The 60,179-nt window shown below is 44.3% G+C and overlaps 1 pseudogene; it reads left to right on the forward strand.

The window, feature by feature from the left end:
* The first annotated feature begins 31,533 nt into the window (after positions 1–31,533).
* Positions 31,534–36,900, forward strand: LOC115137358 (uncharacterized; annotated as a pseudogene).
* The last annotated feature ends 23,279 nt before the right edge of the window (positions 36,901–60,179 follow it).

The following is a 60,179-nucleotide window of genomic DNA, read 5'->3' on the forward strand; positions in this document are numbered from 1 at the left end:
CACTTCACCATAAAGGCCTGACTGATGGATTACTGCAGAAATGGTTGTCCTTCTTTCTGGAAGGTTCTCCCGTCTCCACAGAGGAACTCCAGAGCTCTGTCAGAGTGACCATCGGGTTATTGGTCATCTCCCTGACCAAGGCCCTTCTCCCCCGATTGCTCAGTTTGGAAGAGTCATGGTGGAGTCAGCTCTTGGAAGAGTCATGGTGGTTCAAAACTTGTTCCATTTAAGAATGATAGAGCTTGGTTTTTGCTCTGACACACAGTGTCAACTGTGGGTCCTTATATAGACAGGTTTTTGCCTTTCCAAATCATGTCCAATCTATTGAATTTACCACAGGTGGACTCCAATCAAGTTGTAGAAACATCTCAAGGATGATCAATGGGAAAAGGATGCATCTGAGCTCAATTCCCAGTCTTACTGCAAAGGGTCTAAATACTTATGTAAATAAGTAATTAATGTTTTTCGGTTTTATACATTTACAAACATTTCTTAAACCTGTTTTCGCTTCGTCATGTTTGGGATATTGTGTGTAGATTGCTGACGATTTGTATTTATTTAATACATTTTAGAATAAGGCTGCAACATAACAAAATGTGGGGAAAGTAAAGGGGTCTGAATACTTTCCAAAGGCACTGTATGTACAGAGTACAGACAGAATAAAACATTTTACATACCGCTGAGCTGAGAGCCAAACTCCCAATGTATAACAGAAGCACCTTGCTGTGTCTGCCTTTACATTCATTGTAATCATGTCATGAGCCAATAAAGCAGCCTTGAATTGTGAAGTTGCAGACAGCCAGGCGCTCTCCTCATGCACAATGCAATCGTTATATTTTATGACTCACTGAATGATTCATTGTTGGAAAGGCAGAACCTGTCCCCCTTGTCCTCCCGCTGGCCCACCTGGATGTCTGCATTCTCTGCTCCCCTGGCTGAATAATGATATCTTATAATCAGGGTCGACCCTGGCCTTTTGGGGGCCCCCCACTCACTCCCCACACACCACGCAGGCAAACATTTTAGTGGCCCCCTTGACGACGAAGAGAAACGTTTTAAGTTTTAAAGTTCATCTCCAGCAATTCAACACATTTTGCCATGGGGTGTAGAGAACATTTTGCAATTGTATAATTAATTGAACGCAATGCTACTCATTTTGCCTTGGGGCAGAGAGAAACATTTGCAGTTTTGCAGCTAATTTCCTACAATTCAACCCATTTTCCCATGGGGTGGAGAAAACGGCAAAAATGTCATTTCCTGATATTCTACACATTTTGCCACAACTTATGCCATGCTAAAACCCCCATGCCGTCTTTGTAATATCATTTTTATATAAATCATTGTATGTCTAATAACTCACTGTGTTTATTCAATAAAAATAACTCCAGAATACAGAGTGGCATAGACTGACCAGGTGAATCCAGGTGAAAGCTATGATCCCTTGTTGATGTCACCTGTTAAATCCACTTCAATCAGTGTAGATGAAGGGGAGGAGACAGGTTAAAGAAGGATTTTTAAGCCTTGAGACGTAGATGGTGTATCTGTGCCATTCAGAGCGTGAATGGGCAAGACTAAATATTTAACTTCATTTGAATGGGGTATGCTAGTAGATATCAGGCACACCAGTTTGAGTTAAGAACTGCAACGCTGCTGGGGTTTTCACTCTCAACAGTTTCCCTTGTGTAACAAGAATGTTCCACCACCCAAAGGACATTCAGCCAACTTGACACAATTGAGTCAACATGGGCCAGCATCCCTGTGGAATGCTTTCGACACCCTATAGAGTCCATGCCCTGACGAATTAAGGCTGTTCTGGGGGGAAAAGAGGGTGCAACTCAATATTAGGATGGTGTTCCTAATGTTTTGTGCACTCAGTGTATATTTTCTATCATTTATTTCCCTGAGCCTCCTTTGGCCCTTGAAATGCTCAGTCTGATCGTGTGGGTGTTAGGAAACACATTTGAAGATATTTACATACACAGCCCTGATAGGATGTCCAAAGCTCACCCCCTTAGCCAGATTAACAGTCACTGGTCTATTACAATCAGATCACATTGTGATGTCATGATGTAGGCAAAAAGTTCCATGCTACCTGAACAGCCTGAAATTCGATAAAAACATTTCAAACAGCTTTTACACAAAAAGGGCATTATCATACATTTCTGAGTTTATTTCGACCTCATAGTGTGAAAATACATCGTTTTTTATTTTTATTAAATTATATCTAAGTGAGCGACTGCAAGTCAGGGCCCCTTGGCACATGCCCTTTGTGCCCGGTTGGTAATTCGGGGCTCCCGAATGGCGCAGGGTCTAAGGCACTGCATCTCTGTGTTAGAGGCATCAGACCCCGGTTCAATTCCAGGCAGTTTCACATCCAGCTGTGATTGGGAGTTGCATAGGGCAATGCACAATTGGACCAGTGTCATCTGGGTTAGTGTTTGGCTGGGGCAGGTTGTCATTGTAAATAACAATTTCTTAACTGACTTGCCTAGCAAAATAATACAAATACATTTGGGCCATAAATACTGAATGTTAGATAGTTAGGTAGACTAACCTATCAATCTAAAGAATGTTAGCTGTCATGGACTTGAGTGACTGTCAGTGACTGACAAAAGTAAAACTGCTGATGCACAACCAAAGCAACCGCCTGCCGTGCTCGTCATGCTCTCCAGGACACACATGGCCCAGGTTAAAGAAGTCATTATGTGCCATACCATGGCTTTCTGGTTAGCACAAAGTTGCTCCATCCTATAGTCAGAGCACTATTACTGCTTCCACTCCTCCTTTACGTCTTAACACTCAGTGCTGCATGTCCAACTTTACTTTTCCTGTGTCAGTAGTTTACTAGTGCCACGTCTTCAACAGGTAGCCTTAGGACAACATTCTATCCCGAATCAAGGTTCAAGACCCATTGACTCCTTTGAGATTGTGTACTCGAAGAGGAGATGGGTTGGAATGCTTCTTAGACTTGGCTGCAGAGTAGACTACCAGTACCAGTGAGACCGCTCTCACAAGAAGACTATGGGCATTTTCAATGCTGCTGGAAGAGGCAGAGTGTCCCTCCTGGCAACGTTCAGAAATCCTGACATTTAGGAATACAAATTGGGTAGGGAGGCAGGGGAGGATGACAATATCCATTTTGTAGTCTAGTTTGCACATAAAATGAAACTCCAGCTCAGTGCCAGTCCCATGCCAACATGTAGCACACTGTGTGACATGTGCGCTTAGTTTAATTAAGATGTGTTGAAGTGTCTATGTTCTAGGTCTGTATATACAGTAGATGGACAGTATGCTTGCTTGAAAATGTGGATCATAAGAGCTGTCTATTGGTGACAACCAATATAAGCAATCTGAGCTTTGAACATACCAATGTTCAAACCAAATGTTGTGTCAAAAGATAGACATTTTAAAAACATGTAGTTAAAAAAAAGAACGTATTGAGCATTATCTGGAAGAGACCTATGTTGGTTCCCATAATCCATTAAGGCTTGTCAAGTAAAGATCCACAATTACTTTACATCTGTGAGGATAATTTGGCTGTTGAGAGTAGCCACTGGTCTCCTCAATTCAACAGTCATACATACGGGGGTAGTTGAGTTGACTGTTGACAACGGGCGACATTGAGTGTGGTAAATTAAAGCAATCAGTTATTGGAGCAAATGTGTTCACCCCGTGCTATACATAAGGTCCTCGCATTTACTCTAATGATGAAATATACACGGCATCATTTCGCCTGAGTGTGAAACACCCACGGCTAATCAAAATGGCTATGTAGACGCACGGTGGCTAGGAAAAACTCCCTAGAAAGGCAGGAGCCTAGGAAGAAACCTAGAGAGGAACCAGGCTCTGAGGGGTGGCCAGTCATCTTCTGACTATGCCGGGTGGAGATTATAACAGTACGTGGCCAACATGTTCAAACATTCATCGATGACCAGCAGGGTCAAATAATAATAATGGTTGTAGTGGTTGTAGAGGGTGCAACAGGTCAGCACCTCAGGAGTAAATGTCAGTTGGCTTTACATAGCCGATCATTCAGTGTTAGAGACAGTAGGTGCGGTAGAGAGAGAAAGTCAAAAACCAGAAGGTCCTGGACAAGGTAGCACGTCCGGTGAACAGGTCAGGGTTCCATGACAGCAACCCAAACACTCACACACTTACTCTGACACCCCAACATACACACATACTGACGGGACCGCAGTGGAGAAGGTTGGAAAGCTTCAAGTTCCTTGGCGTACACATCACTGACAAACTGAAATGGTCCCCCCACACAGACAGTGTGGTGAAGTAGGCGCAACAGTGTATTTATACCTGTGTTATCTGTCTGTCTGTTGCCAGTTCGTTTTGTTTCATCAAGCCTCCCAGTGTTTTCCCCGTGCTCCTGTTTTCTCTAGTTCTTGTTTTCCCGGCCTGCCCTGCCCCTTCCTGCCGTTCTGTACCTTGTCACACCACACTGGATTACTGACCTCTGCCTGCCCTTGACCCTTCCTGCCGTTCTGTACCTTGTCACACCACACTGGATTACTGACCTCTGCCTGCCCTTGACCTGTCGTTTGTCTGCCCCCCCTGTTTTTGTAATAAACTTTTGTTACTTCGAAACTGTCTGCATCTGGTCTTCTCCTGAGCCTTGACAGACTGTGTGTTTGGATATATTTAGCTTTCGCCTCATCAGAGATTCATTGACGTTGGAATATTTTGGTATTTGTGTTTGTTGGGTGCATTCCCTGCTATAGTCTTTGTGGTCATGCTGCGCCTGAGTGTCATATTTTACTGCCTGTGGATGCGAGGTGCAGCTTCAGGAGCGTGGCATGGAAAGTTCCCCTAACACAACCCATCGGCCGAAGTCTTGACCAACAGAAGCATTTTATTTGGCTATTTGCATTTGTTAAAGCCAATGAAGGATGTAACTGATCAACTACTGAGTAACACTGTTAATATCTGAGTTTAAACATTCTGAAACTGGCGTGGTAAATCATTCTGTTAATAATTGGGAGCCCTCTTGTGGAGGAGGGTAAGTTAAGTGACCGATTTTTAACTGAGGGTTTGAGCCTATTTGGGGAAGCCTGCGGTCCGCCTTAGAGACGACCATAGGACAGTGTTATTTTGTACGGTGTTTTTTGTTGTTGTTCTTTTTGAGGGTTTTATGTTAGGGAGTTGGGGGAAAGTCGTTTGCCTTCATTAACCGTTTGATTGTTACATATTCTAAATCAACAGTATTTTGCCTAACTTTTCGGTACTTGCTTTTTCTTTTGTCACAAGTGGTCTTATATAGGGTTTTCATGTCTGTTCCAGTTTTAATTTAGTACTCTCAACTTTTAATGACATTTCAAATATTGGAGTGGGAGTTGGGGTGTCAGCAATTAGGTTTACAAGCTGGAACGTCAAGGCAATGAACGGCCCGGTTAAACGGGCTAGAGTATTTGCTCATCTTAAGAATTTCAAAACTGATTTAGCATTCTTACAAGAAACACATCTGTGTGCAGCACATCATGGTAGACTTCGTTAAGCTTGGGTAGGACAAATATTCTGTTCAAAATTCAATGCTAAGGCAAGGGGAACAGCAGTACTTATTCATAAGAAAGTACAATTTACCGCTGCTGACATCATCTCGGATCCACAGGGGCGTTTTGTTATGGTATCTGGTTCTCTCTTTCACGCCTCTGTTTAGCTTGTAAATGCTCCAAATTGGGATGATGTTGATTTTATTAACAAATGTATTTTTTTGCTGCCCAATCTCACCTCACACTATTTAATTTTTGGAAGGGACTTGAATTGTGTGATCCACCCAGTCTTGGACCGCTCAAACACTAGATCATTATCTCCTTCAAAAGTGTCCAGTGCTTTGTCTGCATTTATGAGCCAGGCAGAATGTGTAGAGCCATGGAGATTCCTTTTCCCAGTAACAAAGAATCCTCTACCTTTCACATGTACACAACTCCTATTCTAGAATAGACAACCTTTTCATAGATAAAGCTTCTCCCCTCTGTTAAGAAAGTAGAATACTGCCATACTGTTATTAATGACCATGCTCCTCTGTCGCTCGAAATCTCATTCTCATTGGACTATACAGATCACCCCCCATGGAGACTTAATCCATCTTTACTTTCAAACAATTAATTCTGCACCATTTTATGAAATGCAATTGATGTCTTTATTGAGACAAATAAGATAGAACCGACCTCTTTATCTACACTTTGGGAAACACTTCAAGTTGTTCTTTGAGGCAAAATAATTTCCGATTCCTCTCTTCTCAATAAACAAAGGAAAATTAACAAGAACAACTGATCGAAGCAATTCTGGAATTAGACCAAAAATACTCTGCCTCATCACCAGAACTTTATAAAGGAAGGCTGAGTCTTCAAACTCAGTACAATTTACTATCCACAGATAAGGGTGAGCAGCAGCTACTCCGCACACCCGGTTTTATTTACGAACATGGAGAAAAGGCTGGTCGACTTCCAGCTGATCAACTCAAGTGCAAATCTGTCGCACAGCTGATCCCTCAAATTCACAACACCTCGGGTGTCTTAACAGTTAGTCCTACTGAAATCAATAATACCTTAAAAAGTTGCACGTCAGAATCTTTACACGTCAGAATCAATTAGACTATGAATGATTTTCTTGACAATTTGGAAACTCCTAACATTAGTACAGAGAAGAGAAAGGAAATTGATTAACTTTTGCAGCAAAGTGGGAAATCCCCTGGCCCAGATGGCTACCCAATCGAATTCTACAATAAGTTTTCGGCCAAACTGGCCCCCCTCCTGCTTAAAATGTTTGAAAATGCCCAGGACCAGGATGTTTTACCCTGACAGAGGCGTCGATCACACTTTTGTTCAAACCCAGATAAGATGCATCTAAGTGAGACTCATACAGACCGATCTCACTTAAATGCAGATGTAAAAACATTTGCGAAATTGCTTGCCTCTCGAATAGAATCCATTATGACATATATTATATCGACGGATCAGACAGGGTTTATTAAGGGTCGCCACTCTTTTTCTAACATTTGACGTCTGCTTAACCTCTCTGGGATATGTGCGTCTGTCACGTTCTGACATTTATTTCCTTTGTTTTGTCTTTATTTAGTATGGTCAGGGCGTGAGTTGGGGTGGGCAGTCTATGTTTGTGTTTCTATGGTTCGTTTCTGTTTCGGCCTAGTATGGTTCTCAATCAGAGGTAGGTGTCGTTAGTTGTCTCTGACTGAGAATCATACTTAGGTAGCCTGGGTTTCACTGTTGGGTTGTGGGTGTTTGTTTCCGTGTGAGTGTTTGTCGGTTCGGTTTTGTAAATTCACGTCATCGTTTATTGTTTTTGTTCTAGTGTTCGTTTGTCTTTATTAAAATACATTATGGACATACTGCGCTTTGGTCCCCCGATCCTTCTCTCTTCTCAGAAGAGGAGGAGGAATGCCGTTACAGCCTCCCATCTCACCGACAGCCAGTGAAATTGCATGGTGCCAAATTCAAAAACAACAGAAATCCCAAAATTAAAATTCCTTAAACATACAAATATTTTACACCATTTTAAAGATAAAGTTCTTGTAAATCCAGCCACAGTGTGCAATTTCAAATAGGCTTTACGGCAAAAGCACACCAAACGATTATGTTAGGTCAGCACATAGTCACAGAAAACCATAAAGCCATTTTCCAGCCAAGGAGGGCCCTCACAAAAGTCAGAGATAGCGATTAAATTAATCCCTAACCTTTGATGATCTTCATCAGATGGCACTCCCAGGACCCCATGTTACACAATAAATGTTTGAAATAGGTGTTATGTTCAGAAATGCATTGTCTCAAACAAACATCCAGTGAAAGTGCAGAGAGCCACATCAAATAACAGAAATATACATAATAAACATTGATAAAAGATACAAGTGTTATGCATGGAAATATAGATAAACTTCTCCTTATTGCAACCGCTGTGCCAGATTTTAAAAAAGTTTTATGGTGAAAGCACACCTTGCGATTATGTTAGGTCACTGCCTAGCCACAGAAAAACATTTTCCAAAGAAGGAGAGGTGTCACAAAAGTCAGAAATAGCATTATAAATATTCACTTTCCTTTGATGATCTTCATCAGAATGCACTCCCAGGAATCCCAGTTCCACAATAAATGTTTGTTTTGTTCGATAAAGTCCATCATTTATGTCCAAATATATCCTTTTTGTTCACACGTTTAGTTCACAAATCCTAACTCACGAGGCGCGGGCAAGTCCAGGCGAAAGTTCAGATGAAAAGTTATATTACAGTTCGTAGAAACATGTCAAACGATGTATATAATCAATCTTTAAGATGTTTTTATCATAAATCTTCAATGATGTTTCAACTGGAGAATTCCTTTGTCTTTAGAAATGGAATGGAACGCAGCTAACTCTCACGGGCGCGCGCGAGACTGAGCTCATGGCACTCTGCCAGACCTCTGGTTGAAACAGCTCTCATTCTCTCCCCCTTCACAGTAGAAGCCTGAAACAAGGTTCTAAAGACTGTTGACATCTAGTGGAAGACTTAGGAAGTGCAACATGACCCCATAGACACTGTATATTCAATGGGCAATGAGTTGAAAAACTACAAACCGCAGATTTCCCACTTCCTGGTTGGATTTTTTCTCAGGTTTTTGCCTGCCATATGAGTTATGTTATACTCACAGACATCATTCAAACAGTTTTCGAAACTTAAGAGTGTTTTCTATCCAAATCTACTAATTATATGCATATATTAGCAACTGGGCCTGAGTAGCAGGCAGTTTACTCTGGGCACCTTGTTATCCAAGCTACTCAATACTGTCCCCCAGTCCCCAGTCCCAAAGAAGTTAATGTTATACACTCTCCTGTGATTTCGGACTTTCCTGAAATGGTTCTCTTTAGATGCGGAGAAGGCATTTGACAGGGTGGAATGGGAAATGTATTCTCTGTAGTGGGAAAATTTGGCTTTGGTGCAAACTTAATTGCCTGGGTCCGACTGTTGTACTCATCACCCAAGGCATCAGTACTTACAAACAAACTTCATTCACAGTATTTCCCATACCATATTTCCCATATTTCCCACACTCATGGGATGTCCAATGTCCCCTCTGTTTTTTGCACTGGCGATAGAACCCCTTTCTATTTTGCTAAAGGCCACACTCTCAATATATGGTATCTACAGATGGGAACGGGAACACAACGCTTCCTTGTATGCAGATGACTTGCTTTTATATATCTCAGACCCTGAAGCGTGTGTCCCTGAGACAGTGGATGTGCTACATACAGTTGAAGTCGGATGTTTACATACACCTTAGCCAAATACATTTAAACTCAGTCTTTCACAATTCCTGACATTTAATCCTAGTAACAATTCCCTGTTTTAGGTCAGTTAGGATTACCACTTTATTTTAAGACTGTGAAATGTCAGAATAATAGTAGAGAGAATGATTTATTTCAGCATTTGTCTTTCATCACATTCCCAGTGGGTCAGAAGTTTACATACACTTAATTAGTATTTAGTAGCATTGCCTTAAAATTGTTTAACTTGGGTCAAACATTTCGGGTAGCCTTCTACAAGCTTCAAGTTGGGGGAATTTTGACAGAGATGGTGTAACTGAGTCAGATTTGTAGGCCTCCTTGCTCATACATGCTTTTTCAGTTCTGCCCACAGATTTTCTACAGGGTTGAGGTCAGGGCTTTGTGATGGCCACTCCAATACCTTGACTTTGTTGTGCTTAAGCCATTTTGCCACAACTTTGGAAGTATGCATGGGATCATTGTCCATTTGGAAAACCCCTTTGCGACCAAGATCAAGATACCAAACTTCCTGACTGATGTCTTGAGATGTTGCTCAATATAGCCACATAATTTTCCATTGTCATGATGCCATCTATTTTGTGAAGTGCATCACTCCTTCCTGCAGCAAAGCATCCCCACAACATTGACGCTGCCACCTCCGTGCTTCACGGTTGGAATAGTGTTCTTCAGCTTGCAAGCATCCTCCTTTTCCCTCCAAACATAATGATGGTCATTATGGCTAAACAGTTCTATTTTTGTTTCATCAGACCAGAGGACATTTCTCCAAAAAGTACGATCTTTGTCCCCATGTGCAGTTGCAAACCACAGTCTGGATTTTTATGGCGATTTTGGAGCAGTGGCTTCTTCCTTGCTGAGCGATCTTTCAGGTTATGTCGCTATAGGACTTGTTTTACTGTGGATATAGATAATTCTGTACCTGGTTCCTTCAGCATCTTCACAAAGTTGTTTCCTGTTGTTCTGGGATTGATTTGCACTTTTCGCACCAAAGTACGTTCATTTCTAGGAGACAGAACGCGTCTGCTTCCTGAGCGGTTTGACAGCTGCGTGGTCCCATGGTGTTTATATTTGCGTACTATTGTTTGTGGAGATGAACATGGTACCTTCACGTTAGGAAACTTCTCCCTGTCACGTCCTGCCCTTAGTTATCTTTGTTTTCTTTATTATTTTGGTTAGGTCAGGGTGTGACAAGGGTGGTTTGTTTAGTTTTTCTATTGTCTAGGGTTTTTTGTATGTCTAGGGGTATCTCTAGTCTAGGTGTATCTCTAGTCTAGGTGCTTATATGTCTATGGTTGCCAAGATTGGTTCTCAATCAGAGGCAGGTTTTTATCGTTGTCTCTGATTGGGGACCATATTTAGGTAGCCATATTCCTTGGTATTTTGTAGGTTGTTATTCTATGTTTAGTTACCTGTTCTGCACTAGCCATTTAGCGTCACCGGTCGTTTTGTTCAGTGGTCTCGCTTTCATTAAAGAGATATGTACGCTTACCACGCTGCGCCTTGGTCTCCTCCATATGACGACCATGACACTCCCAGGGATGAACCAGACTTGTGGAGGTCTACAATTTGTTTTGAGGTCTTAGCTGATTTCTTTAGATTTTTTCCATGATGTCAAGCAAAGAGGCACCGAGTTTGAAGGTAGGCCTTGAAATGCATCCACAGGTACTCCTCCAATTGACTCAAATGATGTCAAATGAAGCTTCTGAAGCCATGACACAATCTTCTGGAATTTTACAAGCTGTTTAGAGCCCCAGTCAATTTAGTGTATGTAAACTTCTGACCCACTGGAATTGTGAGATTATTTCACTGTATATGTAAACAATTGCTGGAAAAATTAATTGTGTCATGCACAAAGTAATGTCCTAACTGACTTGCCAAAACTATAGTTTGTTAACAATACATTTGTGATTACTCCAACCTAAGTGTATGTAAACTTCCGACTTCAACTGTATGTTTGGTGGGTTATAAATGTAATTTCTCAAGGTGACTGGTTTCCTATTAATAACTTGGCAATACAAATTCCACAGCATACTACAGCATTGCAGTTTGTATGTCCAAGTCCGGCTTTAAATATTTAGGGATCAATATCGCCCTTACCTTGTCTTCCCTCCACGATGAGAACTTTACTCCTCTGATTAACAAACTTAAACATGATTTTCAGAGATGCAGTATTCTCATTTTACTTTAGCTGGTAAAGTGAATTGTTTCAAGATGAATATATTGCCCAGATTTCTGTTCTTGTTCCAATGTCTCCCACTTCTTTTATCCAAGTCTTATTTCACTTCAGTGGATAAGCTCATATATATTTTTCTATGCGGCGGGTGGGAGTCCAAGAATGATGGTCGGTACTGATAGTGGCTAATATTTAACATGATAGATATAGGAAACAGGGAAAGTCGGGGTAGCCTATAATTAAGATATTCGAGTGTCCATCCCTACAAAGTAAAATACATTTTAAATTCTGCATAATGGCACAGCAGTTGATACACTTTTCTGGGGGAAAGTTGATATGCTTCAGAAGCACAGAATCGTCTAGATTGTCATTGTATGCTGTCGCACTTAGATTTATTTTCACTGGAACTAAGGGGCCTAGCCCGAACCATGAAAAACCAAGATTCATCAGTTGGACAGGCAGATGGTGAAGCGTGATTCATTACTCTAGAGAATGCGTTTCCACTGCTCCAGAGTCCAATGGAGGTGAGTTTTACATCACTCCAGACGATGCTTGGCATTGCTCATGGTGATCTTAGGCTTGTGTGTGGCTGTTCGGCCATGGAAACTCATTTCATGAAGCTCCCGACAAACCGTTATTGTGCTGAAGTTGCTTCCAGAGGTAGTTTGGAGCTCGGTAGCGAGTGTTGCAACCGAGATGATTTTTACGCTCTATGCACTTCAGCACTCTGTGATCCCATCCTGTGTGCTTGTTGTTGCTCCTAGATGTTTCCACTTCACAACAGTTCTTACAGTTGACTGGGGCAGCTCTCGTAGGGCAGATATTTGACGAACTGACTTTTTAGGAAGGTGGCATCCTATGATGGTACCACGTTGAGTCACTGTTCAGTAAGGCCATTCTACTGCCAATCCATCACATTGCTCTGTTTATACAGTATCTCTCATTTCATCTGTTATCAACAGTATGATTGATTTCCAACCACTATGGTGTTTTTCAGTACTCTGAGATAACCCTGATGTATTACATTGAGATAACATTAGACTGTTAAAGAGTAGGTCACATGTTTCATTTACCACGAAACAAACACGATCCAATTCGCTTTTGTTTTTAGATATTTTTTCATTAGTGTTTGATCTGTATTGGGATAGAAAGTCACAAATGAGGGGGAGACAGAAAAATATAGATATGAAGGCACATACTGTACAATGTGAAAGGATGGACCACAGACTGTTCTATGCCATAATGGTTTGTTTGCTTGGTCTCTCAAACTCAAGACCAGATGGTAAGTGCTGGGACACCCTGTAGCCAATTTGTTGAGCCTAAGAATAGGCTGCCTAGAGAAGAGAAGACCTCAACATTGCATGCAACAAGCAAATGATTGCATGCATTAGTTAACTGGTCTATGCATGTTAGTGGTACAGTATACAGTGCATTCGGGAAAGTATTCAGACCCCTTGACTTTAACACATTTTGTTATGTTACATGGATTAAATAGTTTTCTTCCCTCATCAATCTACACACAATACGCCCTAATGACAGAGCAAAAACAGTTTTTATACATTTTTGCAAATATATAAAAAATAAACAACTGAAATATCACATTTACATAAGTATTCAGACCCTTTACTCAGTACTTTATTGAAACAAATTTGGCAGCGATTACAACCAAGTTTTTTGGGGTATGATGGAACAATCACCTGTATTTGGGGAGATTCTCCCATTATCTGCAGATCCTCTCAAGGTCTGTCAGGTTGGATGGGGAGTGTTGCTTCACAACTATTTTCAAGTCTCTCCAGAGATGTTATATCAGGTGCAGGTCCAGGCTCTGGCTGGGCCACTCATGGACATTCAGAGACTTGTCCCGAAGCCACTCCTGCATTGTTTTGGCTGTGTGATTAGGGTCATTGTCCTGTTGGACGGTAAAACCTTCATCCCAGTCTGAGGTCTGGAGTGCTCTGGAGCAGGTTTTAATCAAGGAAATATCTGTACTTTGCTTTGTTCATCTTTCACTCAATCCTGACTAGTCTCCCAGTCCCTGCCATTGAAAAACATCTCCACAGCATGATGCTGCCACCACCATGCTTCATGGTAGGGATGGTGCCAGGTTTCCTCGAGATGTGACGCTTGGCATTCAGGCCAAAGAGTTCAATCTTGGTTTCATCAGACCAGAGAATTGTAAGTCCTTTAGGTGCCTTTTGACAAACTCCAAGCAGGCTGTCATGTGCCTTTTACTGAGGAGTGGATTCTGCCTGACCACTCTACTATAAAGGCCTGATTGGTGGGGTGCTGCTTAGATGGTTGTCCTTCTGGAAGATTCTCCCATCTCCACAGAGAAACTCTGGAGCTCTGTCAGAGTGACAATCAGGTTCTTAGTCACCTTCCTGACCAAGGTCCTTTCCCCCCGATTGCTCAGTTTGGCTGGGCGGCCAGCTCTAAGAAGAGTCTTGGTGGTTCCAAACTTCTTCCATTTAAGAATGATGGAGGCCACCGTGTTCTTGGGGACATTCAATGCTGCAGAAATGTTTTGGTACCCTTCCCCAGATCTGTACCTCGACACAATGCTGTCTCAGAGCTCTACAGACAATTCCTTCGACCTCATGGCTTGGTTTTTGCTCTGACATAGTGTCAACCTTGGGACTTTGTATAGACAGGTGTGAGCCTTTCTAAATCATGTCCAATCAATTGAATTTACCACAGGTGGACTCCAATCAAGGTGTAGAAACATCTCAAGGATGATCAATGGGAATATGATGAATCTGAGCTCAATTTGGAATTTTGATTTTTAATACATTTGCCGACGTTTCTAAAAACATGTTTTCACTTTGTCATTATGAGGTAGTGTGTAGATTGAGGATGTTTTTTTTATTTAATCAATTTTTTTAATGGATGAGCTGAAATAAAACATCTGAGAAATGTTCCATACAAGCTTATTTCTCTCACAATTTGTGCACAAATTTGTTTAGATCTCTGAAAGTAAGCATTTCTCCGTTCTCCACCTGACCGGTGTAGCATATCAAGAAGCTGATTAAACAGCATGTCCATTACATAGGTGCAGCTTGTGCTTGGGACAATTAAAGGCCATTCTAAAATGTGCAATTTTGTCACAACACAATAGCACAGATGTCTCAAGTTTTGAGGGACTGCAGGAATTTCTAAAAGAGCACATGCAGAGAATTGAATGTTCATTTCTCTACCATAAGCTGCTTCCAACATCATTTTAGAGAATTTGGCAGTACGTCCAACCGGCCTCACAACCACAGACCATGAGTAACCATGCCAACTCAGGACTTCCACATCCTGCTTATTCACCTGGAGAATTGTCTGAGACCAGCCACCCGGACAGCTGATGAAACTTTGTCAACCAAATAATTTCTGCACAAACTGTCAGAAACCGTCTCGGGGGAAGCTCATCTGCGTGCTCGTCATCCTCACCAGTGTCTTGACCTGACTGCACTTCGGGGTCGTTACCAACTTAAATGGGCAAATGTTCACTTTGATGGCAACTGGCACGTGGAGAGGTGTACTATTTACAGATCTCAGTTTCAACGGTAATGGCAGATGGCAGACTGCGTGTATGGCATTGTGTGGACGAGCGATTTGCTGTCTTCATCGCTGTGAGCATAGTGCTCCATGGTGGCGGTGGGGTTATGGTATGGGCAGGCATAAGCTATGGACAACGAACAAAATTGCATTTTATCAATGGCAATTTGAATGCACAGAGATACCGTGACCAGATCCTGAGGCCCATTGTCGTGCCATTAATTCGCCGCCATCACCTCATGTTACAGCATGATAATGCACAGCCCCATGTGTATTATCAATTCCTGGAACTGAAAATGACCCAGTTCTGGCCTTCATACTCACCAGATATGTCACCCGTTGACCATGTTAGGGATGCTCGAAGTGAACGACAACATTCCACAGGCCGCAATCAACAGCTTGATCAACTCTATGCAAAGGAGATGTGTCGCGCTGCATGAGACAAATGGTGGTCACACCAGATACTGACCTTACTGATCTACATCCCTACTTTTTTTTAAAGGGATCTGTCACCAACAGATCCATATCTTTATTCCCAGTCATGTGAAATCCATAGATAGGGGCCTAATGAATTTATTTAAATTGACTGATTTCCTTAAATAAACTGTAACTCAGTAAAATCTTTGACATTTTTGCATGTTGCGTTTATTTCTGTTTAGTGTATATACCTCAGCCCAATTACCCACACACCTAAATGTACTTACCTGATACAGCCCTCTTACCCCAATGTGCTCTATAACCCTAACACCCACATGTCAATACCCTACACTTAGAAAAAAAGTTTAGATTTGTTCCTAAAGAGGTACAAACTCTTATCACTGGGGTGGTACCCTGTAAGGTACATCGTTTGTAGGTTTAGTTACAGGTACATCATTTTACCCCAGTTCATAGCTCAGTACTTTTTTTACACATACCCCACAGGTATAAAACCGTGCTCTTAGAAAAGGTATGTTTTGTTTTTAATAGGGAACCACCATAGTGACAAGGCCATATGTTGCTTGAAAGTGGCAAACATGTACCTCTACCATAGACCACTTAAACCGGTACAACACTTCCACTCACATGTGGCCAGAAATAACTAACTGAAAACCTCCAAAATTATTTCCTCTATGACAATACTTTACATAACTCATAATGCATTATTTTGATGCCTAATTTTACCCTAATACACAGGCCACATCAGGACTGCAAATATGATTTCCCCAAATTCACAGATTTTCCAGATTTTCTATAAACCTTGATTGAAGGATTATGGATTTCCTGCTTACTCCTTACTGTTTCCAGGAATCTTACAACTGGCATATCCAGAAAACCTCAGAAAGTTACCAGCATTTTACAACCCTAACTGCAAGTCACATTATGCTGGCTTGCAGAGTGATGGGTATTTCCTATCAGAATTTTTTTTTCAACCGCAATCTGAACATTGTGAGGACCTACCAAAGCCATTTAAACTGGAACAAGCATTTAAATAACAGGTACAAAAGGTTTACTAACTGATTGGATTAGTCATGAGTGAGCAGGGGGTACAGGAGGGGACTGAGCACGCACCCCTGAGGGGCCACTGTGTTTATGGGACAAACACTACATTAAATCTTTCATTGACAATGAGTAGTACATCATGTTCACCATGTTGCATAGTAAAAGTTCCTCAGATGCAGCATACAACTTCAAGAAAAAGTAAACTAATTGCCTGGATATGCCTTGTCATTACAGCTCCCTAGTTTATTATAACGGGTAGCACTAAAAGCAGTCTTTATATTGTTTTTTTACAGGACATCCATTCTCAAGCAGAATACTTGATACTCTTGTTGACATCAAATAAGTATTTCATTGACACATTTATGATGTTTTATGCAGTTATAAACCTCAATGTCTTGTCTTGAGTCCACAATGCCAATAGTATATGTTATATTTCCCATTATTCAGAATCTCATATTCAACCCAGTATGGGAAGGAAACAATCACTACAATTCCAGACAGTTCTGTTCAAATTGGACAGTCAGATATTGAGTACAAAACTCAGAAATGTTTAATTTCTTTTAATATTGAATTTTTGCATTTGCATTTACAAGATGTTCATCTATTTTAGAATGTATGAATAACTTCCCAGCTAACAGCTAAGGACATTAAGTAACGTTCCTGTTATGTCTCGTTAAGGAAGGGGTGGGCAACATACGGCCCCTAAAGAGCGACCGCCAATTGACTACAAAGTGTAAATAGGATAATGTAAGTAAAATCAAAAATCAGAACCTGAGTGTGTCACAATGAATAAATTAAGGTTGGGTATGGATTACAATTATGTCAACTATTAATTCCCCCTTTTGGTATAATTTAGCAAGCAGACTAGCAAACATTAGCTATCGAGGCAGGCTAGCTAACATTTTAGCTGACATTAGCTTAACACAGTCCACTAGCTAGCTATAGCTACCTCATTACAACTTAATTAGATTGTAGCGCATGCAAGTTTTTAAATTTTTATATATTTTTTATCTTTATTTAACTAGGCAAGTCAGTTAAGAACAATTTCTTATTTACAATGATGGCCAAACCCTAACCTGGACGACGCTGGGCCAATTGTGCATCGCCCTATGGGACTCCAGCCTGGAATCGAACCAGGGTCCGTACTGACGCCTTTAGCACTGAGATGAAGTGCCTTAGACCGCTGCAACACTCGGGAGCCCATATTATATATTATCTAGCTGCTGCTGGTTATGTAACATTATCATTTGATGGCTAGCTTGCTAGCTAACATTAGCCAACAAGTTCTGTTATTAAGTTAGTTTTTTAGCTCATAGCTTGTTTTGCACTAGACTAACTCATGTCTGAGTCTGACTAATACAGTGAACTAGGAGCAACAAACCTTCATGGTGTCACCGGCCTGAATCTAATCCAATCTGGAGATACAGTCAGTCTACATCTGTAAAGCATAGCATTATTGAGTTAGTGCCCTGATGACAAAGTGTCATAGCCGCGCACTATAAACAACCCATAAACAACCCAAAGTTTTCAGCTGAGCCACTTACTGTGAGTGGTCTTATTCACTCCCCTTTCACAATAGAAGCCTGAAACAACTTTCTAAAGACTGTTGACATCTACTGGAAGCTTTGGGAAGTGCAATCTGACCCCACTTACACTGGATATTGGATAGGCAATCACTTGAAAAACTACAAACCTCAGATTTCCCACTTCCTGGTTGTATTTATCAGGTTTTTGCCTGCCATATGAGTTCTGCTATACTCACAGACATTATACTAACAGTTTTGGAAACTTCAGCGTGTTTTCTATCCAATCTACTAATTATATGCATATTCTAGCTTCTGGGCCTGAGTAACAGGCATTTTACTTTGGGCATGCTTTTCATCCGGATGTGAAAATCCTGCCCCATAGCATAAGAGGTTATATTAGCATAACACTGCTTCTATGGTATTATGTAAAGGGTTGTTTATTCTACATTGACCTGTTACTACATTTGAAAGTTATCAAAACACTTAGTTAAGAATATCTACATAAATTCAGCAATTCTCATTTTACTCTGTAGGCTACAGCTAAAGCTTCTTCCGGCATTTCACCATACAGTACGTCTGTATGCCTGTAGTTATTGAACTCTAACTGCATTCGTTTTTTATTGTTGTGATTGAGTGGGGGGGGGGGACAGCTGTGGGCAAGGTTCTGACAGATGAGTGTGTCTTGTTGGTGTCAAGGACACACCCAATAAATATTAAACACACGCCCAAGCCAACTCCCTTTTGGCTTCTGCCATGGCAGCCAAAATGTCTTGGGTAGCAGGCCAAAAGACAAAGCCGAATCAGCAGGTGCAGTTCCCCTTAAAGAAAAAAAATACTCCAGGCCACTCTAGAAATTCTAAAACTAAATAGAAAGAATGTAGACATTTTAATGGTCCTATACTTTTTCTAATAAGTTCAGGAAAAAAATCTATACGGCCCTCCATCGAATGTTTTAATCACAATGTGGCCCTCGAGCAAATATTATTAGCCACTCCTGCTTTAAGGATTTCATCGAGACATTATCCCACTGACATTCTGAGAACGTTCAAGGAAAATTTAAACATGACATTAACATCAGGACCATAAGAGGACACCCACATGAAAAAATACCACAGTTTACATTAAAATACTACAGTACTTACTGTAGAATTATGTACTAAACTGTAGTATACTGTAGAATACTATACTACACACTAATATCCCTTGATCATGTATAGTACTTACCATAGAATGTTGTAGAATACTACAGTATTTAACTTCCATATACTCTGCCCAGTCCCCTCCCCATATCCCAATTGGTGGCACCCATAAGTGAGAAACCTACATGCCAAGTATAGACCATATATTGTGTTCCCTACAGGTTATAGAAAAGAGCGGAAGCTCTGAAGGAGAAAGCCTGCACTTATATGTCAAATATAATTAAACAAAAACACTACAATAAATACTGCAATATAATAGAATCTGTAAAAAATACTACATTATAGTATATACCGCGGTTTTCTTTGACTACAGTTTTAATAATATAACTGTAAATACTACAGTATACTACAATAAACACGACAGTGAATATTTCAGTAAAGTCCGCAAAAATATTATACTGACTACTATAGTATTTATACTAGTATTGTATTTATACTATAGTATACTGTAGTATTTTGTGGCCGTTGATTACAGGTCCCAGTTTGGTAGCAGTATAACATTATTATAAGGTATTTTGATGTCCATTAGGCAACAGTACGAGAATGTTCCCATTTGGTTTTGATAGAAAGCTATCCATGGGACATTGAATCACCAGAAGGGGACGCTTCATGATGGTGCCAAGGGAACGTTCTTTGGGGGACCTTGATTTGTATTTCCATGTAAGTTACCAGGACGTCACTGAGGACCATGTTAGGACCAGAGGCGAAGCCACGGCAGGGCCGGACTGGGCAGAGGCCCTGTCAGATTGAACACTGGCCCACCCAATCAGGCTGTCTTAATATATATATATAGTATATATAAAAATACAAATTAATTTAATTTGAAATGTTGAAAAAAGCAACAGTAGGATGTTGAGGCTAGCCTGTCAGTGGCAGCCCATGAGAATATTAGCTACTACTACTACTTCCACAGCCCAGCTAACTCACTATCACCATTCCTCTGCCCCTTCTCGTCATCATGAGTCCACATGCAGATTTGTCTGCAGCTGACGATCCACCAACACAACCAAAAATATGAGTGTTCTCCACTATAGTGTATGGACAATTTTATTGGCTGGAATACAGTTCGACAAGGGACGCTGTTCTATGTAAAAAAAAAAATCCTCAAGCCCACTATGGAAGGCTAATTTGTTAGAGAAAGATAAGGATTGGAAGCACCTTTGTGAGGAATGCTTCAAGCAACAGGCTAGCAAACCTCACTCTTGTGCACGGATCAATTTGAAGGCTACCGTGCAAGCCACCGCAATCAAAGCCCGGGTAATGTTTTAAATCAACGTAACCGTGAGGACATGGACTATTCATTGTAGAAAGGAATCGTGATCAGGTCAAAATGGTTCTGGAAATTGTTTTGCTATGAGCTAAACAGGACAAGAAGTCCCACTACGACCTCCGCACAGCCATCAAATGGAAAAAAAGGACAAAAGAATAAAAGCGTCTGCTAAATGGCATATATTATTATTATTATTACAGTATATATTATTGCATACTGCCCCAACAGATCCAGAGATGACTCAATTTCCATTGCACTCCACACTGCCCTCGCCATCCTATAAAAGAGGAATACCTATGTGAGGATGCTTGCTGTTCGTCAACTACAGCTCAGCATTCAACGCTATAGTGCCCTCCAAGTTCGTCACCAAGCTCGGGACCCTGGGACTAAACACCTCCCTCTGCAACTGGATCCTGGACTTCCTGTCGGTCTGACCCCAGGTGGTAAGAGTAAGCAACAATACATCCGCCAAGCTGATCTAAGGGAAGCCAGGCTGCTCCAAAAAATAAATAAATTAGAACAATTATTTTGTTTCTCTGTGTTTAATATATTTTTTTCAATTCGGAAGAGGCTGAATGTATCTCATAGGAGAAAGCATCCAAGCGAGCCAAACGATGCCCCTCTCTATCTACATGTAGACCATCTATCTGACGCTGTCTGGTCCAAATGAGTATGACATTGTTACCAGATTTTCAACCAAGCTCTCATTGAAATTACAGCGAGATATGGATGAGTTTTCACTTCCTACGCCTTCCACTAATGTCAACAGTCAATAGAACTTTGTCTGATGACTAATGTGAAGGGGGGTCGAATGACACAGGAAATAGTCACCACTGCCACGAGTTGACCATGCATTCACTATGCGCGTTCACAGGGGAAGCACCTGCGTTCCACCGGTCATCTGAAGTCATTCTAATTCTCCGGTTGGAACGTTATTCAAGATATATGTAAACGACATTCTAAAGATTGATTCAGTACATCATTTGAAATGTTTCTACTGACTGTTATGGCTTTGTGACTTTGGAATTGTTTACCAAACGCGAACAAATCAAGCATTTATTGTGGACCTGGGATTCCTAGGACTGCATTCTGATGAAGTTCATCAAAGGCAAGGAAACATTTATCATGTATTTTCTGGTTTCTGTTGACTCCAACATGGCGGCTAATTTGGCTTCTGTTCTGAGCGCCGTCTCAGATTATTGCATGTGTTGCTTTTTCCGTAAACTTTTTAAAAAAATCTGACACAGCGGTTGCATTAAGGAGAGGTATATCTATAATTCTATAACTTGTATGATCATCTACATTTATGATGAGTATTTCTGTTGAAAAGATGTGGCTATGCAAAATCACTTGATGTTTTTGGAACTAGTGAATCTAATAAACCAATGTAAACTCAGATTGTTTTATATAAATATGAACTTTATCAAACAAAACATGCATGTATTGTGTAACATGATGTCCTATGAGTCATCTGATGAAGATAATTCAAGGCTAGTGATTAATTTTATCTTTATTTCTGCTTTTTGTGAATGCTATATTTCGCATGAAAATGGCTGTGCTTATTGTGGTTTGGTGGAGACCTAACAATCGCTTGTAGAGTGCTTTCTCTGAAAAGCCTATTTGAAATCAGACACTTTGGTGGGATTAACAACAAGATTACCTTTAAAATTATATAAAACACATATCTGTGGTTTGAATTTGGCACCCTCTATTTTCACTGCTAGTTTACATATCGATCCCAGTATTGGGATTGCAGCCATAACAAGTTTTTAACAGAAACAACTTAAATTGTTGCATCTCCTTTTGTTGTCCTCCGTGAATAGCTAGCTAGCTAAAATTGTCCCTTTCCTAAACTAGCCATGGATGGAGATGGGATTTGGACTTGTGGTTTTACTTAATTCTCCGTACTGACCAATGATTATAACGGCGATTCTGATCCAACCATTAATTCATACATTATTGTGCCCCTGGCCTGAGAGGATGGAAGATCAGTATGGATCTAGAAGTTGAAGGTTTATGTTAATTAGCTAATGTTGCCCATCAATGGAAGTTAGGCTAGCGAGCAAGCATTTTAGCCAGGTAGCCTAGGACAACAAAAAATAAAAGTGTGTACTGTATGACAGAGTGATAGACATGAAAGAGAGGAGGACGGCATTAGTGTTTCTCTACAAGTAGGGTGAGTCAACATTTTCTCCTACTTGCGCACACACACACACACACACACACACACACACACACACACACACACACACACACACAAACCAAAATTATAACCATGTAACTGCGTAGGAAAGTGGGGGAGGTCAGGAATTTCCATCCCTTATTGAAGTTCTGGACAGCTGCAGCCCTGACATTTTTCCTAACATCAATAGACTTCTAAGGACCATCATCACCCCTCCTACATGACTTCATGTACTGTTGAGAGACTCTTCTCAACTACAGGCAGGATCAAATCATCCATCTTGCTCGCTGACTGCACGTCTCGACAATCTAGTCCTGTTGTCCTTTGTGACTTTTTGGACTATGATGAAATAATCTCCATCTTCAACACCGAACTTAGGCATCTTGTACTGCAAAACATGAAACAGAAAGGAATACTATTTATTTATGATTTAGCCTAACGTTTTCATGCCTACCTTGGTAGGCCAGGCCTATATATGTTTCAATCCAAGTGAGCTGTTGTATTTGTAGCCGCCGTGATATTAGGCTGTGTATGATAAATTCATGTTTTCATGCCTGCTGTGGTATTATGTATAGTGATTTCATGTTTTCATTCCTGAATGCCTATACAGTAGTGTTTGCTCAATCAAAGTGAGCTATTCATTTCATACCCTCCTTACAGTTCAACATATAGGCCTAAAGTGTTTGTATTGTATTTTGTGTGGCTGTTTACATATTGCAAAAAGTGTGCACATTTGGGCTTAATAAAAACACTTTCAGGGGCTTTCTATCCTTACTTGATTATTTTTGCAATAAGCTGTTTGTGCATATTCCAATCCAGTGCCGAGCTGGTGTCTGGCCGATGCGCTGCCCATGGTCCTGAATCCACCTATTGTGCCTGTACTGTAGATCACGTCTTTGAGTGGGAGTGGTCGATCTGATCTGATGATTATTTCATGAGGTTGGACTGAACATTGCATCCATTATCCGTATTTTGTGAGAGTATACTTTTTCAAATTATTATCACTGCGCTCTCTCTCTCTGTGATAGACATGTTGTGGATTACATTATGTTTGTTTACTCTCGGACTCAGTCAGCCTGTTTTGTCAGCGGTGTTGTTGTAAGCGGCTATGTAGTTGCACACTTGCGCTGCCTACTTGGCAATAATAACAGGCTTGTTTGTCAATTAATATTTGGTGTTTTTGGTCAAATTGATCTGGTGTTATTTGTTAAATGATACAATGTGATTGCACTTAAATATGTCAGGTATTTTTGCTATGTTTTTGCTGAAAAATGTTGGCCCAGCCACTTTTACTTATGCCCAGCTAAACAGACATGTCTGCCTACATTCCTAGTCAGGAAATCACCTGATTGTCCCTGGTGTCCCAAACCATTACAAGTAAAGTCATTAAATGGTACATTTTTTATTTATTTTTTAAACCTCTTAGATGTGAAGGCCCCTATTTAGGGGACCTGCGTGGTTCTGGTAATGGTTCCAACTGACATTTTTTAAATAAATCGATCTGTGGCCACCATAGATTGAAACGGCTTGCATTAAGTCATAGATTTCCGTGTTCCCAGTTCCCAGTTGTTTTGAACGCTGCATATATCTTTTCCACCTGTGTGACGTAGGATGTGAAATTTGACACCACTTGATGCTGGGCTGTCCCTCCTACCATTTCATTCGCTCAACTGTCCATCAACTCCTGGCTGAACGCTGTGACAGCCACTGACAAAGCACATGCCTGGAATTCTTACATCCTAGTGCTGCAAGAGAAAGTGGTTGTCAATTTAGCCCAATCAGAAATGGATTTATAACTAACTTTATCAAACTAATCAAAAACAAAATCCTAGATTTTAAACAGAAAATATTTTCTGTTTGTCATAGACAGACAAGATTAATATGAGATAAAAGGCAAGTTCACAACAAGGTCAGGAATCCAAGCTAGAGCTCTGACTGACTTTTACAGTGGTGGAGGCACACGTTTTGATCAGAAACCTTTAGTAAACATGCACATTTTCTCTACCAATAAACATACAAATATGTATTTTATAGTTACAAGGAAGGTGAAATCTTATAGTTAGTGTTTTATCATTTAATTACACTATTTATAGAGCATATACAGTTGAAGTCGGTCGTTTACATACACCTTAGCCAAATACATTTAAACTCGGTTTATCACAATTCTTGACATTTAATCCGATTTTTTTTATTTTTAAATGTCCTGTTAGGATTACCACTTTATTTTAAGAATGTAAAAAGTCAGAATAATAGTAGAGAATTATTTATTTTAACTTGTATTTCTTTCATCACATTCCCAGTGGGTCAGAAGTTTACATACACTCCATTTGTATTTGGTAGCATTGCCTTTTTTAACTTAGGTCAAACATTTTGGGTAGCCTTCCACAAGCTTCCCACAATAAGTTGAGTGAATTTTGGCCCATTCCTCCTGACAGAGCTGGTGTAACTGAGTCAGGTTTGTAGGCCTCCTTGCTCCACACGCTTTTTCAGTTCTGCCCACAAATGTTCAATATGATTGAGGTCAGGGCTTTGTGACGGCAACTCCAATACTTTGACTTTGTTGTCCTTAAGACATTTTGCCACAACTTTGGAAGTAAGCACCCCCACAACATGATGCTGCCACCCCCATGCTTCACAGTTGGAATGGTGTTCTCTGGCTTGCAATCGTCCCCCTTTTTCCTCCTGGTCATTATGGCCAAACAGTTCTATTTTTGTTTCATCAGACCAGAGGACATTTCTCCAAAAAGTACGATATTTGTCCCCATGTGCAGTCGCAAACCGTAGTCTGGCTTTTTTATGGCAGTTTTGGAGCAGTGGCTTCTTCCTTGCTGAGCGGCGTTTCAGGTTGTCGATATAGGACTTGTTTTACTGTGGATATAGATACTTTTGTACCTGTTTCCTCCAGAATCTTCACAAGGTCCTTTGCTGTTGGTCTGGGATTGATTTGCACTTTTCGCACCAAAGTACGTTCATCTCTAGGAGACAGAATACGTCTCCTTCTTGAGAGGTATGACAACTGTGTGGTCCCATGGTGTTTGTACTTGCATACTATTGTTTGTACAGATGAACGTGGTACCTTCAGGTGTTTGGAAATTGCTCCCAAGGATGAACCATACCTGTGGAGGTCCACAATCTATTGTATGTGTTCTTGGATGATTTCTGTCTTGTCCCTGTGCTTTCTCTTCTCTTCGTTTCCCCCTGCTGGTCGTATTAGGTTACTTTCTCTCTCTATCTATCGTTCCGTTCCTGCTCCCAGCTGTTCCTCATTCTCCTAACGACCTCGTTTACTCTCTCACACCTGTCCCCTCTTTTGCCCTCTGATTAAGTCTCTATTTCTCTCTCTGTTTCTGCTTCTGTCCTTGTCGGATTCTTGTTTGCTTTGCCCTTGTCCCATCCTGTCGTAATCTTCCTCTTCATCAGATGCTGCGTGTGAGCAGGTGTCTCTGTCCTCTACGGCCCGCGCCTACCCGGAGGGACCAGCAGTCTGTTGCCGCTAGCCCTGCTATTCTCCTCTACTACTAGAAGGGGGACTCTCCTGTAAAGATAGAGGATTTATGTTTTCCCTGTTTGGACATCTCCTGTAAAGATTGAGGATTTATGTTTGCCCTGTTTGGACATTAAAAGACTCTGTTTCTGTTAAATCGCTTTTGGGTCTGTAAGGAATTGCTATTTCGTATGCAGGTGACTAACTTACTGCTAATTACGTGGCTACAACTCACAGTAAAGCCTGTGGGGTCCCCTACAGGATAGCTCCCACATTACACATAATCTCCTTTGTAACCGAACACTGTGTGCCCGAAGAAGATTCTACGATGACGGACAGACAACTGAGCCAATGGCGGAAGACCAAAGACTACTACCAGCTGAACCAATCCGGAGATCCGATCTTCCTAGAATCAACCTTCTGTTTGTTCCGTATATTAGTGGTGGACTGAATAGGAACGGTCTCTTTCCTGCCGTTCCACACGAACTAACGGAAGAGCCGTAATTACGTTGTAATACATATTTTCACTCTGAATAAACTGTTTACTTGTCATAAAATTTACCACTTAGTCTGAATCGATCCTTAACCGGCTCACCCATCTACATATCCAATTGCTAACAGAAATGGTACGCAGAGGATGGTTAACTAACGGTCCAGTCGAAGCGAGCAGATTGGGTGTGAGAGAGGGGTGAGCGCGTGGAGAGGAAGATCCGAGAAGGACGGGTGATTTGATTCTCGGGGGGTGGACAACAATTCTACTCAACTCGGGAAACTGATCTAAAGGTGCACCATAAATAAGGTAAGCAAAACCTGTTAAATCAAACTTTGCATATTGTCGTATAGTCTGCCTAAATTTTGATCAGTATTTCCGAGTAAGTATGAATTCTTGTGTAAATTTATAATTTGCTGACGAGTCGAAAGAACAGTGTAGTGAACATATCTAGTAACGAACCGGCGACGGCCGGTGTGATATGAATCACTGATGAGATATCAGTCACAGTCTATCTTTCAATTGATGAGAGGCCTAAATAATTCCGAAAGGGGTCGAACATATATAAATTCAGTTTCGATAGGGTTCGGATATGTGTATCAATGCGGATAGGGATTAGCACGATAGGGGTCGGGAATAGAGATCAGTCAGAAACCTAACGCCGAGGGAAGAAATTGCAATTTTGTCCTGTGTATCGGTAGAGGCTAGTCTGAGAAATTCACTGATAAGAGTCGGGAATAGAGATCAGTCAGGGGATAGTTAGCTACTATTCATTAAACCTAACGCCGAGGGGAATTTTGTCCCGTGTACCGGTAGAGGCTAGTCTGAGAAATTCACTGATAAGAGTCGGGAATAGAGATCAGTCAGGGGATAGTTAACCACTATTCATTAAACCTAACGCCGAGGGGAAAAAATTGCAATTTTGTCCCGGGAATCGGTCGAGGCTAGACTGATAAGAGGTTCACCGATAGGGATCGGCTTTCAGGGGACAGAGAGATAACGTGTATTAATTTTGATAGGGATTAATGCGATAGGGATCAGTAGGGGATAGAATTGGATTCTAGAAGTTGAATTCTATCCAGTAAATCCGCTTTGTCCGGTCTGATAGGGGTCGTTTTAATAAGAGGTCAGAAATATAACCTGTATTTGTATGTTTTGTCTATTTGTAACTGTTTATATTAAAATACAAGGTGGTTGTAATTGTTTCCATTAAGATTGTTGGTGGTTAGATAGAGAGAGATACAAGTATAATAAGGGATATTGGATAAATCCGGAACCTCTATATTGTATGTACCTATGACTTCTGTGTTAAATGTATAATTAGTAACGAAATGACTGATGTATAATTGAAATAATATCTGAATATAATATTTGAATGTTGAGATTAATTAGTCGAATAGATCCCTTGGTTGTGCGCTCCACAAACGCTATACGGACCCATGCGTTTTTCTATAACTAAAACATACAAAGGAGAGGTTCAGAGATAAGACAGAGCACGTGCAGCAGTCTCTCTTCGAGTACATAGTGGTTATTAGTCAACGTTGGGCGAAGTATATACTAACTATATTCAGATAAAAGGAGAGAATTCCGAATAAAACTACGATTAAATTCCGATTGAATTAAATAAAATTACGATTAAAGCAAATTCACAATGGCGACCCCCAATACTCCAAAGCTGAGGTTTAATGAGTTCTTAGAACAAAAAATAGAATATAGATCAGGGGGAAGGGAACAATGGAAGCACATGAAGAAAGTTTGGGAGGGATTAAAGCTAAAATGGACACAGGAAGGTTATTTAGGAGGGGGACCCCCATCCGCAGTTCAGCTGAAAACAATGGAATGTGGGTTAAGAGAGACGCTGAAGGAAGCTAGAGAGAACGAGGCAGAAAAGAACAAAAATCACGTATTTAAGAAGGGACTAAACAGAGAGAAAGGGCAGAAGTGGAATTGAAGATAGGAACTTGGGCCATCGAAGAGGCGCTAAGATCAAAACGGAAATGATGGGGGTGGCCACTCCCTCACAAGGGGAAGATGAGCAGACGGACCACCACCAGGAGATGGCGCCAAATCCATTGCCCTCTGCCCCGCCAACACATGTGCCCTCAACGACCCGACCCCTTTACCCGGTGCTACCAAATCTGCCTCCACATTATACTGAAAAGGGGAAAAGGGCCGGGCCCGCGTCAACACAGGCCCCTGTGTTCCTTGTAAAAGAAGGAGTACTTAGAGGGGATACGTTGATCACAGGGGGCCACCTGGAATGTGAAGAATTAAAGCCTGGCCCACAGGATTACTCCACACCAGGGGGCGCACAAAGGTGTACACCAGGGCCATCTGACATGCATGCCCCTCGAGCTATGCGAGAACAGCTCCACCCCAGTGGCCACACGAGGAATCCATTCATAGATGGAGCAGGGGGCAACGGGAGCAGCTTGAAGTCAGAGGGGAGGAGAACCCCCACCTCCTGCACATCCAGTGTCTACAGAGAACATAGAGGGGAACCAAGGAGCGATATTAGTAAGGAGTATTTCACAAGTGGCCGCCGACAAGAAGAAAATGTAATGTCTTTCAGCGAACTGGAAGAACAGGAAGGAGATGATATGGAACCACAAGAGGAGACAGGGGAAGACGTTCCCCTCACGGCCGCAGGTGTATGGGAGGCAGAAAGCCAACTGAAACTCATGGAAGAAGTCGCAGGAGAAACGGATGAAATAGTCCTGATACAAGGAGTTTTTAAGGGAAAATCAACCCCCGTTGAAACGGCAGTAAGACGGTCGAGGCGCCTCATAGCCAGACAAAGGAGAAAAGAAGAAGAAGAAGCCCAAAGACGACATGGGTCGCATCAAATGCCACTCAGGATGGACGACACAACGCACCGAGAGGAATACGTTGCCTGGAAGATGCAAGATTTAACGGCCCTGATGGAACTGCTCCCGAGCTTACATGGGGGAGCCTCAGCCTGGCTGCTTCAGCTTCAGTCCCTAACTTCCGGGGTCCGGCTTGCCTTGGGGGACATGAAGGCCTTATTGGCTAGGTCAACCGACTACACGACCATGAATGCCCTAATAAACATAGCAGGACTGGGAAAATTGGGGTCAGCAACAGAACCTGAGAAATACAGAGTATCACTGTGGAATGAGCTCAGAAGGGCATATCCCACCGAGAAAAATTACGCAACCCTTACCTCTTTTGCGATGGAAGACGGGGAGCAGGCAGCTCAATACCTAGATAGGGCCAAGACCACCTGGAGGTCAGTCCACATTGAATCCCATGACCAAAGCGGAACCACTCTCAGCATGTGGAAGGAGATGGTGGTAAATGGGACGCCGACAGAGGTGAAAAACAAGCTAAGGGCCACAGTGGGGCTGATGGCCTTGCCCACTACCCAATTCAACTCCCATGTCCACCATCACATCTCTCAATACAACAAAGACAAGGGCACGGCTGATTCACAAGTTCTGTCGCTGCAACTCCAGTTGCTCAAATTACATTTGAATGAGGCCCAAAAGACCGCAAAGCCAAAAAAGCAAATGGTGGCGGAGGAACCCACTGATATAGCCAAGATTCTCACTCAGACCATGAACCAGATGTTGGTGGCCGCTCCAGCACCACCGACCCTCGCACAGGCACCGGTCGTATACGCCGCCCCTCCAAATCCAGGAGCAAGCTACGGATATGGAGGTTATGCCCAGCCGAGTTACTTCAACCCCCCAGGACCAGCATGGGGGGACCGCCACAAGCAAGACCCATTCATTGCTACAACTGTAACCACGTAGGCCATTACGCCAGAGACTGCCCCGCTCCCCTCTCACAGCAGCGCCAGTCATTCTTGGCCAACAGGGGAGGAGAGGTGGACAACGGGGAAGAGGGGCCCCAAGGTACCCAGCCCCTGCACAGGGATATCCACCAGCCCCTGCCCAGGGATATCCACCAGCCCCTGCCCAGGGATATCCACCAGCCCCTGCACAGGGATATCCACCAGCCCCTGGTCAGGGATATCAACCAGCCTACAACCCAGCACCTCCTACCAGTCCCACCTTCCAGGGGATGTCCGAGGGATATCCCCCATGGGAATGAGGCTGCCCACCACCACCAGTCGGGTTAGATGGCCAACAATTCTCTGTCCACACGGAACCCACTATTACATGTGTAGTACAAGGGGTCACCCACAGGTTCCTTGTGGACACGGGATGTACATATTCCGCCATCAATTCTAATCAAACCCTCTCTTCAGACAAGGTAAAGGTGGTGGGGGTTTCAGGAAATCCTGAAGATCAATACAAAACTACTCCCCTATTGTTCCAGTGGGGCCCTTCCAGTTTGAAACACCAATTCCTATATTGTCCAAATTGCCCAATCAACCTACTAGGTCGAGACCTACTCTGTAAGTTAGGATGCGCAATCTACCTAACTGAGTCAGGTGTGGAGGTCGCGTTCGATCCACCGCCAAGGGCCCGAATCCTGATGCTCCCAATTCTGCCCGCACCTGCTCTATCCACCACACAGGAGGTTTACTGGCTCAAGTGTCTACAATCTGGACCTGGAACTCCTGCCATCCAATTTCAATTCAACCAATGGAGGAAGCTTATATACACCTTTCATCACTATAAGACACCACTGGCAGAGTTGCACTGCACTCTCAACGTCACTGACGACGAAGACACACCTTACACACAAGATTGGGATGAAAACATGATGCATCTTACCCCAAACATACGCTGCCTTACCATCGTGTGCGGCCCTGAGGGGGTGGCAGCCCTAGTCATACTCCCACACCATACTAAACCTTGGTATCAACTGGGACCCGACTCTGCTCCACACGTGACCCTCGCAGTAGGGAATGGACATGAGGCCCGAAGCCTGGGTCCAATGATAAAAGGGCCTCGAAACTCACTTGGGAAGCGACTAGTACACCAGGCCTGTTGAAGGCCACCACCGAAGAGATGTGGCGTCTGACCATGGTGGACACTGAAGAACAGTGCCAGCCTGAGCGCCTCACTCTCCCCAGGCATCACGGGAAACCATATTCTGATCACCCTTCCTCTCCTGCTGTCTTGGAGTCCATAGACAAGGCAATATGGACAACCACACCATTTGACGTGGGAAAGTTACAGGTCAAACCAGTGTGCATTACCCTAACCAATCCGGCACAGATACCAATATTTCGAACCCAATATCGATTGAAGCAAGAACAGACTGAGGGGATCAGACCCACTATCGAAGGCCTCCTTGGAGCTGGGTGCATATACAGGACTTGGTCACCCTGGAACACCCCCATACTTCCTGTTCTGAAGGCAGGAGGAGAAACATACCGGATGGTGCAAGATTTCCGGGCTGTAAATGAAGTTACCACACCCATCGATCTCCCGGTTCCAGACCCATACATCATACTGAGCAACCTGTCACCCAAACATCGGTATTTCACCGTAGTGGACTTGGCCAATGCCTTTTTCAGCATCCCATTGGATGAGGCTTCCCAGCCACTTTTTGCCTTTACCTACGAGAATCAGCAATTTACCTATTCCGTACTTCCCCAAGGTTACACTTCTTCCCGGGAATCTTCAATTATATTCTGAAGACTCACCTGGCAGAACTGAAAATCCCAGAAGGAGTGATACTCATACAATACGTAGACGACCTGTTGCTGGGGGCTCCCACCTCAGACCTCTGTCTAGAAATGACTAAAACCCTGTTAGACTTTCTGGCAGTCAAAGGCTACAAAGTCAAGATGTCAAAAGTCCAATCATGCAGACGAACCGTTCTGTTCCTGGGAAGGGAAATCTCAAGCGAGGGGGCCGGACTCTCAAAATCACACCGAGACTCAATCTTACATCATCCCAGGCCCATTACTGTTTCAGGAATGCTCTCTTTCCTGGGGTTGACGGGATACAGCCGTACTCACATCCCAGACTATACTGAAAGAACTGAACCTCTGAGAGATTGTTCGAGAAGCTGGCCCAAGAAACCTACAGGCCCCACTTACATGGACTCCTGAAGCTTCAACGGCGTTTGGGCACCTGAAGACTGACCTGTCTGTGGCTGCTGCTCTCACGGCACCAGACTATGGTAAAACATTTCACTTGGATGTTTCTGAAAAGGAAGGTTTTGCATCCGCCGTCCTTTTTCAGAAACATGAGGGGGAGAGAAGAGTACTTATGTACCACTCTTCAAAACTTGACCACATTGAAACTGGCCAGACCGCCTGCTCCAGGTACGTTGCGGCGGTAGCCAAGGCGATTGAGAAGACAGCCCATCTGGTAATGTGCCACAAGATGCAAATACACACCCACCACGGGGTGGCAGCATACCTCATCAGCAAAGAATTTACCTTCAGTGCGGACAGAAAAAACAAAATCCAGAACAAGTGCACCCAGTCACACATCACCTTTGTGAACACCGACAAGAACATGGCAGATGCACTTACCGCAGAAGATGGCCTAGCACACTCCTGCCAAGAGAGGGCAGCACAAGAGCTTAAACTGAGACCAGACCTGGAAAATGAACCACTGACATCTCCAGACCTATGGCTGTACACAGACGGATGTTGCTACAAGGGAGACACAGGAAACGTAGCTGCCTATGCGGTCGTACAGCAGCTGCATGACAAAACACATGTCACGTTGGAATCAGGAATTATCCCCCAGCCAGCATCGGCACAACTTGCGGAAATTGTGGCCTTGACTCAAGCTCTAGAGAAAGCCGAAGGAAAAACTGTAAACATTTATACGGACTCGGCATACGCACACAGAGCTGTGCACATAGATGGACCACAATGGGTTAGGCGCAACTTTACCACCACAGGTAACCTACCCATCAAGCACCGAGCCCAAATGGAACGTTTGATGCATGCCGTGTCCTTACCAAAAACAGTGGCCATAATGAAATGCCGAGGCCACCAAAGACTGACCAGCAGAATCAATCAAGGAAATGATGCCGCAGACCTGGCAGCCAAGGCCGCAGGAGGATACAGCCCCCAGATGGTGCTCGGGATAGAACCGGCAAGGACTGAATTGACAAGCCAACACATACTAGAACTACAGGAAGAGGCGGGCCCTTACGAACATTCGGTTTGGACACAGAAGGGAGGCTCCAAGGGACCAGATGGAATATGGAGATGCCATGACGGCCGACTGGTGGCTCCGGCTAATCTCTGTCCAGAACTGATAAGGGAAGCCCATGGACCCACTCATGAAGGGAAACCCAGAACTTTACAGAAGGTTTCATACATATGGTGGCACCCCCACATGAAGGACATGACAGATTTATTCTGTGACGAATGCAACATATGTGGGAGCCACAATCCAAAGAAGCCCTACCAAACCCCGATGGGGCTTACCCGGTGCCAAACGCATGTTTCAAGACATCAGTATAGACTATACAGACATGGGAGAAGACAATGTAAAGAACGGGAAGAGATATTTGCTAGTAATGGTAGATAGATTCTCTAGATGGGTAGAAGCAATTCCAACAGCTAAGGAGGATGGGCAAACGGTCATTAAGTGGCTGCAGTCAGAACTAATACCTAGATATGGGGTCCCTAGACATATCCGAAGCGACAATGGGTCCCACTTCGTAAACAAACATCTGAGACAGGTGGAGGAGAGGTTCGGCATTATACACAAGTTTGGTTCCGTGTATAAGCCGCAGGCCCAAGGCCTTGTGGAGCGCTGCAACCAATCTCTTAAGTGTAAGATAGCCAAAGTGTGTGCTGGTACCAAACTGACATGGGTGGAGGCCCTGCCACTGGCGTTGATGGCCATGAGGTCATCACCTGGGGCAGGGACTCATCTCTCACCCCACGAAATAATGACAGGGAGAGTAATGCCAGGTCCACCAAGAGAGGGAGGTCATATGCCCCCTCTTGATGTACACCAGATAGGTATGTCTGACTATGTAAGAAAATTGACGGAACTGTCCGCAGCTCTTTCCAAACAGATACACAAAGTCCATGAGGGGAGCTGACGGGAGATCCGGAGAAACTGAGGGTAAAGGTCGGCGATTGGGTAAGGATCAAGGTCCACAAAAGAAAGTGGGCGGATCCCAGGTGGACTGGACCGTACGAAGTGAAGGAGGTTACTTCACACTCAGTCCAGGTCAAAGGTAAATCGGGCGCACCTTGGCACCACCTGACTCATTGTACACCAGCACCGACTCCTTCCAGAACTCTGACTGAAGTCAGGGTCGATTTGAGCGACCTAAATTTGATTACAACCACAGAACCCTTAGTTGGTGAGGATGTGGGAGCAACTCCCAGCACACCAACTAACAGGTCGTCCAGAGATAGGGGCTATCCCTGGACGAGATTGGGGATATCAGGCCCCGTGTTTGTTATTTTCATTGTAGTCACAGGAGTTTCCATGGGGATTCTCCTGTGGGTATTAGAGCATCATACACCCACATTACATGCAGATTTAGGACCCCTAATGGGTCATCCAACCTGACCACATCCATGGCACATATAGAACTGACCAATCATTTGCATAAGAGGCATTCCACCACCCCTGACACTGATTGTAAGGCCAACGAAATACGGAGCACGACCGTTTGCGTCCCCGCACACGCAACCAATATCATTAACATCCCTTGGGGAACTTTAGGGTACTCTAGGCTAAAGGGGAGGGAACAGGTGGGGGCCAATGCACTCCGGTTTGCCGGACATGTCTGGTATATGACATTAGGGAAGGTTGGAGATTGGTCTTGGAGGAATTTGGTGGGGGAGACAGGTAATGGGTGGGAAGACTGGACAACAGACGAGGGGGCAGTAAAATGGCGGAAGCGACTGACTTTAACTAAGACAAATACGGGACTGAAACTTACTGTCAGGCCAGGGGGCCAGCCCTTAGGGTGTTATGATTTCATACTGGCCCCAGGGAATTCGGGGTCAGTTATTGGTTGTGGCGAATTTGCGTGACTAATAATTCTAAACCGACTTCGGTAACAGTAAGGAATGACATGGCCACACCCGTAAAAGGGTCCCCGTCATCCCCACTGTTTGGCCCGGTGGAGGCCATATCCAGGCTTAAAAGTCCGGATGATGTAATTTTAACAGCCACAGGAATCTCAGGTTTTTCCAATAATTGGCTATTATTGACCGAGGAAGCTGCAAATATCACCAGGCAGAGTTGTGTGGTGTGCATGGGAGCTCGTCCATTGCTCCGCATTGTCCCAGCAGTAGTGACTCTAGCATGTCTAATCCCTCTTATGACTACAGATAACCCCAGGGATAATTGTACTGCCTGGGATGAGGTCTATCCGGTTACTAAATTCACCACTAGGAACCCAGTGTTTTCCAACCAGGTTGCAAGGGCAAATTTTACTTGTGTCAATATGACGGGAGGAGGAACTGAGGTGGGAGGGATTCCTGCGGATTGGTGTCTGGATAAAATTAATATTAGGGGGAGCCTCAGGCCAATTTCCAGAGCAGATGTGTGGTGGTGGTGTGGTAGTACGGTCCTGTTTGATAAGTTACCCTCCAACAGTACTGGACGCTGTGCACTTGTTACTCTCTTGTTGCCTGTTTCTATCTACCCTATAGGAGCCGAGGACCTTGTTCTGCGGATCCAGGGAGTGAATCTCGGATATAGGGGACGTTTCAGGAGAACCACCACCCCATCTAGTGGAGACCCCTCCTACATAGACGCTATCGGAGTCCCTAGGGGAGTGCCTGATGAGTATAAGTTAATAGATCAGGTAGCTGCAGGGTTTGAATCATCCATCTGTTGGTGGTGCACAATTAACAAGAATGTTGATCGTATTAACTATATTCATTACAACGTCCAAAGACTAGGCAACTGGACTCAGCAGGGTTTTGAAGCAGTACATGGTCAACTGGCTGCAACCAGCCTGATGGCTTTCCAAAATCGTATTGCCATTGATATGTTACTCTCTGAGAAGGGCGGAGTTTGCTCTATGTTTGGTGACCAGTGTTGTACTTTCATCCCTAATAACACAGCCTCGGATGGTAGTTTGACGGTCGCTCTGGAAGGTCTGCGGACGCTTAATGGTAAAATGAAATCTCATTCTGGGATAGATACCTCGATGTGGGATTCCTGGATGAGTGCGTTTGGTAAATATAGAACCCTGATGTCCTCCATTTTGGTATCCATTTCAGTGTTCGCTGCCATTTTAGTTCTCTGTGGATGCTGTTGCATTCCATGCATCCGTTCCCTTACTACTAGGGTCATCTCTAGAGCTATTGACCCTTCCTCCCCTTCCCAGATGTTTCCTCTGCTGGATAAAGACCTACTTGAATTCGAGGATGAGGAGGAGAGTGCCTATTAGGTTTATACTATATCTGCTGTTGCCTTGGGGGGATGTATGTATGTGTTATGCAAGTGGATTATTCCGCCTGACTTCCCTAGTTTAAGTCACATCTCTTTGGAGATGTGAAAAGAGGAATCAAAACTTTTCCTGCGGGAAAAAGTTGGCTTATGTAGACAAGCATTTTTACTTTTATTTTGAGCTGTTGTTCTCTGCTCTGTTAGATGAGGGTTGTAAGTTCCTAGGTGGCTGGTAGCCAACTTAGTACATAGTGGGATTGAAGGGAGAACATGATGGTAATACATATATGTCTATTTCTGTTTAATACCGTGCCTTATTTCATAGTCCCTTATGGGAGAAGTTTCTCTTTGTGTCTGGATCCAGTTAGGTTGTGTCACGTCTCTGGTGAGACGTGAAGAGAGGGTTTTGTAAGGAATTGCTATTTCGTATGCAGGTGACTAACTTACTGCTAATTACGTGGCTACAACTCACAGTAAAGCCTGTGGGGTCCCCTACAGGATAGCTCCCACATTACACATAATCTCCTTTGTAACCGAACACTGTGTGCCCGAAGAAGATTCTACGATGACGGACAGACAACTGAGCCAATGGCGGAAGACCAAAGACTACTACCAGCTGAACCAATCCGGAGATCCGATCTTCCTAGAATCAACCTTCTGTTTGTTCCGTATATTAGTGGTGGACTGAATAGGAACGGTCTCTTTCCTGCCGTTCCACACGAACTAACGGAAGAGCCGTAATTACGTTGTAATACATATTTTCACTCTGAATAAACTGTTTACTTGTCATAAAATTTACCACTTAGTCTGAATCGATCCTTAACCGGCTCACCCATCTACATATCCAATTGCTAACAGGTCCTCACTCACCTGCATAACAGAAGAATCCGACCAAGAATGGACCCAGCGACTTCGGATCCTCTCTACTCAGCCGTCGAGATCCAGGGAGCGATGCTAGGCAGACACGAGCAGGAATTGTCTGCTGCTCGACATGCCGTTGAGACCCTGGCCGCCCAAGTCTCCGACCTCTCGAAACATATTCACAATCTCCGCCTCGATCCACCGGCTACTTCCAGGGCTTCCGAGTCTCCGGAGCCCAGAATTAATAACCCACCGTGTTACTCTGGGGAGCCCACTGAATGCCGCTCGTTCCTCACCCAGTGTGATATTGTGTTCTCTCTCCAGCCCAACACGTACTCCAGGGGTACAGCTCGTATCGCCTACGTCATATCTCTCCTTACTGGACGGGCTCGTGAGTGGGGCACGGCAATCTGGGAGGCAAGGGCTGAGTGTACTAACCAGTATCAGAACTTTAAGGAGGAGATGATACGGGTTTTTGATCGTTCAGTTTTTGGGAAAGAAGCTTCCAGGGCCCTGTCTTCCCTATGTCAAGGTAATCGATCCATAACGGACTACTCTATAGAGTTTCGCACTCTTGCTGCCTCCAGTGACTGGAACGAGCCGGCGTTGCTCGCTCGTTTTCTGGAGGGTCTCCACGCGGAGGTAAAGGATGAGATTCTCTCCCGGGAGGTTCCTTCCAGCGTGGATTCTTTGATTGAACTCGCTATTCGCATAGAACGACGGGTAGATCTTCGTCACCGAGCTCGTGGAAGAGAGCTCGCGTTATCCGTTTCCCCCCTCTCCGCATCACTACCATCTTCCTCCACTGGCTCAGGTGCTGAGCCCATGCAGCTGGGGGTATTCGCATCTCGACTAAGGAGAGGGAACGGAGAATCACCAACCGCCTCTGTCTCTATTGCGGTTCCGCTGGTCATTTTGTCATTTCATGTCCAGTAAAAGCCAGAGCTCATCAGTAAGCGGAGGGCTACTGGTGAGCGCTACTACTCAGGTCTCTCCTTCAAGATCCTGTACTACCTTGTCGGTCCATCTACGCTGGACCGGTTCGGCAGCTTCCTGCAGTGCCTTGATAGACTCTGGGGCGGAGGGCTGTTTTATGGACGAAGCATGGGCTCGGGAACATGACATTCCTCTCAGACAGTTAGGGAGCCCACGGCCATGTTCGCCTTGGATGGTAGTCCTCTCCCCAGGATTCAGCGTGAAACGCTACCTTTAACCCTCACTGTCTCTGGTAATCATAGCGAAACCATTTCTTTTTTGATTTTTCGTTCACCTTTTACACCTGTTGTTTTGGGCCATCCCTGGCTAGTGTGTCATAATCCTTCTATTAATTGGTCTAGTAACTCTATCCTCTCCTGGAACGTCTCTTGTCATGTGAAGTGTTTAATGTCTGCTATTCCACCTGTTTCTTCTGCCCCCTCTTCACAGGAGGAGCCTGGTGATTTGACAGGGTGCCGGAGGAATATCATGATCTGCGCACGGTCTTCAGTCGGTCCAGGGCCACCTCCCTTCCTCCTCACCGGTCGTATGATTGTAGTATTGATCTCCTTCCGGGTACCACTCCCCCCCGGGGTAGACTATACTCTCTGTCGGCTCCCGAACGTAAGGCTCTCGAAGATTATTTGTCTGTAGCTCTCGACGCCGGTACCGTAGTCCCTTCCTCTCCCGCCGGAGCGGGGTTTTTTTTGTTAAGAAAAAGGACGGGACCCTGCGCCCCTGCGTGGATTATCGAGGGCTGAATGACATAACGGTTAAGAATCGTTATCCGCTTCCCCTTATGTCTTCAGCCTTCGAGATCCTGCAGGGAGCCAGGTTTTTCACTAAGTTGGACCTTCGTAACGCTTACCATCTCGTGCGCATCAGGGAGGGGGACGAGTGGAAAACCCGTTAGGGCACTTTGAATACCGGGTTCTGCCGTTCGGTCTCGCTAACGCTCCAGCTGTCTTTCAGGCATTAGTGAATGATGTACTGAGAGACATGCTGAACATCTTTGTTTTCGTTTTCACCGTCACTCCAGATTCATGTTCAGCACATTCGACGTGTCCTCCAGCGCCTTTTAGAGAATTGTCTTTATGTGAAGGCTGAGAAGTGCGCTTTTCATGTCTCCTCCGTCACATTTCTCGGTTCTGTTATTTCCGCTGAAGGCATTCAGATGGATCCCGCTAAGGTCAAGCTGTCAGCGATTGGCCCGTCCCTAAGTCACGTGTCGAGCTGCAGCGCTTTCTCGGTTTCGCGAATTTCTATCGTCGTTTCATTCGTAATTTCGGTCAGGTGGCAGCTCCTCTCACAGCCCTTACTTCTGTCAAGACGTGCTTTAAGTGGTCCGTTTCCGCCCAGGGAGCTTTTGATCTCCTCAAGAAGCGTTTTACATCCGCTCCTATCCTTGTTACACCTGACGTCTCTAGACAGTTCATTGTCGAGGTTGACGCGTCAGAGGTGGGCGTGGGAGACATTCTTTCTCAGCGCTCCCTTTCTGACGACAAGGTCCACCCTTGCGCGTATTTTTCTCATCGCCTGTCGCCGTCAGAACGTAACTATGATGTGGGAAACCGCGAACTGCTCGCCATCCGCTTAGCCCTAGGCGAATGGCGACAGTGGTTGGAGGGGGCGACCGTTCCTTTTGTCGTTTGGACTGACCATAAGAACCTTGAGTACATCCGTTCTGCCAAACGACTTAATGCGCGTCAGGCTCGTTGGGCGCTGTTTTTCGCTCGTTTCGAGTTCGTTATTTCTTATCGTCCGGGCTCAAAGAACACCAAGCCTGATGCTTTATCCCGTCTCTTCAGTTCTTCAGTAGCCTCCACCGACCCCGAGGGGATTCTCCCTGAGGGGCGTGTTGTCGGGTTGACTGTCTGGGGAATTGAGAGGCAGGTAAAGCAAGCACACACTCACACTCCGTCGCCGCGCTTGTCCTAGGAACCTTCTTTTCGTTCCCGTTCCTACTCGTCTGGCCGTTCTTCAGTGGGCTCACTCTGCCAAGTTAGCCGGCCACCCCGGCGTTCGGGGTACGCTTGCTTCTATTCGCCAGCGTTTTTGGTGGCCCACTCAGGAGCGTGACACGCGTCGTTTCGTGGCTGCTTGTTCGGACTGCGCGCAGACTAAGTCCGGTAACTCTCCTCCTGCCGGCCGTCTCAGACCGCTTTCCATTCCCTCTCGACCGTGGTCTCACATCGCCTTAGACTTTATTACCGGTCTGCCTTCGTCAGCGGGGAAGACTGTTATTCTAACGGTTGTCGATAGGTTCTCTAAGGCGGCTCATTTTATTCCCTCGCTAAGCTTCCTTCTGCTAAAGAGACGGCACAAATCATCATTGAGAATGTTTTCAGAATTCATGGCCTTCCGTCAGACGCCGTTTCGGACAGGGGTCCGCAATTCACGTCTCAATTTTGGAGGAGTTTTGCCGTTTGATTGGGGCTTCCGTCAGTCTCTCTTCCGGTTTTCACCCCGAGTCTAACGGTCAAGCAGAACGGGCCAATCAGACTATTGGTCGCATCTTACGCAGTCTTTCCTTTCGAAACCCTGCGTCTTGGGCAGAACAGCTCCCCTGGGCAGAATACGTTCACAACTCGCTTCCTTCGTCTGCGACCGGGCTATCTCCTTTTCAGAGTAGCCTCGGTACCAGCCTCCTCTGTTCTCGTCCCAGCTCGCCGAGTCCAGCGTCCCCTCCGCTCAGGCTTTTGTCCAATGTTGTGAGCGCACCTGGAAGAGGGTCAGGTCTGCACTTTGCCGTTATAGGGCGCAGACTGTGAGAGCCGCTAATAAGCGTAGGACTAAGAGTCCTAGGTATTGTCGCGGTCAGAGAGTATGGCTCTCCACTCGTAACCTTCCCCTTATGACAGCTTCTCGCAAATTGACCCCGCGGTTCATTGGTCCGTTCCGTATTTCTCAGGTCGTTAATCCTGTCGCAGTGCGACTTCTTCTTCCGCGACATCTTCGTCGCGTCCACCCGGTCTTCCATGTCTCCTGTGTCAAGCCTTTTCTTCGCGCCCCCGTTTGTCCCCCCGTCCTTGTCGAGGGCGCACCTATCTACAGGGTCCGGAAGATTATGGACATGCGTCCTCGGGGCCGTGGTCATCAGTACCTAGTGGATTGGGAGGGGTACGGTCCTGAGGAAAGGAGTTGGGTTCCATCTCGGGACGTGCTGGACCGTTCGCTGATCGATGATTTCCTCCGTTGCCGCCAGGTTTCCTCCTCGAGTGCGCCAGGAGGCGCTCGGTGAGTGGGGGGGTACTGTCATGTATTGTCATGTTATGTCTTGTCCCTGTGCTTTCTCTTCTCTTCGTTTCCCCCTGCTGGTCGTATTAGGTTACTTTCTCTCTCTCTATCTCTCTCTCTATCGTTCCGTTCCTGCTCCCAGCTGTTCCTCATTCTCCTAACGACCTCGTTTACTCTCTCACACCTGTCCCCTCTTTTGCCCTCTGATTAAGTCTCTATTTCTCTCTCTGTTTCTGCTTCTGTTCTTGTCGGATTCTTGTTTGCTTTGCCCTTGTCCCGTCCTGTCGTAATCTGCCTCTTCATCAGATGCTGCGTGTGAGCAGGTGTCTCTGTCCTCTACGGCCCGCGCCTACCCGGAGGGACCAGCAGTCTGTTGCCGCTAGCCCTGCTATTCTCCTCTACTACTAGAAGGGGGACTCTCCTGTAAAGATAGAGGATTTATGTTTTCCCTGTTTGGACATCTCCTGTAAAGATTGAGGATTTATGTTTTCCCTGTTTGGACATTAAAAGACTCTGTTTCTGTTAAATCGCTTTTGGGTCCTCACTCACCTGCATAACAATTTCTTGTGATTTTCCCATGTCAAGCAAAGAGGCACTGAGTTTGAAGGTAGGCCTTGAAATACATCCACAGGTACACCTCCAATGGACTCAAATGATGTCAATTAGCCCATCAGAAGCTTCTGAAGCCATGACAGAATTTTCTGGAATTTTCCAAGCTGTTTAAAGGCACAGTCAACTTAGTGTATGTAAACTTCTGACCCACTGGAATTATGTGGAAGTGAATTATAAGTGAAATAATCTGCCTGTTAACAATTGTTGGTAAAATGATTTGTCATGCATAAAGTAGATGTCCTAAACGACATGCTAAAACTATAGTTTGTTAACAAGAAATTTGTGGAGTGGTTGAAAAATGAGTTTTAATGACTACAACTTAAGTGTATGTAAACTTCCAACCTCAACTGTAAGTAATTTCAAGCCTTATTCTTACAGTTTTGTTTAATAGAAAATTGACCATATATTTGCATCATATTTGTACTGTGTACTTGCGCTGGTGTCCTCAAAAGGGAATACGCCTCAGCAATTTATAACTATTGTTACCAGAAAGGTGAGATTTTAACCTTTCTATGAGTATGCAGCATTACCAGTTATTGTTTATGGCCCTCTTATGATAATCACTTTGGGGGATTGCGTGACTATATTTTAGATTTCATTTAGTTATATTTTACTGGTTTTATTACGGTAAGTGGTATGCTGTTCAGCTAAAATAGTGTAAAAATCCTTAACCAATTACAATATCTGTTCACCAATCAGGGCCTTGATGGGATGGAAACATTAAAAAAAATGGGTGGGTGCCTGTTCCCTGGGTAGAAGTGTATTTATTTGTTTGTGGGGAGGGGGAGATGTTTCTTTGCAACCATCAGGTGGAACAAACTGAACTAGACAACAAAACAAACAGGGGACCATGACAGAACGTTGTAATGGGGTGTCCTATAAATAAAAACAAAAGCTTAAGGGGACAATGGCACAACATCCTGACCACTTTAGGCCACCCTTTTGTGGCGGCCTGGAGATGTCCTAACGACAAATTTCGGTTTGCAGGGTTAATGTTGGATTACATTGTCGATTTATTCAAAAATTGATTTTGTGATAGACAAAGGTCATAAGGTTCATTCCCACATTTGTCTGATAAATAGTATTTAACTGATAATTGAACAGTTCAATTATCATTTATTAAACATTTTCAGAAATGTAATTAAATCAGACCTGTTGAGAGGATTTGAAGACAGGCTGAAAATAGTGGCATATCATGTTTCAAGATTTGTTGATCTGTTGCTTGCTTGAAGAAGAAAAAAAAACATACACTATGAGATCATGAAGGGCTCTGTTCAATCAGATTCTCTTTAGCTGACATCCGCGTAGCAATTGTTTTGGCGGTGCATTAGCGCTGTTAAATCCACAAGCGGTTCCTAGCGTTATAATGTACCTAATGCAGACATTGCCATTGGCTGCACTGACTCGTATTAAGAGAAATTCCATGCAGCCTTGTTTACGTGTTCAAACAATAAAATGTGAGATGTAATCTACAGCTCGATTAGGCTGATAGAAATCCAAATTATTTTGTTTAATGATTTCAAATTTGAGCGTCATTATTTCTATATAGCCTATACTTTCACGTTCTTCTTCTAACTTCTAATGCAAGTTGGACAGGTGTGGCTTTGTGACAATGATAAAGAGCAGCTACTCACGGATTTGACAGATGCAGTTACATCTTCGACACACCGCCAAAACATCAGCTCTGCGGGTGTCGGCTATCGCCAGTTAACGCTTGATCTGATTAAATCCTAATACTGACGAGGTCTTTTCTGATAACGGTACGTGAATAATGTGGCAAATAATCTGTAGAAATCCCCCCCAAAATACTGAGGCAGAAAGTACAAGATAGGTCAGATGTGTGTCAAGGATTCGCCACTAAGCAGATAATTAGACTGCCTTATGAGTTTTTGTCAAGTTGGGCATGACCCATGACAAGGTCTGTGAATTTGGAGCTAATTAGCTGGACACTGTTATTAGCCTCTGTGTCTCCTCACCAGGAGAGCCCAGACTAGACTGCAGACACATTAATATGGACAGTTTTATCTCAATCTCTTCATTCAAGACTCAATCATGGACTCGCTTACTGACAGTCATGGCTGCTTTGCGTGATGTATTGTTGTCTCTACCTTCTTGCCCTTTTGTGCTGTTGTCTGTGCCCAATAATGTTTGTACCATGTTTTGGGCAGCTACCATGTTGTGCTACTGCCATGTTGTGTTGCCACCATGTTGTTGTCATGTTGTGCTGCCATGCTATGTTGTCTGAGGTCTCTCTTTATGTAGTGTTGTGTTGTCTCTCTGGTCGTGATGCGTTTTTGGTCCTATATTTATTTTTTTATTTTTACAAATCCCAGCCCCCGTCCCCGCAGGAGGTCTTTAGCCTTTTGGTAGGCCGTCATTGTAAATAAGAATCTGTTCTTAACTGACTTGCCTAGTTAAATAAAATTTAAAAAATGAATACTGGCCTTTCACATGGGCCACCATTAAACCCTCACTAATCACAGACTGGGCCTTTATATCAGAGGCCAATCATGAGTTAGATATACCAACATGTGTCATAAACAGCTGTAGAAAGAGGAACCAACGACAGGAGCGTCAAGTGCTGATTCATTAGGTCGTAATGGAACATTTCACATGCTGCCGGAGACTGTCAGGAGATGACTGAGGAGACTTCACTCTACAGAGTACACACTCCTTCCTCCACACTCTATGCTTCTCCAGATGGGAACAGGTGATATGAGACGGCTAGTACAAGCCCTAAACAAATCTTAAAAAGAAATGAATGACCAAAGTCTGTATTATAGGTCTATCCGAGGGGAATTTAGCACTGATGTGACTGATGAATATGGCATCCATCATCAGCGAACTAATTCCAATGTTCCAAATGAGTTTGTTTCTTATTGTGAGAGGTATAGTGAGAGGCTAGGTACAATCACAAAGTGATTTAGACTATAGATATTATTCCCCAGTTTTGGGGAAGCTACTCTGAAAATAGAGTTTACCAAGCTACCAATTACTTCACACTGGAAGAAGTTAAGCGACACTAACGCTACCTTGAAGAAAAACATAGTTTGATGTCACAATGCCCTCAATGTTCCAACATTTGACTGCTACACAACAGAACAGTTAACTTGTGCTGCCTTCAAACCAAGACATGCTGCCTGCTTATTATCTATAGGCTGTTTCAACTAGTCAATTTACAGTGGGGAGAACAAGTATTTGATACATTGCCGATTTTGCAGGTTTTCCTACTTACAAAGCATGTTGAGGTCTGTAATTTTTATCATAGGTACACTTCAACTGTGAGAGACAGAATCTAAAACAAAAATCCAGAAAATCACATTGTATGATTTTTAAGTAATTGTGCGTTCCTGGTGTACCTCGGACAGTTGTTGTTGCCATCCTGTACCTGTCCCGCAGGTGTGATGTTCGTTTGTTACACTTGGTCTACATTACATTACATTTGAGTCATTTAGCAGACGCTCTTATCCAGAGCGACTTACAAATTGGTGCATTCACCTTATGACATCCAGTGGAACAGCTACTTTACAATAGTGCATCTAAATCTTTTAAGGGGGGTGAGAAGGATTACTTTATCCTATCCTAGGTATTCCTTAAAGAGGTGGGGTTTCAGGTGTCTCCGGAAGGTGGTGATTGACTCCGCTGTCCTGGCGTCGTGAGGGAGTTTGTTCCACCATTGGGGGGCCAGAGCAGCGAACAGTTTTGACTGGGCTGAGCGGGAACTGTACTTCCTCAGTGGTAGGGAGGCGAGCAGGCCAGAGGTGGATGAACGCAGTGCCCTTGTTTGGGTGTAGGGCCTGATCAGAGCCTGGAGGTACTGAGGTGCCGTTCCCCTCACAGCTCTGTAGGCAAGCACCATGGTCTTGTAGCGGATGCGAGCTTCAACTGGAAGCAAGTCTACAACTGAGAGGACGATCAGCTGTCCGTCTTGTCTCCCTGTAGCGCTGTCTTAGGTGTCTCACAGTACGGGCATTGCAATTTATTGCCCTGGACACATCTGCAGTCCTCATGCCTCCTTGCAGCATGCCTAAGGCACGTTCACGGAGATGAGCAGGGACCCTGGGCATCTTTCTTTTGATGTTTTTCAGAGGCAGTAGAAAGGCCTCTTTAGTATCCAAAGTTTTCATAACTGTGACCTTAATTCCCTACCGTAACGACCATTCCACAGGTGCGTGTTAATTGTTTATGGTTCATTGAACAAGCATGGGAAACGGTGTTTAAACTCTTTACAATGAAGATATGTGAAGTTATTGGGATTTTTACAAATTATCTTCCTTCTCCTGGTGCTGGACAGGCAGACTTTACCTCCTCTGCTTCCTTCTCCTGGTGCTGGACAGGCAGACTTTACCTCCTCTGCTTCCTTCTCCTGGTGCTGGACAGGCAGACTTTGCATGGACTTTGGAGCGGAAATGCAGTGCAGTGAGGCATAGGGGATTGTCTGCAGCAGGACGGGCACCGAGGGTTGTGGTGCTCCACCAGCAGCTCTCTCATGAAGTTCTCTCTGTACTTTTGGTCGGTAATCACCTCACCTATGGGGATGAGGTAGAGGGAGTGGGGAAGATGAGGGAGTGGAAAGGTGAGTGAGATATTGTCTATATAATTGCATAATGGAACAGTATGTGATTTGTATGTGAACTGCATGTCCAATTACAAAAACAACTTGTTCAGTAATCATCTCACCTGTTAGCTGGTAATGAACTATGTGGTCACTGAGGTCAGCAGTGTCATTCAGATGAACCCCACCTCCCCCCTCTGCATTTTTCTGCTTCCGAGTACTGGCGTCCCCTCCCTGTTCAACTGGACTTTGCCACAGGCCCCTGTGCTGTTGGAGTACAGATGCTTGAAGAGTATGGGACTGCAGTACCAATTGTCCACATACAAAGTGTGGCCCTTCCTGAGATGAGGAGCCAGCATGGTCATCACCACAGACCCGGACACCCCAAATCCCTCATGATGTTGGATGTCAGTGGTGGGCCCTGCGTAGACTATAATTTCCTGGACAAATCCTGTCTTCACGTCGCACATAACAAAGAACTTGACCCCAAACCTGTGCCTTTTGGAGGGAATGTATTGATGGAACGCCAGCCTATCCTTCCATAACATCAGGGACTCATCAATGCATAGGTCCTTGTATTGCACAAAGACAGGACCAAATGCAGATGTCAGGCTGGTAAGAACATTACTTATTTTGTGTAAGGGGTCACTTAGGTTGGCAGTAGCAATGTGATGAAATGCAGGCATCGACGCAGAACTAAGAAGAGGTCTTAGGAAAAGAGTGGCAAAGAAGGGAGTTACAAACACAGGATCCGTGCTCCAGTATTTCCTTAAGGCAAGGTTTCCTAAACTAGGGGTCGCCACCCTATGTGGAGTTGCCTGATTTGAAAATAGGGGCACGAGAGAAATTTGCGCTTGGACATAGAATGGGGTTAGGTCCGTAACATCCGGCTAGATGCGGTTGTAATAAATGGTTTGTTTTCTTCCTACACATATTTTGAATGATTTATGCTTCAAAATATTATGACCCCATCACTGAAAGAAAAGACTTAGGAACGCTTACATATATGTCACAACCGTTGTAAGTAGGAGACCAAGGCGCAGCGTGATATGAGTACATTCTTCTTTAACCTCTAGCGACGAGCAATCCCGTATCCGGGAGCGTAATTATAGCCTCAAGTGCATTACCATAACGCAACTTTTCCTATTCATGAAAATCGCAAATGAAATGAAATAAATATATTCAAACACAAGCTTAGCCTTTTGTTAACAACACTGTCATCTCAGATTTTCAAAATATGCGTTACAGCCAACGCTAGACAAGCATTTGTGTAAGTTTATCATGGCATAATGCTATGCTAGCTCTGCTGGCAGCAGGCAACATTTTCATGAAAATAAGAAAAGCAACCAAATTAAATCATTTACCTTTGAAGAACTTCAGATGCTTTCACTCAGGAGACTCCCAGTTAGGTAGCAAATGTTCCTTTTTTCCAAAAATATTATTTTTGTAGGCGAAATAGCTACCGTTTGTTCATCATGCCTGGCTGAGAAATCGACCGGAAAATGCTACCATTACAATGCCAAACCTTTTTCAAAATTAACTCCATAATATCGACCAACACGGCAAACGTTGTTTAAGATCCATCCTCAAGGTGTTTTTAACATATGTATTCGATAATATATCCGTCGAGGCAGTTTGTTTCTCATAAGAAACGATTGGAAAAATGGCTACCTCAGTATTTTACGCAAGGTTTTCTCCGGGAGACACCATGCGACCACTCGCCCTATACGGTCTCTTACAGCCATTCTCCAATGGAAATGCCTAAAAAGATGTCACAATGCTGTAGACACCTTGGGGAAAACGTGGAAAACGTAAGCTGACTCCTAGCTCCTTCACAGCCATATAAGGAGTCATTGGCATGAGGCGGTTTCAACAAATTCGGCACTTCCTGATTGGATTTTTATCTGGGTTTCGCCTGTAACATCAGTTCTGTGGCACTCACAGACAATATCTTTGCAGTTTTGGAAACATCAGAGTTTTCTTTCCAAAGCTGTCAATTATATACATAGTCGAGCATCTTTTCGTGACAAAATATCTTGTTTAACCTCATAGTCCGACCAAACCCGTATGCGGTAGCGTAACTACAGCCTCAAGCTCATTAGCATAACGCAACGTTAGCGATTTCTAAAAATCGCAAATGAAATGAAATAAATATGCCTGTTCTCAAGCTTATCCTTTTCTTAACAATCCTGTCTCAGATTTTCAAAATATGCTTTAGAACCAGAGAAAATCACTAATTTGTGTAAGAGTGGTGATAGCTAGCTTAGCATTAGCGTTAGCATTTAGCACGCAACATATTCACAAAAACCAGCCAAGGAATCAAATAAAATAATTTACCTTTGAAGAACTTCAGATGTTTCAATGAGGAGACTCTCAGTTACATAGCAGATGTCCAGTTTTTCCTGAAAGATTCTTGTGTAGGACACATCGTTACCTTTTGTTACTATGCATATGGCTACGAAACTAACCGAAAATTCAGTCACCTACATGTCAAACTTTTTCCGAATTAACTCCATAATATCGACTGAAACATGGAAAACGTTGTTTGAATCAATCCTGAAGGTGGTTTGTCATATTTCTCTCCATTGAAAGCACCGTCCTTGTAGCCTGGTTTGTTCTGAGATTTGAATGGAAAAATACCGGGACCTGACTTTTGCGCACTGATTGCCACGCAGACACCAAGCGGGACACCTGGTAAATGTAGTCCCTTATGGTCAATCTTCCAATGATATCCCTACAAATACGTCACAATGCTGCAAAGACCTTGGGGAAACAAGAGAAAGAGTCCGTTCATTCCTGTCGCATTCACAGCCATATAAGGCGAACATGGAAAACGTAGCCTCAGAAATCCTGTGCATTTCCTGGTCGGTCATACATCTTGGTTTTGCCCGAAGCATTTGTTCTAAGGGACTCACAGTGAAAATCTTTGCATTTCTGGAAACGTAAGACTGTCTTCTTTCCAAAACTATCAATTCCAAGCATATTCGAGCATCTTTTCGTGACAAAATATTGCGCTTAAAACGGGCACGTCTTTTTATCCAAAAATGAAATACTGCCCCTAGAGTCTTAACAGGTTAAAACGGGAATGTTTTTCATCCAAAAATTAAAAGAGCGCCCCCTATATCCAACTGGTTTATAAAGAACGAAACACTGAACAAACTAACAAAACGATACGTAACGCTAATATGGATAGTGCATGCAACTAACAGAACAAGAACCCACAAATACCCAAGGGAAAATGGCTACCTAAATATGGTCCCCAATCAGAGAACGATAAACAGCTGCCTCTGATTGGGAACCATATCAGGCCACCATAGACATACATATACGTAGACCTACAAAACCACTAGATATACAAAAACCCTAGACAAGACAAAACTAGCATACCCACCCTAGTCACACCCTGACCTAACCAAAAAGAATAAAGAAAACATAACTAAGGTCAGGGCGTGACAGTATGTGTGTACAATTTCCGTCTACTATGCCCACAAGTCATTAGAGCCGAGTGGACAAGACCAGGCACCAGTGGTGGAAAACATACTCAATTTTCATACTTGAGTAAAAGTAAAGATATGTACCTTAAAATAAAATTACTAGAGTTAAAAAGAAAGTTACCCAGTAAAATACTACTTAATTAAAATTTTAAAACTATCTGGTTATGAATGTACTTAAGTACGGTGGTGGGAAAAGTACTCAATTGTCCTGCTTGAATAAAATAAAAGTAAATGCTATACATCAAATTCTTATATTAAGCAAACCACACAGCACAATTTGTTATAAATATTTTATTTACGGACAGCCAGAGGCACACTCCAACACTCAGACATCATTTACAAATGCGGTATTTGTGTTTAGTAAGTCCGCCAGATCAGAGGCATTAGGTATGATAACGTGTTACATTGATTGGTGCGTGAATTGGAGCATATTGCTATCCGCTCTGAACATTCAAAATGTAATGAGTACTTTTGAGTGTTGGGGAAAATGTATGGGATAAAAAGTACAGATTTTCTTTAGGAATGTAGCGGAGTAAAACTAAAAGTTGTCAACAATATAAATAGTAAAGTACAAATACCTAAAAAAAACTACTTCAAAGTCGTTTATTTTATTTGACCTTTATTTAACCAGGAAAAGACCATTGAGATCCAGAGTATATTTTTCAAGGGAGACCTGGCCAAGGCATTACAGAATTAAAACCTACAATAATACAATACAACAACATGATCCAGCCTAAGAAAAGCATTTACACTCCTCTGTAACAGATTCTCCCATCAATATTTTAAATTCATTCAATGGCACTAACATATCTAGATGAAGCATGGATTGAAGACTATTCCATGCCTCTGGTGCACAAGATGAGAAGGCAGTCTTGCCTAATACTGTAAATGTTCTGGGGACTTTAAGTAGCAACCACCTAGCAGGGTATTGTAACTGCTGGAGGTGAAGGAGACCAGATTACAAAGATAAATAGGGAGTTTCCACAAAATGGCTTTGAAGATGAACACATACAAATGTAGCTTTCTGCGCATATAAAGGTGAGGTCCAACCCACCATTTGGTACAAGGTGCAATGGTGGGTGAGTGACTTGGCATTTATAATAAAGTGCAAGGATGGAGGATAGAGTCCAGTAAGACAGAGGAGGCTGTATGCATAAAGAACAAGTCACCATAATCGATTACAGAGAGAAAAGTGGCCTGAACAAGCTTCTTTCCCATAAGTGGGAAGCAGGCCTTATTAAGAAAATGCAAACCCACATTCAATGTAAGCTTCTTCACAAGATTATCCATATGAACTTTAAAGGACAACTTGTCATCCAACCATATAGGCATTTGTAGGATGAGACTTTTTCAATGGATAAGACACCAGATGTGACAATGCTAACCTTCTCTGGCTGAGTGGGAGCTCTGGTAAAGGTCATGAATTTTGTTTTTTGTACATTCAAGACCAGTTTGAGACTATAAAGGGACGCCTGCAGTGACTGAAAAGCAGTATGGTGCTGTTCAACAGCCTGAACCAGAGAAGGAGCATATGAGTATAGGACTGTATCATTTGCATATAGATGCAACATTGCTGGTTGTATCCCATTTCCCAAATCATTAATACAAATTAAGAACAACACAGGAGATAAAATGGAACCCTGGTGTACACCTCTATTGATAAAAAAAAAAACTAGAGTTGTGATTGTCAGTATATAAAGTTGAAGTCGGAAGTTTACATACACTTAGGTTGGAGTCATTAAAAGTAGTTTTCAACCACTCCACAAATGTATTGTTGACAAACTATGGTTTTGGCAATTTGGTTAAGACATCTACTTCGTGCATGACACAAGTCATTTTTCCAACAGTTGTTTACAGACAGATTATTTGACTTATAATTCACTCTACCACAATTCCAGTGGGTCAGAAGTTGACTGTGCCTTTAAACAGCTTGGACAATTCCAGAAAATGATGTCATGTCTTTAGAAGCTTCTGATAGGCTAATTGACATAATTTGAGTCAATTGGAGGTGTACCTGTGGATGTATTCCAAGGCCTACCTTCAAACTCAGTACCTCTTGGCTTGACATCATGGGAAAATCAAAAGAAATCAGCCAAGACCTCAGAAAACAAAATTGTAGACCTCCACAAGTCTGGTTCATCATTGGGAGCAATTTCCAAACACCTGAAGGTACCACGCTCATCTGTACAAACAATAGTATGCAAGTATAAACACCATGGGACCACGCAACTGTCATACCACTCAGGAAGGAGACGCGTTCTGTCTCCTAGAGATGAACGTACTTTGGTGCGAAAAGTGCAAATCAATCCCAGAACAACAGCAAAGTACCTTGTGAAGATGCTGGAGGAACCAGGTACAAAAGTATCTACACCCACAGTAAAACAAGTCCTATATCAACATAACCTGAAAGACAGCTCAGGAAGGAAGAAGCCATTGCTCCAAAACCACAATAAAAAAAAGCCAGACTATGGTTTGCAACTGCACATTGTACTTTTTGGAGAAATGTCCTCTGGTCTGATGAAACATAATAGAACTGTTTGGCCATAATGACCATCGTTATGTTTGGAGGAAAAAGGGGGAGGCTTGCAATCCGAAGAACACCATCCCAACTGTTTTTCTGCAGGAAGGACTGGTGCACTTCATAAAATAGATGGCATCATGGGATGGAGAATTATGTGGATATATTGAAACAACATCTCAAGACATCAGTCAGGAAATTAAAGCTTGGTCGCAAATGGGTCTTCCAAATGAACAATGACCCCAAGCACACATCCAAATGTGTGGCAAAATGGCTTAAGTACAAAGTCAAGGTATTGGAGTGACCATCACAAAGCCCTGACCTCAATCCCATCGAAAATATGTGGGCAGAACTGAAAAAGTGTGTGCGAGCAAGGAGGCCTACAAACCTGACTCAGTTACACCAGCTCCGTCAGGAGGAATGGGCCAAAATTCACCCAACTTATTGTGGGAAGCTTGTTGAAGGCTACCGAAAATGTTTGACCCAAGTTAAACAATTTAAAGGCAATGCTACCAAATACTAAATGAGTATGTAAACTCCTGACCCACTGGGAATGTGATGAAAGAAATAAAAGCTGAAGTAAATCATTCTCTCTACTATTTTTCTGACATTTCACATTCTTAAAATAAAGTGGTGATCCTAACTGACCTAAGACAGGGAATTTTTACTTTGATTAAATGTCAGAATTGTGAAAAACTGAGTTTAAATGTATTTGGCTAAGGTGTATGTAAACTTCCACTTCAACTGTACGCATTGTATTCTGTCAAAGTTCTTAAACCAATTTACTGCCCCTTCACTGAGACCAATATTACTGAGTCTAGCTAGCAACGATTCATGGTCAACTGAGTCAAATGTCTTTGATAAATCAACAAACAGAGCAGCCCCTGCCATAGCTGCAATTTTGCAACAACAACAAAAAGTAGTGGTGGCGCACCCCAATCTAAAGTGAGACTGAACCCTGCTCGGTACATTATTTTCAATTAAGAAGATTCTTAACTGTGAGTTCGCTAGGGATTCATAGACTTTGGCCAGGATATGGAGTTTGGAGATAGTTGGTAGCATCTGAGGGATGTCCACCCTTTAGCAGTAGGAGGACATAAGCTGATTTCAAAATGCTGGGTGTGGAATGGGTCAAGAGACTGAAGTTGAAAATGTGAGCCACAGGTTCAGTAATAATACCAGCTGCTACATTTAAGAGGTAGGGATCCAGGTTATCTGGACCTGCAGGATTTTTTGTGTCTATTGCCTTTAGTCCCTTATAGACCTCACTATAAGAAACTGGTTCATTAGAGGCCTGGGCCCCATCATTATCAAAAACTGAATCAGCAGATATGAAGTGCTTGTTTAAACCCCTATAATATTGGCTTTATCTTTCACGTCATTAGAATCCATCATTAAATGGTCAGGAAGGCCAGAGGATACATTAGAACCTGACATTGATTTCATTAGCTTCCAGAACTTGGTAGGGTTGCTTAGGTTCTATGTGACTGCATTTAGATAGAAATCTGATTTGGACTTCCTGATCAATCCTGTGCGTTTGTTTCTTAGCGCTCTGAAGGAGGCCCAGTCAACAGGAGCATTTGTATGTTTTGCTTGAGCCCAAGAGACATTTCTCTTTCTAATTAATTCTGCCAAGTTATCTGAAAACCAGGGGTTGACCCTTCCATTGATTCTAAATTTCATCACAGGGGCATGCTTATCACAAATGGACACAAATTTCATATAAAAATAGTCCCAGGCAGTGTCAACATCGGGAATCAGACTTACTCTGTCAATATTATGGTACAGATCATGTAAGAACCCTTGCTCAAACTGTCTAAAATGTATTTTTAAAATATAACTGGGTTTGGCTTTGGTCATTTTTGTATTTCTAACACAAGCAATTTCACAGTGATCACTGACATCATTACAGAATATCCCAGTCAATATCTATTTGTGAGGGGCATTCTTAGAAGAATGTCCAATTGCGTTGATTTGTGCTCTGGGATTCGGTCTTGAAGGCGCATTAATTAATTTTGGGGCAGAAATGCCTTCTCGAACATGTGAACTTTCATGTGCTGTCACGCCTTGGTCTTAGTATTTTGTGTTTTCTTTATTTATTTGTTGAGGCCAGGGTGTGACATGGGTTTATTTTGTTGTGTTTCGTAATGGAGTTTTTGTAGGCATTGGGATTGCGGCTGAGTAGGGGTGTCTAGCATAGGCTTGGCTGCCTGAGGCGGTTCTCAATCAGAGTCAGGTGATTCTCGTTGTCTCTGATTGGGAACCATATTTAGGTAGCCTAGGTTTCACTGTGTGTTTTGTAAGTGATTGTTCCTGTCTCTGTGTTAGTTCACCAGACAGGCTGTATAGGTTTTCACGCCCGCTTGTTGTTTTTGTATGTTTATAGTTATTTCATGTATCGTTCAGTTTCATTAAAGAACATGAGTAACCACCACGCCGCATTTTGGTCCGACTCTCCTTCAACAGACGAACGCCGTTACAGAATCACCCACCACACCCGGACCGAGTGGCGTGGTAACAGGCAGCGACAGCAGGAGCAGCGAAAAGAGGAACGGACATGGGAGGATGAATTGTTCGGAGAAGGACCCTGGGATCAGCCTGGAGAATATCGCCGCCCCAAAGAAGAACTGGAGGCGGCGAGAGCTGAGAGGCGCTGGTTTGAGGAGAAGCAACAGCGGCAGCAGGAGCAACAATATAGGGACTACACTACTTGGGAGGAAATAGACAGATGAGTGGTCGATCCAGAGAGAGTGCCGGAGCCCGCCTGGGATTCGCTGGAGCAGTGCGAGGAGGGTTATAGGAGAATGGAGTTGGAGAGACAAGCACGACGGCGTAGAAGAAAGCCCGTGAGTCAGCCCCAAAAATGTATTGGGGGCTCAGGGAGAGTCAGGAGTCAGACCTGAGCCAACTCTCCCTGTTTATCGTGAGGAGCCAAAGAGGAGACCAGAACCAGAGCCGGTGTTAGAGGTGAGCGAAGCAGAGACTGTGAAGGAGTTAATGGGGAAAGTGGAGGAGAGAGTAATGAGGGAGTTGCTAGTATGGTGCTTTAGCTACGATATTCGTCCGACGGAGCGTGTCGGGGATTTGATGGCACCTGGGTCAGCGCTCCATACTCGTCCTGAGGTGCGTGTTAGTCAGCTGGTGAAAATTGTGCCAGCCTCACGCACTAGGCCTCCTGTGTACCTACCTAGCCTTGCACATCCTGTGCCAGCCCTGCTCTCAGGCTCTCCAGTACACCTTCACGGTCCAGTCCATCCTGTGCCACCTTCACACACCAGTCCTCCGGTGGCAGCTCCCCGCACCAGGCTTCCTGTGCATGTCCTCGATCCAGTTCCAGCACCACGCACCAGGCCTTCAGTGCGCCTCACCTGTTCAGCACAGCCAGAGCCTTCCTTCTCTCTAGCGCTGTCGGAGCCTCCCGCCTGTTCAGCGCAGCCAGCGCTTTCCTCCTCTCCTGCGCTGCCGGAGTCTCCCGCCTGTTTAGCGCAGCCAGAGCTTTCCTCCTCTCCTGTGCTGCTGGAGTCTCCTATCTGTTTAGCGCAGCCAGAGCTGCCAGTCTGCATGGAGCAACCAGAGCTGCCAGTCTGCATGGAGCAGCCAGAGCTGCCAGTCTGCATGGAGCAGCCAGAGCTGCCAGTCTGCATGGAGCAGCCAGAGCTGCCAGTCTGCATAGAGCTGCCAGTCTGCATGGAGCAGCCAAAGCTGCCAGTCTGCATGGAGCAGCCAGAGCTGCCAGTCTGCATGGAGCAGCCAGAGCAGCTAGATCCGCCAGTCAGCCATGATCTTCCAGATCTGCCAGTCAACCAGATTCTTCCAGATTTGCCAGTTAACCAGATTCTTCCAGATCTGCCAGTCAACCAGATTCTTCCAGATCTGCCAGTCAACCAGACTCTTTCAGATCCGCCAGCCAGCCAGGATCTGCCGGAGCCAACTACCTGCCTGAGCTTCCTCTCAGTACTGGGCTTCCTCTCAGTACTGGGCTTCCCCTCAGTCCCGGGCTTCCCCTCAGTCCCGGGCTTCCCCTCAGTCCCGGGCTCCCCCTCAGTCCCGAGCTCCCCCTCAGTCCCGAGCTCCCCCTCAGTCCCGAGCTCCCCCTCAGTCCCGAGCTGCCCCTCAGTCCAGTGGGGTCCTTGGTGAGGGTTATTAGGCCAAGGTCGGCGGCGAGGGTCGCCAATCAAAGGACACGTTACAGGGGGACTAAGACTTGGTTGGAGTGGGGTCCACGTCCCGAGCCGGAGCCGCCACCGTGGACAGACTCCCACCCGGACCCTCCCTATGGTTTTGAGGTGCGTCCGGGAGTCCGCACCTTAGGGGGGGGGTTCTGTCACGCCTTGGTCTTAGTATTTTGTGTTTTCTTTCTTTATTTGTTCAGGCCAGGGTGTGACATTGGTTTATTTTGTTGTGTTTCGTAATGGAGTTTTTGTAGGCATTGGGATTGCGGCTGAGTAGGGGTGTCTAGCATAGGCTTGGCTGCCTGAGGCGGTTCTCAATCAGAGTCAGGTGATTCTCGTTGTCTCTGATTGGGAACCATATTTAGGTAGCCTAGGTTTCACTGTGTGTTTTGTAGGTGATTGTTCCTGTCTCTGTGTTAGTTCACCAGACAGGCTGTATAGGTTTTCACGTTCCGTTTGTTGTTTTTGTATGTTTATAGTTATTTCATGTATCGTTCAGTTTCATTAAAGAACATGAGTAACCACCACGCCGCATTTTGGTCCGACTCTCCTTCAACAGACGAACGCCGTTACAGAATCACCCACCACACCCGGACCGAGCGGCGTGGTAACAGGCAGCGACAGCAGGAGCAGCGAAAAGAGGAACGGACATGGGAGGATGAATTGTTCGAGAAGGACCTGGGATCAGCCTGGAGAATATCGCGCCTAAAGAAGAACTGGAGGCGGCGAGAGCTGAGAGGCGCTGGTTTGAGGAGAAGCAACAGCGGCAGCAGGAGCAACAATATAGGGACTACACTACTTGGGAGGAAATAGACAGATGAGTGGTCGATCCAGAGAGAGTGCCGGAGCCCGCCTGGGATTCGCTGGAGCAGTGCGAGGAGGGTTATAGGAGAATGGAGTTGGAGAGACAAGCACGACGGCGTAGAAGAAAGCCCGTGAGTCAGCCCCAAAAATGTATTGGGGGGCTCAGGGAGAGTCAGGAGTCAGACCTGAGCCAACTCTCCCTGTTTATCGTGAGGAGCCAAAGAGGAGACCAGAACCAGAGCCGGTGTTAGAGGTGAGCGAAGCAGAGACTGTGAAGGAGTTAATGGGGAAAGTGGAGGAGAGAGTAATGAGGGAGTTGCTAGTATGGTGCTTTAGCTACGATATTCGTCCGACGGAGCGTGTCGGGGATTTGATGGCACCTGGGTCAGCGCTCCATACTCGTCCTGAGGTGCGTGTTAGTCAGCTGGTGAAAATTGTGCCAGCCTCACGCACTAGGCCTCCTGTGTACCTACCTAGCCTTGCACATCCTGTGCCAGCCCTGCTCTCAGGCTCTCCAGTACACCTTCACGGTCCAGTCCATCCTGTGCCACCTTCACACACCAGTCCTCCGGTGGCAGCTCCCCGCACCAGGCTTCCTGTGCGTGTCCTCGATCCAGTTCCAGCACCACGCACCAGGCCTTCAGTGCGCCTCACCTGTTCAGCACAGCCAGAGCCTTCCTTCTCTCTAGCGCTGTCGGAGCCCCTCCCGCCTGTTCAGCGCAGCCAGCGCTTTCCTCCTCTCCTGCGCTGCCGGAGTCTCCCGCCTGTTTAGCGCAGCCAGAGCTTTCCTCCTCTCCTGTGCTGCTGGAGTCTCCTATCTGTTTAGCGCAGCCAGAGCTGCCAGTCTGCATGGAGCAGCCAGAGCTGCCAGTCTGCATGGAGCAGCCAGAGCTGCCAGTTCTGCATGGAGCAGCCAGAGCTGCCAGTCTGCATGGGCAGCCAGAGCTGCCAGTCTGCATAGAGCTGCCAGTCTGCATGGAGCAGCCAAAGCTGCCAGTCTGCATGGAGCAGCCAGAGCTGCCAGTCTGCATGGAGCAGCCAGAGCAGCTAGATCCGCCAGTCAGCCATGATCTTCCAGATCTGCCAGTCAACCAGATTCTTCCAGATTTGCCAGTTAACCAGATTCTTCCAGATCTGCCAGTCAACCAGATTCTTCCAGATCTGCCAGTCAACCAGACTCTTTCAGATCCGCCAGCCAGCCAGGATCTGCCGGAGCCAACTACCTGCCTGAGCTTCCTCTCAGTACTGGGCTTCCTCTCAGTACTGGGCTTCCCCTCAGTCCCGGGCTTCCCTCAGTCCCGGCTTCCCCTCAGTCCCGGTTCCCCTCAGTCCCGAGCTCCCCCTCAGTCCCGAGCTCCCCCTCAGTCCCGAGCTCCCCCTCAGTCCCGAGCTGCCCTCAGTCCAGTGGGGTCCTTGGTGAGGGTTATTAGGCCAAGGTCGGCGGCGAGGGTCGCAATCAAAGGACACGTTACAGGGGACTAAGACTGGTTGGAGTGGGGTCCACGTCCCGAGCCGGAGCCGCCACCGTGGACAGACTCCCACCCGGACCCTCCCTATGGTTTTGAGGTGCGTCCGGGAGTCCGCACCTTAGGGGGGGGGTTCTGTCACGCCTTGGTCTTAGTATTTTGTGTTTTCTTTCTTTATTTGTTCAGGCCAGGGTGTGACATTGGTTTATTTTGTTGTGTTTCGTAATGGAGTTTTTGTAGGCATTGGGATTGCGGCTGAGTAGGGGTGTCTAGCATAGGCTTGGCTGCCTGAGGCGGTTCTCAATCAGAGTCAGGTGATTCTCGTTGTCTCTGATTGGGAACCATATTTAGGTAGCCTAGGTTTCACTGTGTGTTTTGTAGGTGATTGCTCCTGTCTCTGTGTTAGTCTCACCAGACAGGCTGTATAGGTTTTCACGTTCCGTTTGTTGTTTTTGTATGTTTATAGTTATTTCATGTATCGTTCAGTTTCATTAAAGAACATGAGTAACCACCACGCATTTTGGTCCGGACTCTCCTTCAACAGATGAATGCCGCATGTGCCTTAATATCAAACTTGTATGCCATC

This window comes from Oncorhynchus nerka, linkage group LG4, assembly GCF_034236695.1.
Source record: "Oncorhynchus nerka isolate Pitt River linkage group LG4, Oner_Uvic_2.0, whole genome shotgun sequence".
Classification (NCBI taxonomy): domain Eukaryota; kingdom Metazoa; phylum Chordata; class Actinopteri; order Salmoniformes; family Salmonidae; genus Oncorhynchus; species Oncorhynchus nerka.